The sequence below is a fragment of the Magnolia sinica genome, chromosome 6 (genome assembly GCF_029962835.1).
Source record: "Magnolia sinica isolate HGM2019 chromosome 6, MsV1, whole genome shotgun sequence".
In the NCBI taxonomy this organism is placed as follows: domain Eukaryota; kingdom Viridiplantae; phylum Streptophyta; class Magnoliopsida; order Magnoliales; family Magnoliaceae; genus Magnolia; species Magnolia sinica.
Genome location: NC_080578.1, coordinates 77,754,121 through 77,826,209, shown reverse-complemented (window position 1 = coordinate 77,826,209; position 72,089 = coordinate 77,754,121). Strand labels below are relative to the sequence as shown.

Below are 72,089 nucleotides of genomic sequence, written 5' to 3'. Positions count from 1 at the left end.
CTTTTTTTTTTTTTTTTGAAAAAAAAAAAAAAACTTTATTGGCCCCGTTACGAATGTTACGACTCCGGTAACAGCCCAAATGGGGCCAATAAAACAAGCCCAATATTGGGCCTGTTTCGGTGTATAGAAGCAATATGGGACATTTTAATGGTAAACTCACTGTTTGCCATGTTATGGCCCGCCTGAAAATCTGATCGGTCCCATCTTTGGACTCAACGCCTAAAAATGGCTTGGGAAAGGAATGGATGGTGTGGATTTAATACATACATCAAGGTGGGGCCTACATAAGTGGACCACCCCAAACCTTTGGAAAAAGTCTGATATTTGTGTCTTTCCAGCAACGTCCAGCGTCCCTGGACGCTGGACTTTCTATGTTGGTTGGAGGTGGGCCTTGCTTAGGTGGGCCACCAAGTGATGAGGGCATGGTACTACATATATAAGGTGGGCCCCACTTATAAATGGGCCGGATAGAATACCTACTTCTTGGTGGGTCCATTCAAGTGGGCCACATAACCTCATTATCATCACAACAACAAAAAAAATGAAATAAAAAAAATAAAATAAAAATAAAAATAAAATGTAAGGGAGAGAGATAGAGAGTGAGACCCGCGTGATGGAGGGACCCCGCACTATGGGCCCTCCCTTGCACTAAATCATACATCAAGTGGGTCCCATTTCATGTGGGCCATTAAAATTAAATCCAACGGTGGAGATCCCATCTCCACTAAATTAAACGGTCTAGATGACCCTAAATATGCAAGAAACAAACATCATGATGGGGTCCAGGGAGAATGGCCCCATCATGGAATGATTATGGTGATCCAAGTGGGCCATCGGCCACATCTTAGGGTCCAAAGTGAGATCCAAACCATTGATCGGTTGGTCTCACTTGGCCCATCATAAAAACATCAAAAACTATCCTATCAAAACACCCACCTCTTGATCTTCTTGCTCCCTTGGCTTCCTTAGCTCCTTGTGCTCCTCTTTGATGGAGGAATATGAGAAATGGATGGTTGAGATGAGAGATCTAAGGATGGGAATGTGGGCCACACATGTAGCTTGGGAGGAAATGGGAGAGGCTCATACGTATGGAATTCTTGCTTGAGGGAGGGTTTGAAAATGAGAGAGACTTGTAAGGGAGAGAGAGAGAGAGAGTGATGGGTGATGGAGTGATGGATGGAAGAGAGGGATGGGTGTCAGAGACTTTTTGACGTTTTTGGCAACAGTTGTAAGACAGGGTATGGGTGGTGTACGATCTTTTTGACTTTAGGGGTTGCTTGGGAAAGGGTGAAGGGTGCTGTGTACTTGACATGATGGGATTGATGGGATTGATTGATTGATGTGACACCTTGTAGAGATTCTCTCATGATTCGCACGCGCGCGTTTCCTCGCACCGACGCCGACCCACAACTCCCGGCCGAGCATCGCATCGGCGCAAGTCGCGGCATCGAACCGCGGCGGCGATGCGGTCGCTAAGGTATAAGTCCTGAGTTGAGTCGACTCGGGTTGGCGACGTATGACGGTCACGCGCAAATACCGGTTAAGAGTCGAAGGTTGCCGGAATTCGGGGGATGACCGGCGAAGCCTATGGAACAGTACGGTCTAGGATACGGGGCTTACATCACACGTCCAAGCTCTTCCATGAGAGAAAAGTGCATGTGTGTGGCCCACTTTCCATCCTAAAAATCCATCATCCTAGCCCTTCATTTCTCATCCTCTCCATCAAAGTAAGACACAAGGAGACCGACGTCCCAACGGACCGAGAAGATCAAACGGTGGGTGCTTCTATAGCCTAGATTTCATGCTTTTATGATGGGCTAAGTGAGGCCTACTGATTGATGGTATGGATCTCACTTTGGACCCTAATTGTGGCCAATGGCTCACCTTGATATTCATGATCATTCCGTGATGGGGCCATTCTCCAGGGACCCCATCATGATGTTTACTTCGTAGTTTAATAAGGGTCATGTAGACCTTTTATTTTGGTGGAGAAGGAATCTCCATCATTGATTCTTGATTTGGTGGGCCCACGTGTATTGGGACCCACTTGATGAATGATTGAATGCAAGGGAGGGCCCATAGTATCGAGGTCCCTCCATCATGCGTGTGTCTATCTCTCTCTCTCTTTTTCTTTCTTTTATGGTGTGTGATGATATGGTTGTGTGGCCCACCCGGATGGACCCCACCATGAAACATGTATTTGATCCAAGCCATTTGTAGATGGGGCCCACTTTATATATGTGTATGTTCCACACTACCTAGCCATGTGGTGGCTCACCTAATCAAGGCCCACCTTAATGGTTTATTTGCACGCCTAAAATGAGTCCAGCGTCTGGACGTTGAATGGAAATCACAAATATTAGCCTTGGCTCAAGGCTATTTGGGTGAGCCACTGGTATAGGCCCCACATGGATGTATGGACTCAATCCACGCTATCCATCCTATTTACCAACTCATTTTAGGCGTTGAGCAGAAAATGAAGCAAATCGAATCATTTAGTGGGCCATAGCATAGAAGGTAGTGGCTGTACCGTTGAAATCCACCTTAAAGTTTTTGTACTCCGAAATATGCTCAATATTGGGCTCGTTTGGCTTGTCTTGAGTCCTGGGGACCAATGGTTGGATCGGATTCACTTGATGCGGGCTCCACATGTGAAAAACCATGAAAAAATCAAAATTTTCAAAAAAAATTTAAAAATAAGTAAGTAGCACCTGTTGCCGCTGACAGCGCAGCAGGCGCTGCTGCCTTGGGACTGTCCTGGCCCACCATGGGTCCCCAAAAGTGGGCCCCAGCGTGATGTGTTTTGAGAATCCATACCATCCATTCTATAGGCCCTTAGGGTAGTGAGCCGCCCTCCAAATATCAACCCCATCTAATGCTCAGGTGGCCCACATCATAGGAAACAATGGTGATTGAATGGCTACCATTGGAACCCATTTTTTTGGTTCACAGAAGTTTTGGGTCATATGAAATTTGTTTTTCCTCTTCATTTCAGGTCCGTATGACCTTATCAACAGGTTGGACGGCAAATAAGCATTATGGTGGGCCCCACATGGGACCCACAATGATGTATGTGTTTTATTCACACCGTCCAGGCGGACAGTGGAACCCACAGTAATGTATGTGTTTTATTCACACCGCCCAGGAGGACGGTGGAGCCCACTCTGGCGTGTGCTGGACGGCCAGGGGGCCCACTTTAAAGCATGTGCTTCATCCAAAAACTGTTCATCCTTATGGGACCCACCATGATGCATGTGCTGCATCCAAAACCATCCAACCATTTGGCCAACTTGTCCTTCAGGCTTAAGACTAATGAGGCAGATCTGCCTATTAAGTGGACCACACAGCAAAAGGCAGTGGAGGATTGAACGTCTGCCCTTGGAACCTCCCTGGTTCCACAAGTCTTTATAAATGTAATATTTATTTATTATTTATTTTTGGTCTTTGTAACCTTATTAAATAGATTGGATGGTAGATACATGTTACGGTGGGCCCCACATGGGACCACTGATGTATGTTTTGTAATCCATACCTTCCATTAGTGTGGACTCCACCATGAGGCATGTACTTCATCTATGTCGTCCATCCTTATGGGACCCACCGTGAAGCAGTGTTGTATCCAAATCGTCCAACCATTTGGCAAGGCCCATTATGACGTATAAGGGCCCGTGGGTTGAGGCCCATTGTGATGTATTTGAGGCCCATTATGATGTATCCAAGGCCCGTTATTGAGGCCCACCTTGATATGCATGAGGGCCCGTTATTGAGGCCCACCTTGATGTGTATGAGGGCCCGTTATTGAGGCCCACCATCATGTGTAAGAGGGCCGTTGTTGAGGCCACCTTGACATATATGAGGACCATGTGATTAGGCCCATTTTGATGTATTCTAGGGCCCATGGGTTGAGGCCCATTGTGATGTATTAGGACCCATGGGTTGAGACCCATTGTGATGTATAAAGGCCCGTGGGTTGGGACCCACTGTGATGTGTATAAGGCCCATGGGTTGAGGCCCATGTGATGTATTTAGAGCCCATGGGTTGAGGCCCATTGTAATGTGATTCCACCATGATTTATGTGTTGACCTTTATGGTGGGCCATGCCTTGGTAGCAATGTTGGTTTGACGTCCACATTGTAAGGATAATGTTGGTTAAATGTCCGCATTATACTTCTCCCTAGGGCCCATTGATAGGCACGTACTTGTTGTGCGTAGGCCGTCTAGGCCCATCTTTATTGTGAAGATAGTTCATAAAATGCTTAGTATAACTCCATGATTTATGCTCATACGCATCATATGTATACCTGATATGAGGAATATTTGATCATAGCATACGCCATTGGACAGACTATTTACGAAACTCCTTATGAGATAGAGTGCCCACATTATCGCACCGTACGTGCAAGATTGCTGCATGTCTGGATAATGTGACTCATGCATCTCGCATATATGTGACTTAATCATTGTACGCCCTAGCGACATCAGGGTTGTGGCCTCCATAGGCACATAGTAGATGGCTAAATGGGACACCAAAAATATTTGATTCTATCACTGTAGGCACTTAGAATGCCCTTGGGTGAAAATTTCAGAACCTCCGAGGCCAGGAGAAGCCCCAACGTCTAGACCGAGTGGAACATGAGTGCCCAAGTGTCGAATACCAGCAGGCCGCGTCTCCCATTGTGTCGTGGTCGGTTGGGAGGGGGTGTGGCCTTATCCGCCCGAGTGAAGGGGATATAAGCTAGGCTGAGTATGACTAGCTCGTAAATGGGTCCACTATCGACGAGCCGGGTAGGTATTGGCAGACTAATGGTCAGGCGAATAGTGAGGTCTATTCCACTCGCTGAGCAGTGCAGCTAAGGAGGAGGTAGTCGGTGTCGAGTTTAATAGACCCCAGTGATTTCTCCAAAGAGCAACCGTACTGATATGTGGACTTATTGAGCAGGAATTGCATATCCATTCATTCATTCATTCACTATCCACTCGAGCTAGTGATGCATAACTATTTGTTACGTATAACTTCGCATGGCCAGGGTTTCGGTTGGGCGTGCGACTAACTTAAGATCAGGAGTTTACCACATTGAGTTGGAGTATCCAAATTTAGGTATGGGACTGGTTTGGATAGAAGTCCCTTGTGGTGAACCCCGTAGCCTGCGATATTATATACTATCATCCCGACTCCATATTTCAACATGGTCATTTCATTCACACCGCATATTACATTGCATCCACAGTACTTAGCATTTTGGGTTACTATGTCTTTGCACTTATATGGCTTAAATGAAGTTGATGGTATTCGTGGCTCGTCAGGATTTGCATATTGCATTGCATCCAGAGTATTTGTTATTATCTTATTATGTTTTGCATCACATAGCCTTTGTACGGCTGATAGCATTCATGATCTTACCAGTATATTTCCGCTTATTCCGATGATGTATGATTTATGGGCTTTATGGTATACTTGGCACTTATCTTATGGACACACTTGCACCGCCCTCTAAGCTTTTATAAGCTTATGCACGATAGATGCGTGCAGGTGGCGTTAAGTTGCAGCAGCGTTGAGCTTAGAGCGTGCAGCTATCTTCTGGAGCTTTGATTTCAATATATATATTTTCCTTTCTGTACGGTATTTAAATGATTATATTAATGGATATGTGATGGTGATGTTGCTTTTGTGATTTGGGTCAACTTGCAGTTATGCTTCTTACGAGATAAATGTACGTAGGAAAATCCTTCTTGTAGGATCCCAGGATCGGAACCTGGTGTATGGACGCTGGGAGCCGAGAATGGGGTACTACAGAGGATGTCGACACCAGATTCGGTGATCGAAAATTTTGTGAGCCCGGTTTTCGAGTTTGGGGCGTGACACTACTTTTCCTTATCTGTTTTGGGACATTGTCTAGAGGAAATTTTGAAGTAAGCCGCGTAGGGAACACTCTCTAGCTTTGCCTGGTCCATCGCATACTTGATCAATACCTACTCAAGGTATTCTACTTGTGATAACCTCCTCTTCTAGTCTCTATGAATATCACTACCGAGAACTATCTTTGCAGCCCCTAGATCCTTCATCTCGAATGTTCCTGTTAACCAAATCTTTAGTACGTTGTTTTTAGACATATCATGACTAATGATCAATATATCATCAATATACAATTCTAGGATGATGAACGTGCCATCACTTAGTGTCTTGCAATAGACATAGTGATCATATTCACTCCTAGAAACTTTCTGACTCACCATGAAGAATCAAATTTATATACCGCCTAGGCGACAAGTTGTACAACGACCTCCTGTAAACCTTGTTCTCTGCCCCTTTAAACTTCGAACCGCTCTGTTTGCTTCATGAAGAACAGCTCTTCCAATTTTTCATGCAAAAGTATAGTCTCCACATCCGTTAATTCCATCTCGAGATCGCATTAGGCAACCAGCGTCAATACAAATCTAATAGACACCTGCTATACCGCCAACACGAATATCTCTGAGAAGTGGATCCCTTCTCTCTAAACGTAACCCTTCGCTACCAGCCTCGCTTTGTATCTATGATGTATCCCTTTGAAGATCCACTTGCATCCAATCACTTTTCGGCCCATTGAAAGCTCCACCAGCTCCCATGTGTCGATCTGATACAACAAGTCCATCACATCGTCCATAGTCACCCTTCCACTTCTCAACACCAAGCTCACCAGAGCCATCTAAATAGTAGACAAATTCCTCTCGTCTGTAATGAGAGCATATGCGATATTGGAGTTGTCCATATACCTCGCTGATTACATGCGATTATGTGGTGTGATTCTTCTCACAGATGGCTGCTCCACCTGCTCCGTATCTCTGTTCATGAGACTCAACTTTCATGCTCTGCCCGCTTATATGGCCATGCCTAGCATGCCACACACGTGTAGAAGTGAAATCTGCTACAGTCACTACAGCTCCACCTATTGAAGTGCTCCTTATCAACCTGTAAAGGTTTTCATGCCTTTGCACTTTCATAATTACCAATGCCTCCTTATATACTTTAAGGACACCATCAAATTCGGTGAACTTGCAGCCCATTGCCTCAAGTACACCAAAAGAAATCAGATTCTTCTTCAAATCAGGAAAGTATCCGACATCAGTCAAGGTACGCTCCACCCCATCAAACATTTTGATGTACACTGTACTAATAACCACAACATTACGGGCAATGTCATTACCCATAAAAACCTGTCCACCGTTGCACTCTCTGTAACTGGTGAACCAACTCTGATGAGGAGTTATGTAATATGACGCCCCCATGTCAATGATCCACTCATCTCTACGATCATCAAACAAGTGTCCGATCATAAACGCAGACAATACGTCACATGTGCTTGTCTCTTCATTAGATGTGATAACATTGGCCTCTTTGGAAGAAGCTTCAGAGTCTCCTCTCTTCAATTTATGATTAGTACAATCCTTCTTCATGTGTCCAGTCATCTCACAGTTTCAGCACTTTAGTTTTCCTTTACCATTTTCCTTGGATTTAGATCTAGATCTTGAAGATCCTTTACCTTACTCAGTATTTCTTTCCCTTGTAAACAGTGCATTAGTAGATGTCCCTATGTCACCATTTAACTTTCTCATGGCCTTCCCTTGAATGGCTGAGATAACGGTGTCGACACTCAAGATTTTATTTGCGGTGCACATTGTGTCCTTGAATGACTCATACGATGTCAGAAGAGAATTTAACAACATACATGTTTGTTCCTCATCTTTGATCACTTCCTCCATATCCAGCAATTTACAAATTAATTTATTAAAGTTGCTAATGTAGGCCTCCAAATCTCCACCCTCTGCCATCTTGAAGTTATACCACTACAGCTTCAAGTGTAGGTGATATTTAGAGAATTTTTTCACATAGTTATCCTCTAATTTCGCCCATAAACTAACCGTAGTTTTCTCCCTAAAAATATTGTAGAAAACTTCATCCGTGAGACATAAACAGATTAATGATAAGGCCTTTTTATCAAGAGTATTCCAATCATCATCAGTTATAGTAAACTTTTGCTTCTCAAGAGCACCATCTTCACCTTTCTTGGTTAAGGAACTGATCATCTTGATCTTCCATAACCCAAAGTTATTTTTTCCTGAGTAATTCTCAATATCATACTTAATGCTTCCCATTGACGCTAATCATGCATATTCAAATCTGTCCCATAACGATAACTCTGATACCACTTGTTGAGATTTATTTTGTGGAATCACACAAAGATGAATATAGGATAGCAATCTAAGAGCACCAAGCAAACACAAGAGAACACACCAATTTAACGTGAAAAATCTTTTTAGAAAAAAAAATCACAGCACAAAGTGACAAAAATCCACTATGAAAGCATAAATTACAAAGAGAGAGGACTTACCCGATTCGAACAACCTTGAATCTCACCCTTGCTACACCCTTTGAAAACTCTAGAATCCTTTAAACCCTTGGAATACCTTTAGAAAGCCTTAGAATGTTTTAGAAAGGCCCTATGAACTCCTATTTATAGTTTAGGAAACTCCACTTTTGCACCGACTTGGAATAGTCCGGAAATCGCCTCAAATTTACGCAGTCCGTGTACTGTCTGCGTACCCTTCGACAAGTCGAAACAGATCTTTGACAAGTTGAGGATTCAGAAATTCAAATATACTTTGTTGCTAAACTTCAAGCTGAACTTTCATGGGCTAATCAAACTTTTTCAAATTTAAGACATCTTTTAACAATAATAACAACTCCAAAAACAAACCAACGCACCAAAAGTATCACTCTATATCTTGGAAAAATATCGCATAGCTAAGGGAACAAAAGCGAACCAAATGAGTGAAGTTTTGTTCTTTCCATCCTCTTTGTAGGACGAGAAGCGGGGCAGCGTTCACACCGTCCAAATATTTAGGGCCATCAATCTGAGATGATGGACCACACACGTACAAAATCCAACCGAGAGCCCAAAAAAAAAAAAAAAACCGTTCATGTTCTTTTGTAAGTGAGGCCTTCCTGATATTTTGAAAGACTTGAGAATTGTCAGGCAAATAATCTGGAGATAGATTCCCAACTGACACACGGATCAGATGTCCAAAACACGCGCGAGCTTTGCATGTGTAGCTGCGTGTGGAGGTACGCGTGAGGGCTTGCAAATCTCTTTAAAGGAATCCACATGATATGAGAGCATGCGTTTGGGAAGGTGCACAAGTCCATCTGCATGCGCAAGCATGCAACATCTACAATCATGCGATACATGAATTTAGACCCACCCTTTTTAACAAATACACCCTTTGTAGTTTTAAGTGCAAAACTACAAAAGTGGACAGAACTACTGTATTGCTGAAGTTAGAATTTAAAAAAAGGGCGAATCTATCAAAAAACAGGGAGAGAAATTACAGTAGAGTAGACAAACTAGCATAAGGCATGCAGAAATATATAGGGGCATCCCACATGCGACGTTCCCAGAACGGAAGACATGGATTGCATGCAACAGCTTGTATGGGATCCTCGAGCCAAGAACATGTTCGTACTTGTGGGGCCCATGGTTCAATTATCCAGACGATTGTTCTGATCATCTGATGTGATTCAGGATGTGTGGCCTATATTCAACGTGCATGTGTGGACCACCTGATAAGTGGACGAGATTTACTGTACAATATAATCTAAGTGTCCATACCATTCAAATCCTAATGAAATTCAAAACGTTGCACCACGGACGTGAATTTCCTACACCAAAGCCTGCAACTAAAACCTCTACGGACGTGAATTTCCTACGCCAGAACCTGCAACTAAAAGCTCTTTGGGAGGGAGGTGTACGTGTGATATCCACTCCGTCCGTCATCAAACTTAAGTGGACCACACCATGTTCACACATCATCTAAACCGTTCATAGGGTGAGTAGCACCAGGACGACAAAAATATTAGCCTGATCCAAAACTTTAGTGGCCCTGAGAAGGCTTCAACGGTGGATGTTGATGACCAACTCTACTGTTGCATGTGGTGTGGCCCACTTGAGTCTTGGGTTAGTCTTATTTTTGGGTTTATGTCCTTACATAAGCTGACGTAAATGATGGATGGAGTGGATGTTGAAAACACGCATATCATGGTCGCCTAACAGAGCTTTTTGTGCATGGACTCTCCTACTACCACTGTTGCATAGGAAATTCACGTCCCTTGCTTCATAACTGTTCCACTCTCACACTTACAAAGGAGAAGTCGATATCAAGAAAGAAGAAGGAAATAAAGCTAAGGCATGTACAAGAAGCAAATAGGAGGCAGGCATGCAGACAAAGCAGTTCCCTAAAAACCCTAGAAACCCTAATATATATCACAAAGATATGACAGTGAGTGGTCCTTGTTTCCTATCCTTAGCCTCTGCTCTTTGCCAGCAGGAGAGAGAGAGAGAGAGTCGTGTTTAAAGAAGGGATGTAGGGCAGGTGGTCCTACACCTAATAAACTCTCTAGGGTTTTACTTCTCTTGTCTGTCTTGGAGTAATCATTTCTTTCATTGTATGATATTAAAAGAGACCTGTTCCGTAGTCCACAAACTATCATTGCGTTTATAGCCATCTAGTGGGGGACGTGGATTAGCGACTGACACGTTGACTAGATAGACTATCCACTGAAGTGACATCACAAGTTGTATGGGCCCACCATGATGTATGTTTTGTATCCACACCGTCCATCCATTTAGAGAGATTAAATTAGCGCATGATCAAAATAATGAAGAAAGTGGAGAGAGTGATGCCCACCGTTAAAAAGTTCTAATGGCCACAAAAGATTTCTATCAAGCTGATATTTGTATTTTCCCTTCTTTCATGTCAGAGTTAACACATGAACAGGTTTGATCTCAAATCAACATCACGGTGGACGTTCGGAAGGTTTCAACGGTGAGCGTCACTCTCCCCCACTGTTTTCTGTGGTAGGGTCCACTCCAGCCTTGGATCTGCTTCATTCTTTGTATCATGCCCTAAAATGATCTCTCCGAATGCATGGACGGTGTGGATACAAAACATACATCATGGTGGGGTCCACAGAATTTGGTGACGTCATGCGTATGGACGTTTGGAATAGTTCAAGAGGTACGTCCCACCTTTAGTGGGGCCCACAGGAGAAGCCTGGATTTGTAAATGTTCCCACCAGTTGTATCCACGCAGGGAACGGATTGGCTACTCCCCCTGACACCAGCCAATGGCTGGTGGTCGGTGCTCCGTGGGCCCCACCATGATGTATGTGTTTCATCCATGCTGTCCATCTAATTTTACAGATCATTTTACGGTACGAGACAAAAAATGAGGTATATCCCAATCTCAAGTGGACCGCATTACAGGAAAGAGTGTCGAATGAGCGTCCACCATTAAAAACATTTTGGGGCCATAAAAGCTTTGGATCAAGCTGATTTTTGTTTTTTCCCTTCATCTGAGCCTGTATGACCTAATCAACAGATTGGATATCAAATAAACAGTACATTGGGCCTTAGGAGAATTTTAATGGTGGATATCCAATCACTATTGTTTTCATGTGGTGTGGAGCACATGAGATTTATATACCTCTAATTTTTGGGTTCAACACCTAAAATGATCTTTAAAAATGGATGAACGGAGTGGATGAAACACATACATCATGGTAGGGCTCACAGAGCACCGACCACCAACCACGGGGCTGGTGGCAGGGGGAGTAGCCAATCCGTGCATAGGTGATACCTTTCACATTTTGACTCATTTTCTGTTTTTTTTTTTTTTAATGGTTAGGATCATCCTATCTACGGTATATCCATGGTGGGGCCTACCTAATCTTACTCTGATTATTCACATGACCCAGCTGGCGGGAATTCGGATTGCGTAATGAGTTACTCAGTAGGCTCTTATCGTACTGAGTAAACTCAGTTGGGCCCAACGTACGTGGTTTATCCACGCCGTCCATCCCATTTTCCATCTAATTTAAGTGGTTGAGCTCAAACTTAAGCATATCCAAAGATTATAGATTATGTAGATCATACCACATGAAACAATGGGGATAATGATTTCCACCGTTGAAACCTTGCTAGGCCCTGTAGTAATGTTTATTTGTCATCCAACCTGTTCATAAGATAATACAGACATGGATGAACGGAAAACATATATATAAGCATCATCCAAAACTTCTGTGGCCCCCAAGAAATTTTCAACGGTAGAATTTTAATTCAACTGTTTTCTGTAATGTTGTCCATTTGTAGATTATATATGCTTCCTTTTTGAGATCTAGCACTAAAATTATCTGGGAAAATGGATGGACGGAGGAGTTAATCACTACGCAATCGGGGACTACATGTCACTTCAGTGGTCCACGGACTACCTTTTGATTGTTAGCCATGATGAAAAGGAGAATCAGCAAGTGCACTCGCGTTGCAACCATGCACACTTGTGCGATATCTGAGCCGTACATCATGCAATCCCATATGCGTATTTACTAGGCCTAGAAAGTTTGGGTTGGTAATTCCATCAGGTAGGCAATGGATGTACGTAATGAGAAATGAACGGATGAGATTAAAAAAAAAACAAACAGCGCTCTGGTTTTGATTTGCATGTGCATCGTACCTGAGTATCATAAAAACCTGGTTTTTTTTTTTGATACATGGACTAATGGTTGCGATCTCATATAGGAATGGTCGTTTCTACACGTGTGACGAGTGGTTTTTACACTGTGTATTCGTGCAAGTGTCCGTGGCCTTTCTCATTAAAAACAATGGGAATGCAGCTGGCCAGGCCAATTAAAAGAGCGTATCCCAGTAGTTGGATGCCTGGCTTTGTATTTTTGTCTCTTTATATTTCAAAAGAAAAATACACTGGCTGTGATGGCTAAGTAGAGGTGTACACAGTCGAACCGACTCAGCTCGACTTGGCTAACCCACTAGCTGATCCAGGTCGGCTCAGCTCAGTCCTCAAGCCAAATTAGCCCGCTCGGTTTGGTTCGGTCAATGGTTCAAGCCAGTTCAAGCTGAGTTTGAGCCAAGACTGAACTTATACATCATTCTCTCAAATACACAGAGTTTGCCTTCAGTTTCTCATGGAATGTAAAATAACAGTATTGGGTTTATGTATTTCATCAATTACTTGATGGGTAACATAAAAAATCAAGATACAATGCATCTTTCTCCCACCAACCAACACTTCATCGAGTCATTTCATCCAATACTTGCTGAGCATCATCAATATCAAAATAATCGAGTCACCGAATTGATTTGATTCGGGTTGGGGTTTGATCCGAGTTAATTTGAGCTCGGGTAAACTCAAACTCAGCTCGAAATTTTTTCAAGCTAAAAAAATAAGTTCAACTCGGCATGAACTCAATTCCGAGTCGATTCAAGCTTTTTCAAGTTTGAGTCCAGCGAGCTAACTCGGCTAACGTACAGCTCCATAGATGAGGACGTACTTGATACTCTGGCAAAGTCTGTTATGAGTCAGGAGGTATTTGATAATCCGGCAATGTATGATGCTTGATACTCAGGCACTGAAAGAATGTAGACTTAACATGCATTTACTCAAATTAAACCGACTAATAAAGTGTAGAAATACAATTCTTGCACTTTATCTGTTGAAATTGAGTATTTTTATTTTTTAACGTTTATTTTGAATTACATTTATGCTACAGTTTAAAATTTTTAGTGCACGTATGTCAACATCACACTTTGCCAGAGTATCAAAGTTTTCGATCCCTTTCACGCACTGTCCATCATCGCATGCCTTACAGTGAGAGCATGCTTCCTTTCGGTACGGTCATGTATCATTCGCACGTGCTACTCTCTCACACGCTCGGCCCATTATTCGTACCATCCTAGCCCCACCATGGACTTGTTTTTTTTTTTTTTGAGAACTGATTCAGTGGGCTGAAGTGTATGACCCTCGTGTGTGTGTGTGTGTGTAGCTGTAATGTATCTGAACCGTCCACTAGGTCCAGTTCACTCCTATTCTGCTACGTGGCGAAAATCCATACAACTGATGATTGTGAACTTGTGTAACTGGATCTATCATGTGCTGAAGTGTTCAGATTAACTGAACAGTTTGGATCATGCGATTAGTCCGAATTTTTTAAAGTCAACCTAAGAAGATTGGGCTGTAACTAATGGGGTGGCGCAGGTAGGTGATGTGGATGCCAACGGGTCCAATGCAAGTAGGTGCATATGGAACGGTTTATTTGTGTCCTTGAGATTCCAAACGAAAGCCTTCCCATCATTTGATTTATAGTGGATCCCACGATTTGGTTGGTATGGATCAATGCTCATGTACAGCCATTTCCTTCCCTCCAACAATATCCAAACCGATCACAAGGTGGGCCACACCAACATTATCAGATGGTTCAAAAACCACCCCAGATAGTCCATTTACCAAAAAAATCCAAATCCTTCATTTCAAGAAAAGGATGGTCAAGAGAGAAAAATACAGCAACGGTTCACCCAAAACCAGATACACACACACACACACACACACAGTTAAGATCTTCCAGTCCGGCGTGATTTTGGGTGCACAAGTCATCTCTCGGTACGGGCGGGCAGCCATGATGGTTTAGATCACTGGGACAATGGCCCCCACTTGTAAAAACCAAAAACCTGAACGGTACCCTATAAAACCCTAGAGGAGGGTGTTGTATAAAATTTATTTTAGTTTTAACGTAAATATAAATAAAAGTAAAAAAAGAATTGCCCCAGTGGTCATAGAGCACAATAAATTATTGTGCTCCTCGTTGCATTGATTCATTTGGATAGTCCAGTTGATTGATCTGAACCGTTCATTAAGTCCGCAATACCTTTCATAGGCTAAAGACAGAAATCATATTGATCGGATGATCCAATCTATCTTTGATTTGGCATTATATTTTACGGAATCGATTTTCAAAGCCATATATGGGATGCTTACAATTGCCTTAAAAACGTGATTCTTAAGAGTCATAAGCAGTCCATTACGGGCCTTAACAAATTAATGGATTGGTGACTTATTTTTGTGTAAATGATCTTGACCATTGATGTAAGACGCACATGGCACGAATACAATCCTAGCATGGTTGGACCAAAAGAAGGTGAATTAATCATAACTTTTGATCTGGGTATTGTTACAAAATGCATAACCTATTAGTTTTTACTGAAATGGGCCATCTTTCATCAGAAAACACATACTTTCAACTCAAAAACAAAATTTTAAAGAAAAAGTACTATTTTTAGTCATTCTAATTTTTTTAATATTTTTTATTTTTAGAATTTTAAATTTTCTTCTTTTTTTTAAAATAACTTTTAATCATGCTAGGACTCTTCTAGCAAAAGTTTATTTTAAAAAAAAAAAATTAGAAATTAAGCTTTATAAGAGTTTTGTTAGAATTATGATTTTTATTAGAATTAGGATTTTGTTATTTTTGGTAATTACGAATTTTAGTTTTTTTCAATATTAATGGTATAACAGACATACACATTAGATAATGATTAATCAATTTATGAATTTCTATAAATTATTTCCTATTTTCTTCCTTTCCTCATGGATTTGAGGTATCTCTATGACGAGTCCAGAGAAGTTCCATGGATTCGGAACAGTTATCTCTTGAGGAAGATGGTGCTCGAACTCAACATGTCCTCCCCTGCATCAGTTTGGTATCAAAGCGAGACTTTTCCTCGAATCTATGGCTTCTAACGACGGGTCAGGTAACAATTTCATAGACAGTGCTCCATGGAATCATCTTTTAACGGCAGCAGCTTTCGAAGCGGTATAGCGAGAGAATCAGCTGATCATGCAAAGGTTGCAGGCTACCATCGATTACATGATGGAGGTCATAGGGCAACTCTATGTTCCTGGCGGTGATCTGTCGCCAGCAATTGCTGGAACTCGTAATTGCCCTAATCGCAGGATGGTGTCAGCGGTGAATCGAAGGATTTGTTCCTAAGAAAAAGGAATCCAGCGACGATGAGGTCGATGCATAATCCTCCAACATCTCAGACAAGGCGATGATCGAGCAGATCAATCAGATCGAGAGTTCAGGATAACGGTCGATATCCCTAACTTCAATGGCCAACTTTACATTAAGGATTTTCTCGATTGGCTTTCTGAAGTTGAGCAATTCTTCGACTATATGAAAATTCCTAAAACGAAGAAGATCAAACTTGTGGCCTACAAGTTGAAGAGTAGAGCTTCAGCTTGGTGGGAGCAACTACAACTCGCACGGACGAAACAGACGAAAGCACAGATCCGCAAATAACGGCGGATGAAGCAGTTACTATGCGTACGATTCCTCCTTAGCGATTATGATCAAGTATTATTCCAACAATACCTAAATTGTTGGCAGGATAGCCGATCAGTAAAGGTTATGCAGAGGAATCTCATTATTTGTCAGCGAGAGATGACCTCGTTGAAACGGAGTCACGACAGGCCACAAGATTCATCAGTGGTGGATATATGGCTCCTATGGGAATGGAGAACCAACCCAAGACTTCTAAAGTGGATGAACAGTCTCTCATAACTAAACAAGATTTTGTTAAACAATCTGAGGAAACAAGAGATGTAGACGCATTAGTTGAAAAGGAAAAAATATACGGAGCCTGCGAACATGCTAAAGAATTTAAAATTAGTATTTTAGGAGCTCAAGGCGATTATGCTCATTGAACTTCCTAATAAATTGCCTCACATACGAGATACACAAAACCACATTGATCTTGTCTTAGGGGCAAGTCTGCCTAATTGCCCACATTATCAGGAAAGATGTGAGATCTTACTTGCACAAGTGAAGTAAGTAATACATGCTAGTCAAGTCAAGGACAGCATGAGTAGATATATTATGTCAGCTCAAGAGCTTAGTGCAAAGTACAAGGAAAAAGTTAATAAACATCAGTGCTATAAATTGTTTGGATATCATGTGCGAAGTCATTTGGATAACTCGATGATGAGTTTTTTCCAAGTGGAGGGGTGTTATATAGGACATGGCACCGATACATTCCTAGCATAGTTGGGCCAAAAGATTGTGGACCGTAAATTAATCATAACTTTTGATACGGGTATCATTATGGAGCGCATAACCTATCAATCTTTACTGAAACATACCATCTAAGGTTAATCGACTACAAAGTAGGTCACTTTTGTCCGTTTTGTTAGAAAACTCGCACTTTTAAGTCAAAAAACGAAATTTTAAGGAAAAATTAAAAACTACTATCTTTAGTAATTCTGATTTTTTTTAATATTTTCTTATTTTTAGAGTTTTAGATTTTTCTTCTTTTTTAGAAATAACTTATAATCATGCTAAAACTCTTTTAACAAAAGTTTATTTGAAATTTTTATTTTTAGAAATTAGGCTTTGGAATAGTTTTATTAGAATTATAATTTTTATTAGAGTTATGATTTTGCTATTTTTGGTAATTACGAATTTTAGTTTTTTTTTTATATTAATGGTGTAACAAACATATACACATTAGATAATGATCAATTAATTTACAAATTTCTAGAAATTATTTCCAATTTTCTTCTTTTACTTGTAATGCAAGGTACCAATGTGAGGAGTCCAGAGAAGTTCCGTGAATTCGGAACAGTTATCTATTAAGGAAGATGGTGCTCACCTCAACATGACCTCTCCTGCATCAACCATCCATGTTAAAGACCATTGATTAATTGACCATATTTGTCTGATTGGTGTAATGTTTGCATGGTAGGCCTTGACATCTGCGATGAACCTATTTAACAGTCTAGATCCGTGGATTGAACTAAGTGTCCCAATGCAATTAGGAGGATTGTAACTTATAGTGCTGTGAGAGCATCGGAGCATCTCTCTAAAGTAAATATGGGAACATTTTATTATCTAATACAAAACTAGGAAAAGCCCATTGGGCTTTCAAGTAAAGTCCAGGCCTATCTCATATTTTTGTTGCTGAAAAATTCAAGTCCAGGGTCAATACATGGGCTTTAAGGTTAAGCCCAAGACCAGACAAACATGGGTCCTAGCCCATTGACAGCGCTAAGAGTTTTAGATTGGTGATAATATCGTAAAAAAATACAACTAAATGATATTATCATGATATTTTCAAAATACCACATTTTTATCAGGGTATTAACTCAAAAGAATAGTAAAAAAACCTTAAGGAATTTGTTATTTAAATATAATTTAAATTTTTGGATTTTTTATTTTTTTTCGCTTAGATTTTCCAGATTAAAAAAAAAAAAAAAAACTTTGAATTTTGGAAATCTCTCGAGAAATTGCTGAGAAGGACATTTGTCATGGAGTGTGTGAAGTGTGTTCCACCAATGCGGCTTTTCAAGGGAGATCTATTGAATTAGGCAAAAATCAGCATTGAAAATATGATCTATGAGGGTGTGGATTTTGTTTTAATTTTACGTTTTTGGACAAGGTTGAAGTGAGCCACACATCATTATAGGCCTGCAACTGATCCACACCATACAGACGCACACATGAAAGCTGAACCAGACCTTACAAACGTGGGCCCTGTCACTGAAGGAGCACTACCACTTATTAGATGATACTTGGGGCCTGTTTGTTAACGCTGAATTTTTGCACTTAACGCGGAATTGGGAAAATGTTCTGTGTTTAGTGGTGTTTGTTAATGCGTTGTTGACGCGGAAGAAGGAAAGTGCTAAGTGGTTTTTCACTGAATTATTTCCGTGATAGGAGTCTAGCTTAATGGTGAATGTGAAATGGGTTCAGTGAATTTTTCATTAAACAAAAAATTTTGCTTCCAAAATTATTCCTTTTCAAGTTACTACGGCAATTTTTTCTCTTCAAATTGTTTGCACAATGCAAAATCAACTTTTCATGTGTTTCATCCATTCCATTCATCCAGTTTTAAAGATCATTTTACGGCTTGATACCAAAGTGAGAGGAATATAAATCTCAGGTGGACCATACCACAGGAAAACAATAGTGATGGGAAATCCCCCATCGCTATGCCTATCCGCAACTCGTTCATTGTCAGGGTTTGATTTTATACTCTGGCAGAGCATGATGCTCGATATGCAGGCACTCCCATATTGTACACATGGAGTACACTCACTCGAGCTAAAATGACAGAGTTGAGAGCACTTTTTAAGTTACAATGCTTATAGTTGTATAAGAGTCGTTAGAACGGTCCAATCATTCAATATTAAGTGCCCATTTAAGTCCAAAATACATATCATTGGCCTTATTATTTTTTGTACCCATCCTTCCAAGATATTGATGGAATGGTCAGGATTGCCAAAAAATGCAATTTTTATTTTTAGAATGATGAGCAATTCATGATGGGCCCTGTGGAACAGATGGATTTCTATTATACCTGTTTTTTGTGTAAACAATCTTAACCGTCAATATTAGAGGCTACTGATGAAGAGTCTAAAAGGCCCACAGTCTGTGTCGTGTCCAGCCTGTCCAAAAGGGTGACCCTGCTGTGATGGTTGGACATCACAGAAGTCAAAAGGCAATCCAATCATGTGAATTTGGAGGTTCAATTGTTTCCTACCATGTGGCCCACCTAATAATTTGGATAGGCCTGATTTTTGGAGCATCATGTCATCCAAGTGTAGAGGTGGGCATCGAGTCGAGTCGGACCAAGTTAGGTCCAACTCAACCCGATCCGGTATTGTTAAAACCATGACGCAAATTCGAGTCAGACCCAAACTCGATCCAACTCGAGACCGAGTCCAGCAGGCCTGACTTGATCCAAACCAAATCTTGATTGGACTGGCCCAAACCGAGTCCAACTTGGTCAGAGATACCAAGTCGGATCGAGTTGGCCTTTGTTCGGATTGGGTCAAAAACCATTGAGAGGTCCTGTTTCAACACTTGTTTGTCCATTGTTAAAACAATCTGAATTTGGGACCCTGACTCTCTCTCTCTCTCTCTCTCTCTCTCTCTCTCTCTCTCTCTCTCTCTCTCCCCATTACAAAAACTCCATTCTGCAACTCTCTCCCCACTGCAACTCTCTCTCTCCAGTGGCGTAAAGCAACCTCCAAAATAATGCGACGTGGGTAAGGTTAGGGTAGAATGGAAAGTTAAAACTTTGTTTTTATAGTACCCAATTCCGGTCCGAGTCGAGTTTCGGATCGGATCCTACCAAATCAGATTTCGGATCGAGTCGGGTTACTATGTACCCGATCTCGACTCGGTCGGAATTCGGATCTGGGTGGGTCTACTTGATCCCAACCCGACCCTAGCATTCGGTTTGGGTCGAATCATTGAGTCCGGTCCCGCCCACCTCTATCCAAGTGGGGCTCACTTGAGGAGGGCCCTGATAGAGGTGGATGACTCTTAAAAGCAGGTGGTAAAATTTTCATACACAAATGGTAAAATCACTTAATAAGCTTCTTCTAATAGTGGTATTAATGTTCTAATATTTGGATGGTAAGAGCATGAAATGTGCTTTTTGGCCTTACAGAACAGTTCTATATATCAATCAATGGATTGAAAAAAAATTTCTGTTCAATGCAAACAAGAGCACTAGAGAGCATTTGTACAGACGGTCCCAAATCTTACCTCTTTGTTTGTCACTTTCTTGTTTAAAAAGGACCAATGGATATTCTGCATTTTTATGTCCCCCAATCCATTTGTCATATAACGCCTAACGTTCGGTTCATGATACATTTAAAACTGCGACCCACAATTTGGTCAGTCTCATTTGAATTACCTGTATGCCACACCCAATAATTTCTAATAATTCCAACTGCTTCAATATGAGGTCTATCACACTGTGCCAGAGTATCAAAGTTTTTTCCCTACATGCTTTGTGAGAAAAACAAATAATAATAATAATTCACATGACATATACCCCTGGATCTTGTCTCTCCCTACTCTATCCACATGCCATACACTCTGCTAGTAATAATAATAAATTACCTTCCAAATCATCATAAATCCTTTTTAGGAATTTCAACTGTTGCAAGGAAATTTAAAAAATAAAATAAAAAAGTAAAACAACTAAAACAGACCCAAGAGAAAATAAAATACTGATGTTCTTTTCATTTCATAAACAAGGGGGGCCCAGTGCCCATAACATTCATGGCCACAACAGATTATAAATGACTAGCACAAACAGAGTAACTATAATCACTTCCCTATTTCTAATTAAACAATCAAATGCTTACTATCAACCTTCCACATAAGCTTGAGATTCTGATTATTCACTGAAACAACCTATTCTTGACGTAGCTCTGTAATATGGTGCTCGTAGCTCTGTAATGCACACCATCTTAGTTTCGCAGGTTGGACCCCGTAAAAACAGCTACAGACCCTAGCGTTAGAAGCTACAAAATTTTGATTCACCAGATGGGAAAAAATGGTGGAAACTAATCTGTAGTGGCGGACCTACTTCCATTGAGTTCAGCCGATCTAGAGGAGATGAAACAACAAAGCCTATCATAGATTTGTCTGGCTGTTGGACGATCGGCTGGATTTCCCTTGGTACACTCACGGAATAAATCAATCAAGAATTTCTGGGCTTCAGCTTCAGATGGTGCTGCTGATGCTGAATCCGATCCGGTCATTGTGGACTCATCCGATGAATCCAGCGCCTCCAGCTCGTTTGTTAGTTGTGGCCGCTGATTTGACTGCCAATTACCATTTTAAATTTCAACCACAAACTATGATCCTCGAAACACAAGGAAATACATCAAAAATATAATTGAAAAGGCATTATCCAGAGATTTAAGCCAATGGTACTGCATCAAAAACATGGCGTTCTGTATTGGCTACATATGGTTGCATGGTAGCGCAATCCAACATTCTGGCAACAGTTTAAAATAGCTCTCCTCATCCCACCCTCCTTACAAACAGGGAAATATGACCAAAAACTCAAAAGAAGTAAAATAACAAGGTAATAAGTCCCAGCAAGATTACAATTTCCTGGGGTTGTCAATTAACCGCAGATAGGAAGCAGGAGTTGGGGACCAGAGCATTGATCTGGTGATGATGGGGGCCCCATCATGGTTGGGACAATGGCCCCCAATGTAGGAAATCCTAACCCTCCGATCTTTGGCCATCTTTTGTTAAGGGAACGGCTGTTGTACTTTGGTAACCGTCGAACCGTAGGCCGCTGATCAAAGGTTTTGATCTTCAGATTTGCAACATTTCAGGGGCGTCCCATCCACAGTGGCAATTCCTACATGAACTGCTTTTGAGGTTCACAACTAAGATATTGGTACAAAGGTCAGACTGCGTCTCTAAACAATTGAAATCAAAATTAAGTTGGTACTATTGTGTTGTCATGTTTCTATGGGTTATAAGGGGACAAGTAAAAAAGCAAATACAGGGTCAATTGAACAATCACCAAAACACCAAGTGGTTGGTACTTCCACGTTCCAACGTGATGTACAAGCATTCAGAAGAGGCCATTACAAGGGTTGATAGAGTGGCGGCACTTCTATCTTCTTCTTTTTTTGTTTTTTTTTTCTTTTTTTCTTTTTTTTTGCTGAAAGATGCTGCACTTCTAACTATCAATATAACCATTCAATATTCTTAAATTGAACTTATACCTGTAGGAGGTGATGGATTTTGGAATCTAATAAACCCGCATAAGGGACTTGCAGTGTTAACATTTCCAATAGCACACACCCATATGACCAAATATCCACTTCCTGCAACCACACAAAGCACAAATTACCATCCGAGTAACCTAAGAAAGCCACCATCAGATGAACTATTTCTTTAAATAAAATAAAAGTCTAGAATCTCCAACGAGTGTTAGGCATGGCATAATCAGGCCTGAGAAACCTGAGAAAGTCCCATCAAATGAAAAATTGATCAAAGAAATGCAAGTCTAAAATCTCCAACAAGCACAATAGCTACAATACACTATTTAGACCCGTCAAGAACAAGATTTCAGGTAGGAACAAGATGGTTACATAAAAGACAACCAGCAAAGGGTTCACACTGCAACAACTCAGCCATTCCAGCAGTTCAGTCATCCAAGCCATACAGCATCAAGAAACAATTTATAGTTCCATAAAATAAAGAGGTGTGCACCAGGGGTACTAGTACCAGTACAAGTATCGTGGTACTAGGTTGTTGCGGGGACCCACATGGTGTCTATGATATCCGACCCGTACAAAAGGTGAATCCCATCATGATGGTCAGCCTGTCCAACCATCAAGTGGACCACACCGTAGAGAAAATTATAACATGCCCAAACATCCAAAATTCAACTGGTGGCTAGAGCTAGGCATCGAGTTGAGTCGGACCGAGTTAGGTCTGACCCGACCTGACCGAGTTTTGAAATAGACCTGACCCGAACTCGACCCGACTTGGTACCGAATCCAGCATGCCTGACCCGATCCGAGTCCGGGCCTGGCCTAGACTAGCCCGGACCAAGTCCGACCCGGTCATAGGGACCGAGTCGAGTTGACCTTTTTTTTCCTATTTGAATCCCAATTTAGTAGTGTACTTGAGTTGTTGATAATAAACATTGTCAAAAGTAATTTGTTAAAAAAAAAAAAATTGAACAAAGTAAATAAGCATCATCAAAACTCAAAAATATGTTTAAAATCTCAAATGGAGTTGCACATACAAACCATTCATTCATTCAATATCCTCTGTATAATGAATGACTTTGTGGCATGTAACCTGAGTAACCTTGTCCATAATAATAACCCCCTCCACCTACGTCGCCAAAATGATCATTTGGTTCTCTTTCCTACGGCTTGGACTATGTCTAGGCTAAGTCCGAACTGGAGGTGTCTAAAAGATAATTGTTTACCTCTTTTGAATCGGATAGTGGATATGCATTTCCATCGTCCTCATTCATAGATTTAACGAGTTTTTTCAACCTCTTTTATTATCCGATTTGTACAGGATTCATAATCGCCTATAGAATGCAGTGAGACTTTTAAGAAGCTTCGATGATTTATCGCATGGCTTATGTCCCATACTCGTGCCTTCTTCGGCATCATGTTGTCTAGGAGAGGGTTGATGTTGTCTAGTTATGTATGCCAATTCCAGGCTTTGTTTTACGGCTTCTTTATAATCTTATTCTTCTTGTTCCCTTAATAGTTTGTCTTCTCTACTAAGTGGGGGCTCTTCCTCTGCTTAAAACCCTTCTTCATTTATAATAAGCCTACTTCTATCTTCTGTGGCTAGTTGCATTGGTTGTAGGCGAAGAAATGGAAGCCTTTGTATTTAACCCAAGAATGGCTCGAAATAAATCTCGGACTTCTGGAGGAGCTTTGCTACATGAGGCAGTGTCTCCTCCCCAACAAGTCAAATGTAATTTTAACCAATTTGTTTTGTTTACAAGTTATTTGCAATACAACTTGCATTGCAAATCTATCTTTCCATCTTATGAGTAGACTTGGGCACCATAATCCCAAATATTTACGGATGGATCATCTTCCAATAACATATCTATAAGTGTGAATTTTAAAAGAAATAATATTTGGTTATGTTGGGGCAACATAAATAATTAAGGAATGAACATCAACAAACGCAACCTGCCAACCATATGAGATTTAAGCAACATTAAGTCATTTAAAAGCATAAACGAAAATAGGAGAAATATATATTAAAAAAATAAAAAATACATTAGATAATAAGCATAGAAAATATCCACCCACCCATCAAATATTACAATTCAAGTCCACGAATAATAACTGTTAAATTGTCATAAGCAAATGCAGCGTAAATAGAAGGTATTATTTCATCCTGCTTCATGCAATTGTTACAGGTACTGTCTCATCCTGGTTCTCGCTCTCCTCTTCCTCGAGCTCCTCATCAACAAAGTTGCCTTTTCCCCAGATTGGACGTAGCTAATCATATGTACAAATGAGCGCTTCAACTGATCCGATGTAAATGAGCTTCAATACTTGTCCATGACCCTACTCCCCGTGATAAAAGCAGATTATGACGCCCCAATTAAAATTAAAATTAAAATTGACAATGACTCGTGCCATCCACGAGAGCACAGCACACTGATTCATGAGCTTTCAACTTCTACCAATCTAAAACATCAAATTCCCCGCCTTTGTACTTTACAAATGGCTCCTTGAGATAGTAGTCAAGTTCTGTTTAAGTTAGCTGCATTTAGGTCTCAACTAGTGCCATGAAAGACATGAAATCATCAATCATATTTCGTTGTGCAGTAACATTAGAACTCTTTTTTTTTTTTTTAAAGCAACGAGAGATATATTAAAAAAGAAACCGAAAGGATACAAAGGGCCTACTGAGATAGCAGAGCCAAAGCACCGGAGAAAAGGAGATAACAAGCCTAGGGAAAGAAAATTAAAATGATTAAGGAGAGGAACATTAGAGCCCCATTCGATGAGGAGACGTTTACCTCTCGAACCCACTTCTTCCGCTGAAGCTTGCACGTTGTTAAAGCACCTATCATTCCTCTCCATCCAAACTGCCCACCAGATAGCCATACTAGCCATTTTCCAAACCTTGGAAGTGATTTTACCCAGCTTGAAACCGTGCCAATAGGCGAGAAAAGATGAGGCGGACGCAGGCACGCAACCGACCACTCCGAAACAAGCGAGGAAGTCCTGGCGAATCTGAGAGACCAAGGGGCAGTGAACAAGCAGGTGGTCGATTGATTCAGCACTGGCCATGCAACAGAGACAAATATTGGTGAGGTGCATACCCTTTTTCATGAGATTGTCTACGGTAAAGATCATGTTCCGAGATGCAAGCCAAGCAAAGCAAATGAATTTGGGGGGGACAGGGTATTTCCAGATAAACGAGGGAACGAAGGGAAGGGATGAGGGGATGAGGGCATTATACAAGGATTTCATCGAAAACTGGGAAGTTTTATCTATCGACCAGAGAATTTTGTCGGGCTCAGTTTGGGAGGGGGATACCGTGGATAAGCAAAGGTAAAGATCATCAATGAGAGGGACCTCCCAATCGTGAAGATGTCTTCGGCAGGTAATGTTCCAAATCACACCCAAATCAGAAAATGTAAAAAACTTGTCAACAGGGCTGTCTTTCTTAACTGCAATACGATAAATGGCAGGGAAGCTATCCTTTAAGCATCTATCCCCGAGCCATCGGTCCTCCCAAAACCGAATAGAAGACCCATTTCCCAACTGATAAACAACTTTTTCAATCACCAGTTTCTTGCAGCGAATGATCCCTTTCCAAATGTGAGATGCTCTATAGATAGAGGAGTCCTTAGTCCACCAGCCTCTTGAGGACAACCCATATTTCCCTTTAATGACCATATTCCACAGAGCATGAAGTTCCGAACCGAGTTTCCATGTCCATTTACCTAGAAGAGCCTTGTTCATCACTCTCAAATTTTTAACGCTAGCGCCTCCATCACGAAAATGCCTATAGACCTCTTCCCAATCGAGGAGGTGAAATTTCTTATGATTTTCCTTACCGCTCCACAGGAAATCCCTCCTCAGTTTGTCAATCCGGCTCAAGACAACAGACGGGCATTGAAAAAGGGACATGAAGTATATGGGGACGTTACACAGAGCTGCTTTGATAAGAGTAAGTCTACTCCCCATAGACGAAAATCTACATTTCCATCTTGCCAGAGACTTTTGAAAATTTTCAACCACCTTGTCCCATATCGATATTAGAGGAGAACCCAGGCCTAGGGGGAGGCCCACGAAAAAAGACAGGAAGGAAGCGGAGGAGCAACCTAAGATTGAAGCAAAGGAGTTTAGCTCCAGCTCTGAAATATTGATTCCAAAAACCTTGGACTTAGTCATTTTTATTCACAACCCAGAGACTGCCTCAAAACATCTGAAAGTAGTGTGAAGATTTTCGATGGCTTCAGAATCTGCTTCGCAGGTAATCAACGTATCATCCGCGAATTGAATATGGGAAATCGACACTGCAACCCCTGGCATTGATATGCCCTTGAACAGACCTGCCTCTTGGCCCTTGAGCAACATCTGAGATAAGGGCTCCGCAACCATTAGAAAAAGAAGGGGGGAGAGAGGATCGCCCTGTCGAAGGCCTCTCGAGCTATGGAAGAAGCCTTTTGGAGTTCCGTTCAGCAGGATGGAGAAGTGAGGCGATTCCACGCACGCCTTCATCCAAGTCCTCCATTTTTTACCAAACCCCTTCCGGAGAAGCATATAATGCAGAAAATCCCAGTCGACGTGGTCATAGGCCTTCTCAACGTCAAGCTTGCAGAAGATGGATTTGATCCCAGCCTTGCGACAGGTGTGGAGGATTTCCTTAGCTATCAACGCTCCATCAATGATCTACCTGCCTTTGATAAAGGCGTTTTGATACTTTGAGATCAGACTATCCATGACAGAAGCGAGACGAAGGGACAAGATTTTGGCCAGAATTTTATAGGGGTTGCCAATGAGGCTTATAGGCCTAAAATCGGAGAAAGAAGAAGCGCCAGGAACTTTGGGAATCAAGGCGATAAACGACGCCCTAAGACCTTTTGAGAGATGGTCCCTGGCGTGGAATGCATTGAGGAAATTCATGATATCCGGGCAAACAGTGTCCCAGAAGACTTGGAAGAAGCACATGGGGAACCCATCAGAGCCCGGGGACTTTTCTCCTCCCATAGAAACAATAGCCACTTTCACTTCTTCAACCTGAAAGGGATCCTCCAAACGCTCGGCCTCCGAACTGATCAGCAAATGGAAAGGGATGCCATCCAGACGAGGCCTGGACCAACCTTCAGAAGCAAGAAGGGAGCGAAAATGGAGGACAGCAGCTTTGGAGATCTCCTCCTTATCATCGATCTGATTCCCATCCACAAAAATACTGTGGATGGCTTTTGCCTGAGCCCTCATGTTAGCAATGCTGTGGAAATATTTAGTGTTCTTGTCTCCCTCCAAAATCCATTTGGATCTCGATTTGATCTTCCAGGAAAGCTCATCTTCGAGGGATCTAGAAGAGATGGATTGAATAATTTGGATACGCCTAGATAGAATCTCCAAGGAGGGAACGAGACCTTCCAACCCAAAGTCGATCTGCTGAAGCTCCGCGAAAAGGGCCTCAGTTTCGCTATCACGCTTCCGGAGCACTTCTTTCTTCTAAGCTTTTAAATTTTCCTTAAGCAAAGTTTATTCATGAAGCTGTAGCCTGCGTAAACACCCGAAGGGAAGGAAGACCACCATTCATCAATTTTCTGGAGAAAACCATCGACGCTAAGCCATGTTGGGTTGAATCTGAAAGGTTTAAGGCCCCAGTCAACGTCCATGACCGAGAGAAGGATGGGCCAGTGATCCAAGGTCGTTTTAAGGGGAGCCATTTGATACAATGTCGGGAACTCGTCAATGAAGTCAGATGAAAGAAGGAATCTGTCAAGTCTCGATTGAATTTGAGATCTGCGGCCGTTTGACCAGGTGAATGTCGCACCAGAAAGGGGGAGATCGACCAATTCCTGGGCTTGAATCCAGTCATTGAAAGACTGCATGGCAATAGAAGAACGCCGACGACGAGAGTGCTCGTGAGGAAAAGGAACCACATTAAAATCAACCACAAAGCAACAGGGTCCTGCGAAAGACTATCTAATGACATTCAGTTCTTCCCAGAAATCAGGTCATAAGGAATAGTCAGTAGGACCATAAACCGAAACCACAATACAACGGAAAGAGGAATACTTATCTTGGAGAAGAGCCGCTTTAGAAAAAGCCCCGGAAAACGAAAGATGAAGGTCCCACTTGGAAGATTTCCAAGCAATGAGGATACCACCAAAGGATCCCAAAGCATCCAGGGAGACAAAGTCCGTGTCCTGATCACCCCACACCATGTCGAGGAGTTTCTTAGAGAAAGACAGGACTTTAGTTTCCTGTAGGCAAAGAACATCCGGGAGTTTTCTCCTGACCGACCCTTTGATGAGACTCCGCTTCTACTTAGAGCCCAATCCCCTAACCTTGTAAGAGAGGACAATCATTGGGGCACCAAGCTACCCCAAGAACCCTTCCTACCATGCCTGAACGAAGACGTAGACGCGATAGTCGGAGAGGACTGGAGACGGAGAAGCTCTCTGTTACTAGCGGAGCGGGGAACGTGTTTAGAAGGATGCTTCTGAGGAGGAAGAGGCCTACCCCTATTTTCAATGTACTGGAAGAGACCAGTGCAGTCTTCTTCTCGGTTGCCGAAAGAAAGGCCCAGCGAACGGCCCACATTTCCAACAGCATCTCTAATCCATTTCTTATCGTGGATCTCCTTATATATTTCTTCTTTAGTTTTGCTTTCCATCAACGCGTTGGAATTTGGACCTTAATGCTGATGAGGGAGATCTCAGCACATCTGTAGAGGTTCAGCATCAATGACCTCCGCAGAGGTCTCTTCTTGGAACGGCGTTAAGGGGCCCAGATCGGCCCAATCCCTTTAAGTAGAGGTTGTATGGACGGGAGACAAATGGGTGGATGAGGCAGAGTCAGAGAGAAGATGTTCTGACATGTCTTCACGAGAGAAGTCATCGCCCTGGAGAGGGAGGGAGGGGTCGTGGGAGTCAGGAATAGGGAATGAGGTAGAGATAGGGAGTTGAGGGTGGTCGAGTCTGCCGGGTCTATCAGGTTCGTTCCCTGGGTTTGCAACAAATAAAGGGTTAGGATTTCGCAGTATAGGATCAGAAAACTTAAACGGGCCCCATTTAGACGGAAAAGGACCCGATACAATCGAACCGACGTCGATGAGAGACGTCAGTCTTGGAGATGACGTTCGGGCGTCCGATCTGGCACCATTATGTCCATCGAATAGTCGCTCCGACGACACGCGTCGACATCCCATGGCTCCACTGACATCGTCATTAAGAGCGGGTGGCCGATGAGGAGAGGAGCGGCCACACGTCTGCACCCTAGCAACTCGGCAGTCAAGCGGGTCAGCTTCCCGATGATAGTAGGACGAGACCTGGACACGCGTCGGCATAAGCACAGGCTTGGATTGATTGGCGTCAGTACCAGAGATTTCCTCTGCGAGACGTGATCCGGACGGTGAAGAGAGGCTGCCACGCGTCGCTTGATAAGGCCGAACGTTGTCAACGTATGCAGGCGCAGCAAAAGCTCTGACATCCGTTCGGTTCCGTGGTCCGTTGGAGTATGCGGAATGAGGACCTCCTCCCCACCTAGCTTCCGAGTTCAGCAATGGTTGCCGCACCGGAATCTTGGTTCTCCACACATCTCCCCAACGGGGCAGAGCCGATGGAGAGGATTCCTTCTGGACCGGAAGAAGAATAATCCGATCATCAACCTTGATACGGAGATGAGAAGGGAAAGGGAGACCTTTCTTCCTTCTAACCCGTGCACGTATGACTCCAATCTCCATCCCGAGTTGAGTCTTAGGGTCGAACTTGAGAAGAAAGCCAACTCGGGAAGCAGCTTTAATGAGGAACTCATCGAACCAACATTCCAGGGGAATATCCCAAATGAGTATCCAGATATTCTCTTTACCAAACAAAGAAAACTCCTCCCATGGGAGGACTCTGGTAATGGGGCCATTAGTACAGAGCTGCTCCGCCATTGTTAGGGTATCCGGTTGAAACCAGGATAAACTCTTACCCATAGAATGTCGTGTCCCAAAGGAATGAAATCGGATATGCCAAACTGGAGGCCAGTGCAACGTCGAATCCACTCCCTAACAGTCGAAATGGACGCCCCTTCCTCTATAAAAATGACTACATAATTGGCCAACTCAGCTCTTTTTTTGTCGAAGCTCCCCTGATCTACGACTATAGGGTAATCGGACTGGTCTTCATCCTTGTCGAACCCTTTAGAGGTAGACAAATTCATCACTGGTTCATCCGAACGCTGAGGGGGCACCGACATTTCATTGGGGACTTGAAGAAGAGCATCACGAAAGGATCAACCCAAGGATTGAAGAGCCGATCGACTGCCCTTATCTGGGATTGCGGTGCGAGGCTTCGCCACCTTAGACTTGTTGATTGAATCGCACTTGAGAGAGTATGACGCCATGAGAGATTCAGGACCGTAGCGCGCACGTTGAACGAGCAGCTTCTTGCCGTCATAGCTAACGCCATGTAACATGGACACTACCCTAGCAAGTTCGGCCTCGCTCCCCATACGAACCAAAGCAAAACCGAGGTACACACCAGTGTCCTTATCCCTGGGCATGACAACATCCATAACTCCTCCTGCTCGCCCGAAGATCCTTTCCAGATTAAGGGAGAACCAAGCATGGGGGTAACCTTTAACAAAGAGGGTTGAGAACAAAGAGTATTTGCATTGGCCCTCAGGTAAAGGTTGTCAGTTCCTATTTCTTGTGGTAGCCGTCTGCCATTCCTTGTCTTGGTTGGAATGAGAGTGGTCCCCTGAGAATCCCCTTACCTTTATCTACGTCTATAGACATACCGGTCAGAAGAAACGGATGCAGAAGGCCGAAGTTACATTCCTCAAATGAATTAGAACTAACCTGCGATATTGTCTTTTGCGGCCCCCAAAGTTTCTACATAGAAATTGTATAGATCTCCGATTGCATCACGAATCTTATCAACCTCAGTTGCACTCTTCTCACCATACAGCTTTTTCAAAATGAATATAACCATGCACATCAAGAACGACTGCAACGACCATTACCAAACTGCGCTCAGACCAATATTGATCAAACTTTTAACTGCATACCCATAGTCATTATTTGTAGAAAGTCTGGTCCACTACAGCTTCGGTGCAAAACATCATTTACTCTCCAAAGTTCTAGTAGAAATATATTTGTTGTTGGATACTTGTTTCTTGAAAAGATCACCATTGTGTCGTAAAAACTAAAAGAAACTTGTGATGTGCTTCAACTCTTGTACAATCATCATCAAAAGGCAACCACTGATACACATTATCACACTCCGCATAGTGAGAGAATGCATCTCTGAAACCTACAGCTAAATCCAACATTTCGTAAGTTGAATTCCAATGTTTCATGGCATCCAACTTTATTGTTTTCTGCGATGACAAATTCAACCGTTTCACGATCTCATTTCATATATTTAATCGTGTATGTGGACCCCATATGTACTTCACACTCTTATATTCTTGATTGTTTGCTCAATTGTTTTAAACACATCTTATACAATCAAATTTAGAATGTGGGCACAACACCTAATATGAAATATTTTTCCACCGAAATACAAGTCATCGGTGGCCCTTGATTCCGCAAAATCGTTATCACGCTATTGTTTGTAGAAGCATTGTCTAAAGTTATCGAGGAAATTTTATTCTCAATGCCCCACTCCACAAGGCATCTGTAAATGTAATCTGAAATCATCAAACCGGTGTGGGGAAGCGTAAGATAGCGGAAGTTTATAGCTCTTTTGTAGAGCTTCAATTCAACATCAACATAGTGAGCAGTTAGTGATATATAACCCTTTCATTGATAGGATGTCGTCCACAAATTTGATGTCAGTCTGATTCGGGAAACCGATGCCAACTGTCATTTCAACTTGACTTTCTCACTTATATACATCATCATGCACACCCTCTTTATTGTTGTACGGGAGACCTCATATCTGGGGTTAAGGCATCCGGCTAATTCGACAAAAGACACTCTACCATCTGAAATGGTTTTTCATTTGCAATAATAAATCTGGCAGTCAACTCATTCACATGGTCCCTGTTATACTTATAGGTGAACAAGGTACCTTGCAACGGATCCACCACAGATTGGGTAAATGAAAGTGTCTGTTGGCTTGAGGTATGACTTCTCACTTTCTTATGACACTTCAATAGGTGTTTATTCAGAGTTATGATCGACCCGTCTACTTGTTTAGCATATTGAGCCTTGCAGTACTTGCACTGTATCTTCACCGTGTCGTTCTTTAGGGTTACTTGTTCAAATTATTCTCACACTACCGATCTTTTTTTTCCTTTTACTGAACTCTATGAGGTACTAATCTCAATGGGCACCTCTTCATCTTGTAGATTTAATCCTTCATCCAAGATCATCGGCGAAGTGATTGACAAACCGTGGGGTATTGGAATTTTCTCACTAGTCATCTACTAATTGAAAGATATTAAATCAAACTAGCACTATAATGCCTTAAAAAGTATATAATAAACCTTAAATTAGTCATACATCCAAGGTTGGATAGATTGTAATACTTTCATATTCTCATTTAAACGCCTACACCGAAATTCTAGCAACATCTCCCCATCTCTCTAGATAAGTTGATCTTCCATTTCATTCGCATGCCAAATATCTAAGCAATGTGAAGATATTTGACATGAGAAATAAATTTAAAAAAATAATAAAATAATGAAAAAAAAAACATATCCAGAGATAGATGGAGAGATGGAGCACAAAACTAGCATAAGCATTTAAATAGGTTATATGAAAGCATACTATTTATCTAACCTTGGACTGTCCAAAATGGGACAATTTAAGCGATTTCTATGCAACCAAAAATACAGTATATCTATGCCTGGCCACATAGAAATCCCGAAATGGGCAACTAATTATCTAATTTACAAAAATAAACCACACTGGGCTAACTATCTAATGGACAATAATAAGCTAAGCAATAAGCAATGTAATCCATAATTCACAAAAATAAACCACTAATTGTCTAATTCACAAAAATAAACCACTAATTGTTTAATTCACAAAAATAAATCACATTAGGCTATCTAATGCACAGTAATAAGCTAAGCAATAAGCAATGTAATCCATAATCCACAAAAAAAAAAAAAAAACCACTAATTGTTTGAGCTTGAGCTTCGTCTTGGGCTTGGGATTGGGTTCTAGGTTTTTTAGGGTTAGGTTAGGGTTAAGGTTTGGGGTTTAGGTTTAGAGTTTAGAAATGGCTCAGCCCGAGCCAACCCGGCCACACCCAAGCCAACCCAAACGCACCACAACCAACCCGGATGCACCACGGCCAGCTAGGACCAAATACAAGCACCCGACCCATTCCAATTTGTCCATTCAACCCTACCCGACTCCAATTTCACAAAACCCCCAAATTAGAATATCCTAGCACGATGTACTTCACAAGAATAGATGAAAATCATGAAATATAAGTATACCCAAACACAATTACATTGATTAGTTGATTTGGAGAGTTGGGTGGCTATCGAAAGTCGGCGACAAGCGAGTGGACCGGGTGGGTGCAAACGAGCTGCTCAGTTGAGATGAGCAGTCGAGCAATCGAGCCAGTGGCTGTTAGGTCGAGACCATCGGGTGCAGAAGATGAGGGAGTGGAGGAGAGAGGAGGGTGGCCTGGTGGTGGGTGGGTGGCTATTGGCCTCGGGAGAGTAGGGAGGGAGAGAGGTTGGGTCGAGTGCGACAGGTAGCTTAGATTATATTTAAGTTTTTTTTATACACACACACTACCTGAACCTGAGTCGAGTTGGGTTTTAGATCGAGTCATTGGGTTTCGGATCGAGTCGAGTCAATACCGAGTTAGATTTCGAGTCGAGTCAAGTTACTGGGTGACACAGACTCGACTCGGTTTGAGTTTGGATTGGGTGAAGTCTACTTAGTTCGAATCGACTCACCCACTCGATTTGGGTCGGGTCAAGTCGAGTCTGAATGAGTCGGATGAGTCGAGTCTGCCGAGTCAACTCGTCTCGTGCCCAGCTCTACTGGTGATGTCCACCTAATGATTGGATTAGCCCTATCTTTTGTGCGTCAATTAACATTGTAGTTACATCTTTCGAACAAGCTGGATGCCATATACATAACAAGTGGAACCCACTATTTCAATTTGGGGGTTTTGAGAATTTGCTTAATATGGCGTGAGTGACCTACCTGATGATTGGATTAGCCTGATTTTTGGGCTGTGCATCAACATTTTGTCACATCTTTTGAACGTGCTCGATGCCATATGCATATCACGTGGAACCCACCAGGCACAAATCTTTGTAGGGCATCGTATGGGTTTGGATGTCATACAAGCCAAATAAAACAAATTCCATGTTAGTATTTGCAAAAATACTTCCTACTTTGCTCCCTCCCTCCCTCCTTTTAAGAGTTCTAAATTCGAGGGGTTTAGCTTTTTCAGTCGAGGATGAGGAGAAGGTTCAATTTTGGGAAGATGTTTGGCTAGGCGAGGGAACTTTTCAAGCTAAGCTTCCTATGGATATCATACATGCCAAATAAAACAAATTCCATGTTAGTCTTTACGAAAATACACCCTGCCTCACTCCCTCCCTCCTTTTAAGAGTTCAAAATTCGAGGGGATTTGATGCAGGACAATTAACCACTTGCTCTAAAAGCTCGAACTGATAGAGCATGGCGAATTAATCCCTTTATCTCATAGCCTAGGCCCTCTCATGAGCCCCAAATCCATAGGTTCCACCCTACACGAGCCATCCGCCTCACACGGGCCCCAAATCCATGGGTTATGCGGGCCACCCACCCTGAGTGTGCCCCTGCATCCCACAGGCTACCCCACTTGAACCTGGTGTGAAAATGTCCCCGCATTAATCACCCCTGGTGAGGAGTCTACATGAGACCAACCTGGCTCTGATACCAATTTGATGGAGGACAATTAACAACTCGTTCTAAAAGCTCGAACTGATAGAGCATGGCGAATTAATCCCTTTATCTCAAAGCCTAGGCCCCAAATCCATGGGTTAGGTCCTCGGCCGACCCCTCCTCGTGGGCCCCGAATCCATGGGTTCCGCCCTACACGAGTCACCCGCCTCACACGGGCCCCAAATCCATGGGTTATGCGGGCCACCCACCCCGAGTGTGCCCCTGCATCCCACAGGCCACCCCACTCGAACCCGGTGTGAAAATGCCCCCGCATTAGGGTTACCTTTTTCAATCGGGGATGGGGAGAAGGTTCAATTTTGGGAAGATGTTTGGCTAGGCGAGGGAACTTTTCAAGCCGAGTTTCATATGCTGGTGAGGATTGCAACAAACGACAATGTTATTACTAGGTGAAGAAACCTGATGGATGAGGAGTTAGATGAGTTCATTAGGGTAATGGCCAGGTTTCATGGCTTTTACCCCCCACCCAGTGTGAAATATTCCATGGTATGGAGGCTAGAGAAGTCAGGTAGGCTTTCCGTTCGATCCTTCTACAGATTGCTTGCCAAGCAGTGAAAGTTTCAAGTTTGGGTCCACTAACTTCTGTGTGGCAAAATGGTTCTCCCCCTCAGATCGCTTTCGCTTGGTTGGTTGGCAAAAATAAGAGTGCTTACAATTGACAAGCTTCAAAAGTGGGCGATGTCGGTTCCCAATATATGCTCCATGTATCATAGTGATGCAAAATTGGTAAGCCATTTGTATATTCATTGCCCACTCGCTAGGTCAATTTGGGAGGGGTTCTTAAGAGTTCCAATTCCCATGGGTGATTTCAGGGACTATTGTTAGCTTGGCACAGCGGCGGCAATGGGAAGGAAAGCAAGATTTTATGAAGGCTCTCCTTGTTGGTGGGTCCTTGGGCTATTTGGAGCAAAAGAAACAATCGATGTGTGTCATTTGGTCTCGAAGATGTTCGAGTGGGCAAAATCAGATGTAAAGAATTGGGCTTCTAGTTTGGGAATCCTTTGTAGATTTGTTTCTCTTAGCCTTTTGTAAGCTTTTCTTTGTAGCTTCTGCTCACCTTCGCCACTCTTTTAATAAATTACTTTTTTTAACTTCTCTTTAAATTATCTTAAGGCAATAGTTTTTATATATATATATATATATATATATAACCACTTTAGTACCCAGTGACACCTAAAAGACTCCACATCAGGAAACTCTTGTCAGAGCTGCCACAAGGACTTCTAAAAATAAAAGACCAATTGTAAAACAGCCCAAATATCAACTAAATCTGGAAGTTCTATTGAAACACTTTTTGTTTGTGAACGAAGAGAAATTTATTAAAAACCACAACTATAAAACAGATACAAAAAGCCTTAAACTAAAAATACAAGCCATATTCAAACCCCAACTAATGAAAACATGAGAAACTATAAGAAAAGCCAATCACAAGCATTACAAGGCTTCTAACTCTCTTTCTTTTAAGTGACAAAATTTTATTGAAAGGAGCACAAAAGGTTCAAAGAATACAAAAACTAAAGCCCAGATAACAAGGACCAATCAAATTAGTCAAAGTCTCTTCAACAGGAAACCCAACTTGTTACATCGAGCCAGGCTTTCCTAAAGACATCGATCTCCGACCTATACTCGTTCCAGAAGCACGGCTACTCCATCCAGTTATAGGACCTATATACCAAAAAAAAAAAAACCATGCAGCAAGCCTCTTCAATATATATACTAAAAATCCCCTCTACAATGGATTCTTCGTATGAAAGTGAACTTTGAGCGTCTATTATCATATTATAAATATGGGAACCATTTTCAGAGCCCATGACACTAAAATAAACCCGAACGACTATTATGGTCCATTTTTTACACTTGTGCACTTGTGTGGCCCCACTTGGGATCCAAAGGACTTAAGACCCTACAAGTACATATTAAAATATTAAAATAAAAAAGTTTGAACTAAAATATTAGAATCAATGTTCAAAACTCATCTATGATTAGTGGAAATTATTGGATAGACCTACGAGTCCAACATTTGATCATGGTCTACTCTTGGGTTGCATCAGACCACATGAAGCATAATTCATCTCTAGGCCCAGAGTTCACAATCTGTACCCAATTGTGTCTAATATTAATATTGAAAGGTGTGGGCTCATTTGGAAGAACAAGCACTAAACACGAGAAAGAAGAGGGCACTTGATAGCTTCCCAAGCGAGTTAATATTTTGCACCTGAAGATCCAATATTTTAATAGATGGTGGGCTCGCGAAGGCCTTGAGGATTTGAGATTAAGAGAAGCGACACTAGTCATACCAGAACTCTGATGGAGGTCCCACAAACAGTTCAGCAGACATTGAAACATTGTATACCATCTTCAATTGCAACCATAAGACAGATGAGAGCACAAATATATATAGGGCTGAAGTACGAACTTTATGGTTAAATGTTAGAGCAGCCTAACCTTCTTTGGAAACTACCAGATGAAAATATAATTTCGGTAGAAGAAATGGATGTGTCGTTCTATTATACATAGAACATATACAAGCAAAGTGCTTTCATATATCATGCTTAAAGGTTATGTTCGAACAATTATTGGAAAGCTAGTCGAGTAAAAGGATGCCAACCATGTATCTATTTAAGAAATGCCCGTAACTAACTTGGGGGAGAGAGGGAAGCTTACCAGCCCATATCGATTCCGTGTATGCATTGCCTGCAACACCTCTGGTGCCATCCAGCGAGGTGTTCCAACACAAACGTCAGGTGGAGGTATGCCAAGATGAGCAATACAGCATGTATGGAGAGAGGCTTGGAGAGGAACAGCACTATCAAAATCACAGAGCTTGACAATAGGAGCATCATTGATTCTTTTGTTATCTAAATCAATCAATATGTTCTCGCTTTTAACATCTCGATGAATGATGTGCTTTGAGTGAACTTCTGCCAATGCAGAGGCAATGTCCCTAGCGATAAATAATGCCGTATTAATTGGGACATGCTTCTCCCCCCCTTCTGATAATCTTTTGATGTGATTCTGTCAGGCACAGGCAGAACAAATGCTAAGAAATATATCAAAAGTAGGTGGAAAATGCAAGAAACCAAACATTTCAACTGCAGGATTACCTTTAAAGAACCCCCTCCTATGTACTCCATCATAATTGTGGACTGCAGTAGTCGATGTCCTTTATTTCCATCTGCTTGAGGAATCCACTTAGAAGACAGCCGGTGTCCATAAATTTCAACAATGCAATCGTGATTCCTCAAAACGTTTAAAATTCTTACTTCCCCTAGACAACTGTATTCAAACTTCTTCATTTCCTGCTCTGAAGCCTCATATGCTTCTAGAGTACGCAACTGCAGCATGTAAATTGACAGAAAAGAATAAACTAGTTTTGGGGAAAATAAGATTTGAAAGTAACAAAAAGGCACAAAACAAACAGGAGCAGTTTAAAGCAAACCATGAAAATGATTGGGTAACAGATAGGACAGCAATGAGAAATATAACAAATAGGTTCTAAATGAGATATGCAGTAATTATAACAAATTAGGAAGTAAAACTGTGCCCATGAAATGACATTTTCCAGCAAATGAGATATGCACACATAAAAGAGTGTGTTTGTGTGTAATGATATCCTAGAATGCATGAAATTAATATTGAGAAATGATATGATACACCCATCTAGAGAGTGTTAGTGTAAAGTGTGTGTGTGTGTGTTAAGTGGCTCTTCGTATACATTGATACACCATCCTCTGACAGCTCAAGCTTTTAGAGAAAGTGGTTGTTTTGACATGGTATCAGAGAGGAAGGTCCTATGTTTGAATCCCGAGAGCAGCAAATATGCCTCAGTAATATATTCTCCCATGGAGGGCCAGGAAAATCAGGTCCAGCCCAGGGACCGGGAAATCAAGCCCGGCCTGTTTATGGTGTGACTGTCCCTCCACCCTTGTCAGTATGTACCCGTGCGGAGTTCCACCCCACGTGTACAGGGGAGTGTTAAGAGTTTTAAGGTCCCTTGGTATACATTGACACGCCATCGTCTGACAGCTCGAGCTTTTAGAGAAAGTGGTTGTTTGACAATCCGGATATTTGCACAGCATATACAGGCTTTTCAAATATGATAAGTTTTGCGCATGGTTCAGTAATCCAGACCATAGGTCAGTTGGGCCGTAGATGGAGCATGCTCCAAATCTCTCCAGATTGGAAGATCCCAGCTACCTATATAAGAATGTTTTTCAGTAGAATGCGGACCCTTTTCGTATCTCTCCTTAATCATCTATCTATAGGCCACAAAGCGAATTGTTAAGATTGTCCTGATAGAGAGAATTTTAATGCCAACAGTGGGAAACAACAGGGCAATAGTTCTTATTACCGGACCATGGGCCTACTTGTCAGATTTGAATACCCAAGTATTAGTGTGCAAAGATGCGAGCTGCCTATCATATAAGTTCTTATAATCTAGTGCAAAGATCCAAGCAACGTATCATATAAGTTCATATAATCAGTGTTCGAAGTATCGGTATTGCTACAGGTTTAGGTGGCCGGGGATACAGAAACAATATCATCATCGCCGATAATTAGGGCTGTACACGAACCGGGCTAGCCCAATTAACTCAACTCAACTCGGCCCGACCTGGAACTGAGTTCGGGCCGGGACGGGCCATTTTCTTCAGCCCGAAACTGAGTTCGGGCCAAGTTCAAACATGTCCCAGTTCGGCCCGACTCGGCCCGAAACCCGACTCGACCTGGCCTATATATATATATATATATATATATATATATATATATAGACAGAGACGTGAGAACGCCGTCCGTCCCTCCGTCCGTCCCTTTGTAGATGGAGCAGGCCCGAAATTGGCCCGACCTCGTCTGATTGCTGACCGAGCCGAGTTCGAGCTGGACATGTTGGCCCGGTGATCGGGCCGGGCCGGGTTCGAGCTAGGTATGGCTGGTGACCAGGCCGGGCCGGGTTGAGCCCAGTTCGACTTGGATCGACTCGTGTACACCCCTACCGATAATAACGCCAATTCCCGGAAATACAAGAAAATATTGGGGGGAAACATGGGGAAAGTCGTGGAATTTTTCAATGGAACTTTAAGATATGCTAAAATACACATATTTGCATATTTAATAATAAAATAATAGCGAAAAAGACATTGTATATTTAGGAATCAAATAATAAGTTTCACTTTAATGGGGCCTAAAAGCAATTGTTGTTGTTACACGGAAACACTGGGGAAACATGGGGAAAATGGTGGATCCACCCATCCATCCATGCATGCACATACATGCATACATACAAACGCACATGCATGATCCATCCATCCATACAATCATACATGCATGAACGCAAACACATACATACACATCCATCCATCCATCCATGATCCATCCATCCATCCATCCATCCATGCATACATGCATATATAAATATGCAAACATGCATTTTATCATTCAGGCATGCCCTCATTAAAATAAATACATAAATAAATAAGAATTTTTTTAATAAACAGATTTTGGCGATCCGATAAATTTGCGATATTATTGAAATATCGCCGATACACTAATAATATCGCCAATACACTAGCGATACAAGCGACACCTAGAATTTACACATCGAAAATACTGGCGATACAGTGGTGATATCGATACATTTGCGATACAAGAGACACCTGGAAATTACGCAATAAAAAATATTATCAATACGTTGGCGATATCGATACATTGGCAATACTTAGTGATATATCGTTGATACATGGAGTTTCAGATACCACCAATGTTATCGGTATTGCTACCAGTGTAATCGGTATCGCCAAGCTGGATATTACAATAATATCGGGGATACTTCGAACAATGCATATAATCCACTCATGCATGGGACAAATTGAACTCTTAAGATATAATGACTGTTAGAAGTATAAGAAATAGGTTCTGCAACCCTAAAAATTGGTATTCAGCGGAAGAGGACACCGACTTCAACAATGAAGCAACACTATCTTGCAGGCATGCACAGAGATTACATAGAGAGCGTGTAAAAACTGATGCTACTAGTATATTACTTCATTTAATGGTGAAATCAGTGATTTAGTGATGCATGGGAGAACTGAACTCTTAAGCTATAATGTCTTTTGTAATGGCCAAGTAATACAAACTCTAATCCTGGAAAGAAATTCGCACCTTTGCAGCAACTACTTTTGTACCAAACTTGCACTGAATGACAGAGCCTGATGCTGCTTCCTCAGCTTCAATGCCTGGAGACACAGAAGGAAAAGTGTATTCCGAGGTGGCAATGTTTTCAGTTGAAACAGGAACCTGAACCCGAGTCAGTGGGATATACCTGAAATAACAAGGTTGCCCATCAAAAAAAGCACGCAGCACTACGCGTCCTTAATATTATTAAAATATTAAGAAATGCTCAAATGTATTAAACCATAAAATCATATGGTGTTAGTAAGCCGGAAACTGCAAGATTGCCAGATTTTCTTGATTTTAAAATATTGAAAATCTAAAATAATATTAGAAAAATATAAAAAAGCAGCATACAATCAGAGATCAATACACACAAAATAAATAAATAACATCATCATTACCTTCTAAGGCCTATCCTAATTAATTGGGTTAGCTACATGAATCCTATTCTGCCATTCCTCCCAAATGCTTAGACCATAGATCACCAAGTCTATTATTACTACCTCCATCCACATCCTTTTCGGCCTTCACCTTGCCCTTTTAGAGCCTTTAACTTGTACCAACTCACTCCTAACCGACATAGTTCTTGGTCTCCATTGCACACGACCAAACCATCCAAGTCTACTTTCCCTCATTTTATTACTTATTGGTGTTACTCCTAAGTTCCATTAAATGCATGCACTTCTAAATTTATCCTTCGTCATCTTGCCACTCATCCATCTCAGCTACACATCCTATGAACATGTTGTTCCGTAACTGACCAAACTTCTTGGTCAATAATCTTAACCAATTCCTCATTTTCACTGTTATTATTACCAAAATTGCACTCCATATACTCTGCTTTAGTCTGACTAATTTTAAATCTTTTAGATTCTAAAGCATCCATCTATAAATCTAGCTTTCTATTTATGTCCCTCCCTCGTCTTATCAACCAAAACTATGTCATTTGCAAACAACATACACCATAGGAGATCTTCCTGCAAATGTCTCGTTAACTCGTCCATAACCAATGCAAACCAATACAACATAAGATCCATTAGCCCAGAAAGAGCACTTTTGCAGTCTCCTTCCACAATGAGATGATCTACGGACCCAAGAGCCTCCTAAGACAAATGCAAACTTGTCTCAATCACTTCCAATTCCACCCAATTAGCGCCCCTAAACACATGTGGCCCTAAAGGTGACAATAGGCCAAGTCTGGGCCAGGCCTGACACTCAAGACAGGCCTACCACGACAAGGCCAAGCCTGAGCCAGAAAACTTTGGCTAGGCCCGAGCCCAATCCGACTAGGCCCGAAAATTGATAAAATCCCTATTTCCCACATAAATGCTCCTAATTCATCCCCTGATCAAGTGAGCCGCGCATGCACATAGAAATAGCCATTTGATTAAAATGAAAACCAAAACAGTCTACATTCAGCAGGATGGTTGGGATTGGAATCGCATATTTTTAGTATATAACATGTACATAAAAAGTTGGGTCGGCTGGGTCAGGCTAAAATGACTTGCGTACAAGCCTTACCAGAAAATTGATTGGACCATGCATGAGAACCCAAGCACTAGTAGGTCCAAGCCTGGCCAAAAGTCAGGTTGAGCAGGCTCTCAGTCCATAGCCACCCCTACATGGCCCTGAAAAGAAAAGCTTGAAATTTCCTTGATAAACCTTAACGAAACCCCCTTACACCCAAAGGCCCGCGATTTCCAAAACAACAACAAATGGCATTGAGATAGCCCATCGATGAAGGGACGAAAGAACTGAATTATTATTTTTTTTTGCAGTTTGCCTACCTCATTAATCTTGTTCCATTTTTATCAATGACAAAAGGGGGATACACGTTTAAACTCTTCCCCTGATCTACACCCAATCAATTTGAAGAAGCTTAATTTTGACTTTAAGCCACCAATAGGCATCACCGTGCAATTAGAAAGTCCCTTGTTTCATTTTCTACTTATATTCTAAAAATAGCATGGGGAAGCATTCTACCAAGGACTTCAAATGGATGAGCCACCCAGAAATTCCCGGCATCCGAACCATCTTCCCACCTTGAAATTGTTACCACTTGTTGAGTTTTTGGTTTGTGGATGAAATTGCCTATAATATCAAAAAAATCTATGCATGATATATTCCTCCTAACCGTCCTCCCAAAATAAATTTATTCTGATTAAATTACAGAGAAGATTCCTCAATGATTGTAATCTTAACTAGGAGGCACCTTTGTCTTAACTAAACGGATGTAAGGATAGGTGTTTTAAATAGTGAACAGCATGTAGCATAGGCGTTCGCCCCTCTAAAGCATGAGGCATAAGCTATATAGTGTGTAGCATAAGTTACATGCTACTTTTAGATTTTAAATTTAGGTTGCACTTGGTTGCACCAAATATTATGATCTCATGGTATTTTGCACAAAATTGGACTGATCAATTATGAAATTTAATGTAATTTCATGACATTTGGTGCAAGCAAACACAATCTAAAATAATACAAAAATTACAGTAAAGATTAAGTATAAAGATAAAGAAAGGGCAATGTAACTTATTTAATACTGTAATATTATTTTACTAAAATCATTGAAAAGATTAACTAAATTTTATTGGAAATAGAAAAATGTAACAAATCACTAAAAACATTAATCAATTTTAATGTTTTAGTGAAAATTAATTTTTAATGTAAGCTACATAGCGTGTAACATAGGTTGTGTAGCATGTTGCGTATACAAATTAGTGTGAGCGTAGGCTACATGTGACTTAAGCTATTTTCATGAGCTACGTAGAGTTAAAGAGTAAGCTAAGCTACATAGCATCCGCTATTTAAAACACTGGCAAGGATGTTTACAGCAACAAGCCTATGATCTGAAGAATGCTACCAATCAGTGGCAGTCAACATTGTTCTCAATGCCACATAAAAAATTAAAAGCGTATATTAGTCAAGGAAATAATGCCTTTGTAGTCTTATTGCAGCTTTCTTGTCTCCCAATAATTCAAAAGCATCCTCACACTACAACCTCTCTCTCCAATATGTACAAGCTTGTTAAACATGATAGAAAGATTCATTTCCCACCGATGCATCTTCAAAAATCCACTCCCATCTTTCCACCCTAAATTGGGAGAACAACTTGTAAAAAGAGACCACCTGATTTTGATCATTCCCGGCAATATGAGAAAAGGTTTTATGTGTGCACTCAGAGTCCAGGCAAGCATACTTCAACCATCCAAAATTGACGGATGGGAATCTTAACATGCACTTCAAATTACATTTTCAAAATACATATTTTCGGATGCTTCTTAAATTCCCATCAACCGTGTTTGGGTGAAAGGATCATTGCGCACATTGATTCTTGTTGCTCCTTGTGTGCGCTGAAGTTGTGCCATTTAATCAAATAACAACTTAGATTTTGTTTACATTGTTGCTTATATACTCATATAATCCAATAGGAAAATACACCGTCTAGAGTTTTTGGAAGCTCATCATGCTGATGTCCATGTCTTTCAGCATACATGAGTGTGAATGCTGCAGATCAATCTACAAATGCTGCATGGCAACAGTGGTGGCCACATCTGTTCAGAATGCATGACTGTGAATACTACGCATTCGTCTGCAAAAAGAGAGCACAACTAGCAACAATAATCCTACAGTAAGCAGCAAAAGGAACAGTTACTGACCTGCAAAAATATTCAACATCCGTCTCTTCTCTTATGTCAGTTGGATGGCAAGCATCAACAACCAAGCGCACCAATGATTCCCCTTTCCTAATAAGAATGACATTCCAAGCATGTGGCATGAAGTCTAGATAGCCCCTCACAAGCTCACAGGGAATCGGAGGATCTGCCCTGTCGCATAGATACTGTGCAACATAAACAATCTATCAGCAGGTAATTGTCATGAGTTCGGGAGAAGGAAAAAAAAAAAAAGCTTCCAAATACATGTACAAGATAATGCAAAACCAAACAAGGGCTATCAGAAAATCACCTTCATAAGCACTGCTCTATGTCTACACACACCAAAGCGCACAGATCCTATAGGCACAACATTAGAATTCCTCATTTGCTTAACAAATCGCAGAGATTTCTCACATAGATCAATGAAACTAAAACTTTCAACAGGTCCATCAATCTGGTTAGAGGTTGCTTTGTCATTGTAACTGTTTCCAGTGGAGCATGTACAAATGAAAGGCTTCTGATAATTTGAGCCAGCAACAGCTTTCCTCATCATCGCAGTACTGTTACTCCTGTCACAGCCTCCGAAACAATTAGAAACGAAGAGTGCAAGCACCGACGCCCTCCGCAAGTCAACAGAAAATTGTTCCTTTTCTTCCAATGAACTCCTTGATAGTTTCAAACTTGACGCCAACACTTGTGCAGTTAATGCAATTGCATCTAATTCCTCATCAGTTTCTCTGAAATAAAAAGAGCAATACTGTCTTTAGTTTAAACCACCACATACATCAAAGTCAAAACCACTATGAACTACCACATAATGCAACACATAGATGCTATTCAGAGAGATAGTGTCCCGGTGCTCAGAATGTGAACAGTTTCCTAATGTGCCAGCCTGTATGGGTTAGGCCCATAGCTCAGTGATCAATAATATTGACCTAATGACACCCATTATCATTGATAAAGGGTGGCCCAAAAGTCTCCCAGATTGGAAGATGCCAACCTATTGAAGCAAGGTTTCTTGGATTGCCGCGCTTCAAATAATAATAATAACAGCAGCAGCAGCAATAACAATAAGAATAGCAATAATAATATTTAAATTATTATTAATAATAATAGTTCAATAAGCCACCTGGATGGCAGGTTGCTTTCATACATGATGCCGGAAAAGCTAATGGGTATGCTACACCTCACCCAATATGTGGTATGCTAGGATCAAGTCAAGTGGGTTGCTAGTACCTAATGTAACCATATGTGCTGTTTTTATTTTTTAACACACGCTCACACACACCCCATGGGAGCTCGAACCCACGACCTCGGTGTTTAAACTCACACTGTCTACCACTGAGCCATGGGTTGGAACCCTTAAACATGTGCTAGTTATATATACAGAATGCTATTGTAATTTATATATAATGTCTGTTACTATTTTAGATCTTGAGCATAGTATCATCTCATGTGCCTGCATTGCATAAATCAAAGGATGAACTTCTACATTTTAATAAAATTTAAAATTACAACTTAATCAACTGCGAGTGTATAAAACCATAAAGTGAGTGTATAGAACAATGATTTCAGATTGGTAAAAGTAGTCTTCCTGATCCGAACTGACCCAAAACCCAGACAGCACAATACAGAACAGAAAACATGGGTGGGTCAGGGATTTAGGTAACATTGCTTGGGACAGTGGAGTACAAAATGACAGTTATGAAAAAATTACAGGGGCAATCTGGAGAAGAAAGCCAAAGAGTAGAACATAAGGATCTTCTAAATGGAATGATTTCCGGGCATTGTTTGTCCACCATGAGGCTCATCAGATGAACAGTATGAATTACTCAACAATTGGCCCCACTTGGACAGACAGAAAGCACATGAAATTATTCACATCTTCATGTAACATAACTGCGGACTCCTCAGCAAGCAAATGCTACTGAAGTTCCATAGGAGTTTCATAGTTTAACTAAACGGGTAAATACTAACCTGTCCACAAGAATTACTTCACGGGAACCCGGACATGGACTCTGGTCATAACTACGCAATGGCATAAATGGTCGATCACGTCCCGCATCATAAAAGCCATCTGGCATATGGTCATTGCTGCTACAAAATGATTCAGTGCTATACTTGCAAGAAAAATTCAAGCATTCATCCACAGGTCTCCGAAACTTTCTGGGTTTAGGACTATCAAGATCCCTATCAGAATGCCTTTTGGATTTTGGCATATTTTTAGGCACCTCTGAAGAAGACTCCCCATCCTGCTCATCATTTTTCTTCAAGGGGCGGGCTGAGGAGGCATTATGCTCGTCATTGCAGTCATATTCATGCTCTTTATTTACGCAAACAGAGTCAACAATGCATGAGCAATCATCCCCATAATACCCCTTATCTGAAACATTTCTGTCATTATCCTCGTCATGACCAAGCAAAATCTGAGAATCATGTTCAACAGCAAGTTCACACTCATCGCCATTAAGATCTCTTACAATGCCCAATTCATCCTCTGCAAGAGGACTTGATTCCAACCGACAACATGACTGCTTTTCTTCATTTATATGGTACTGCGATTCAGAGGCTCTGCTTTCCACAAGGGGTTCTTTGCAAGGGTTACCGTTTGCAGCCTTCTTCCTGGTCATTGCCTCACAACGATCTTCACTTCTCCACTTCCTACTGGTATTCAAACGCTCCTGGCGAGCTTTTTGTTGCAGATAATCACGACGCTTCCACCCCTTTTTCATCCTCCGAGCTGCAGAACTTCTGGAGCTTGATGAGGATTCAGATAATAAAGGTGAAGAGGTACTACGACAACCTGATATAAGTTTATGAATATTTTTTGTTAGTTCCATAAGTTTGTGCATAATCATAGAGAAAAACCCAATTTCAGAGCAGTAAATGGGCCTCAGTGACTCACCACTACAGGAACGACTTGCGTCAACCTCATCAATGGCAGCATCGACGACATCCACCTCAACTAAAGAACTTATGAATTCGTCATTTGCAGTGTCTTTTCCATTTCCTTCCAAATTGCAGCATATCCACGAAGGAATTTGACAGCAATGTAGAAGCTTATTGTACTTGAACATAATGAAGAATAAAAAGCACCAATAAACACGTTAGTCCTTGAGAAAGTACACACATGAAAAATGAAAGGTGCAATAAACTACATAAGGATTAATTCAGCCGGTTATCCAGATGCACAAAAGTAAATGTACATGCAACCATTGAGATAAAACAGTTTTGAAGCGAGTAACCAAAACATCAAGACCAGCACATTGTAAGCTCAATAGCATCCCACACAGTTGCTAAATACAGGCAAAATCACTCAATATAAAGCTCTCTGAAAACATGGGGAAAAAACACATATTGAATTATTAAAACAAAGGCGAAACAATATTTGTGCAACCAGCAACCATATAGAGGTTTGCTAATTCCAACATGTAAGGCAGCCCACCTACAAGCCACAGCAAGCGCCACTGTGACATACAGATCTGAGATCCAAGCTGCCAATCAGGTGAGTTCACTGTGTACATAAACCTGGCCTAAATATATGGTTGGTCCATTAGTTGTGTGGACTACAACATAAGGCGGCCAACCTACCAGCCACAGCAAGTGCCAGATGGCACACATATGAGATCCAAGCTGTCAATCAGGTGGGTCCACTGTATAGATACCCTGGTCTCATTATCAGCCTGGTCCACTCGTCATTTGGGCCACACTGTAAGATGCAGATGCATGGCTCAGAAAAACTAGGCTGAGTCTTTTCGCTGTCCATTTTGTTTCATAAACTCTGGCGCACCTGATGAGTGGAGAGGCCTATTTTTGGCCAGGGCACTTACATTGAGGGGCCCAACACCTGATGGATGGCTTGGATCTCGCACCCATGTACCATGTTGGAAATGTGCTGGCAAGTAGATGGGCTGCCTTTTACATGCTCATTGGATTGCCCAAGGTACCAAACTTGTAACCACAATGGTCAGAATAAAATCTTAACATATGAAAAATAGCATTTTACAAAGCACCTCAAAACTTGCTTACTCAAAGCTGTTGGTCGATGTGTGAATTCTAAAGGGAAGAAAAATATAAAAATGGTACATTTGATTGGTAAGATTGAGAGTTGCAGGATACCTGAAGATTCAAATTCTGAAGGGTATGCATAGAATCAAGGCTCAGAGAGCCCAACGACGTCAGCCTATTGTTTGACAAGTCCAAATTTTTCAGCCTTTGCAGACAGGAGAGACCCAAAGGCAATTCCACCAATTTATTATTAGCAACTCTTAATGATTTCAAGGCAGTCAATGCGGCAATGTCATCAGGCAAGTTCTTTAGCTTATTGAATGAAAGATCAAGATCCTCCAGCTTCTTGAGGCATCCGATCTCAGGAGGAAGGTATCTGCAGAAAAATGGATGCAATATTATCATATAGATGTTTCCAACACCGGTCCATAACTAAGTTCAACATAAAAAGCCATTGATACTGCTTTAAATATATAATCACATATTTCTAAAAGTCTTCATTAACCACTCTTCTAATTAAACCAAGTTTAAACTAAATAACAGTAAAAGCATGTTAATGTACATTCAAATTTTGACTTCCTACAAAATGCATGGTAAAATCTACACTGTTTGAGTAACCTCCAGCCAAGTTCAGGTCTCTGTTTTCTGTTAATATTTTTAAAACGAAGGGTTGGATCTCAGTCGCATGATCCTTCCTAGGTGCCGCTCCCACTGGGAATCCTGCTTCAGGCTCATGCCCCTGCTCTCGCTTCCTAGCTGCTTTTAGCTACTACTATTTTGAATCAGACACTTCCCCACCCACACCCGCACCAGAATCTGCTGTTGCTCTCTTCACACTTCATGCAACTACAGACTGCATATAACATTGCTAAGTTTGTGACTCGAGTTAGCTGGAAAAAACCATTATCAAGACATTGTAAAGCCCATCTTCAATATCCTGGCACGAGGAAATCCTCGTGACTGCTTCAACTATGAGTAAATCCTACAAAGTCTACCTTTGTAGAGCAGTCAATATGGGTAACTAGTTATTCCATAAGCATCGCATCGTGCCAAATATCGGAGGAAAATTTTCAAACGTAAGCTTGCAACATCACAGTCTCACCAGCAATAGAAGAGAATATCACATCAGAGACATGATTCAGAAAAAAAAGTGAGGTCCAAAGTGATTTTCATTGCAAAATGCAGATTCTGTTAGGGCCAGTTTGGCTGCCAGCAAATACCAGTAAACAGTGACAAAGCACAATAATTGCAAGTGCAGACTGTTTGGAAGTGAGGTAAAATTTCACCTCAAACATGGGGATTTTCTAACCGGTTTCCAAGCCAAAACTATGTGGGCCTCACCATGATATGTGGTATATCCACACCATCCATTCATTTTTTAGATCATTTTAGGGCATGACCCCAAAAATGAAGCAAATCCAAAGCTCAAGTGGACCACACCATAGAAAACAGTGGATTCAACGGTGGGCATCATTATTCCTGTTGTTTCCTGTGGTGTTGGTCCACTTGAGCTTTGGATCTGCCCCTTTTTTCGATGATGTTAGGGTGTCCCTGCCCCATTTTAAGGCAAGCCTATTCCCTGCGGATCTGGCCTCATTTTTGGGCTCATGCCCTCAAATGATCTGGCAAGTTGAATGGATGGCGTGGATAAAAACATAAACATCATGGTTGGGCCCACACGTTTTTGCCACGTACACACGGTACCAGCATATCACACCACCATACCTGTCAATATCATACCACAGGGAATAACAAAGTAAATGATTATTACTTATTTATACCGAATTCCTTGTAATTACTGCAAATCAAACCCCTAGTATGTGTGATTCTGTAATTAAAGAAGCTTAGCTGATTAGAAGAAACATCCAGACCAGTAATCAGTTCTAGTTTGATAAACAATTTTTTTTAAGGTCTAATTGGCGTGCATTAATATGCCAATCTTGATTCATTAATTCCATTGTTATCCTTTTTGGTCTGGTCCAGGTTTCATGCTGAAACCCCCATCAGCAGGACTCAATCTTGGGTCTTTCCTCTAGAGAGTAGAGAGGGCACGCACAACCAACATGACTCTCAACCTGGATGCCATTCCACCATTATCCTAAGGGCCTGTTTGATTTTTTAAAGCAGGTGTAAATACCCAGTAAATGCGTAATTATTACCCTTTCACCCGTCTGAAAATTCATCGGAAATTCTGTTGTAGAAACCGGTTTAAAAGAGGTAGTTTAAAATTTCTAGACCCACTGTGATGTATATTTTATATCCGTTCCGTCCATTCATTTTACCATGACATTTTGATGCATGAGCCAAAAAATAAGGCAAATCCAACATTCAAGTGGCCCACACCAAAATAAACGGTGGCCTCAAGAAGTTTTTAACAGTGAGTGTTCAATTCCCTTTTTCTTATGGTGTGGTCCACTTGAACTTTGAATCTACCTCATTTTTTGACTCATGCCCTAAATTCGGTTGGCATAACGGATGGACGGTGTGAACAATTCACATATATCATGATGGGCCCCACATATATTCGTCAGCAACCTCGATTTTAGTGTTGAAAAAAGTAGGAGTCAGATCAACCCTCAGAACGATGAGGTAATTACCTTGGGAAGTAATTATTACATATTTGCAATGCATTTACCATTACTCCGGAAAATCAAACATGCCCTAAGAGACACTCATGACAAAACCAGCTCCCCTCAGTCTGGCAGTTATCAGTTAATTCTACAACAGAATCAGCAACTGACTTAAAAAGAAATTTAGCAATAGTCTGTCCTAGATGATTTCACTCGATCAGCAGACTTGGCAAAATGCTAGTTTGGCGTGTTTATTCAAATACCAAAATCAGCTGATTTTAGCTGCTTCTTTATTTATTCATTCATTTTAGTAGAGTGCGATACCACCACAAACTTTAATACACAAGTGGAAAGAATTACATTAAGAGGAGGGAAAGAATGTAACCTTCCAGCACTGATTGTAACCAGCCCACGATGTTATTAGTTAATAATAACCTTCTGACCCTGTAATTTCTGACTATTATTTTTTAAACTTCTAGCCTTCCTTATTTCCCACATGGGGGTAGAAGAAATGAGACCAATTAGAGCCTGCAACAGATTATGGCCACTTAGTTTGCTTATAGGTTGACTCAGGCAGTTCCATTAAATAGGCTAGGCCACTGATTGTAACCAGCCCACGTTGTTATTAGTTATTAATAACCTTCGGACCCTGTAATTTCTGATTTTTTAACTTCTAGCCTTCCTTATTTCCCGCAGGGGGGTGGTTTAGAAATGAGACTAATTAGAGCCTACACCTGATTTTGGCCGCTTAGTTTGTTTACAGGTTGACTCAGGCAGTTCCATTAAATAGGCTAGGCCAAATTCCTCCCCCAAATGAGACCAATTAGAGCCTGCACCTGATTTTGGCCGCTTAAAAAAAAAAAGTACCGGAGTATCTATAACTGCAAATGATTTCTTGCAACAGCAATCAAACTTACGAAGTTTCATGAACAATGGGATGCTTTCATCGAAGCAAGAAACTAATCTACTTTTTCATTGGCTCCTGTCATGACAACTTCCACCAGATGGGGCATGCAAGTTAGTCACAACCATCCTGGTGGCTAGCCATGTTCAATCAGGACATGAGTTCATTCAAAGCAATGCAGCCAAAGATTATGCCAATGCCAGTCTGGAGCAAGCCCTGGAGGCAATGCAGTTGGGCCTGATTGCATCTCTAGAGAAGTTAAAAACTAGCTATATGGAGCATTATATTGATTAATGATTGCATTAGTTCATTCATGTGCAGATTCTTAGGCACGACCTTTTTGATAGATACAACTTCAATTTGTACTAATTGCCATGGTACAAAGAAAGGGTGTCTATCTAAAGGGCAAGCAAATATATCAATTCCCTTGTCAAATCTTACAATTTATGATATGCAATTTGAGTTGAATCTTAAGAAAATTTATTTAAACCCTACAATTTACGATTCGAATCCCAATTTACAATACAAATAATACTTCTTTCTCTTCTATTTTAAGCTTCACTGGGCTTTCATTTTACGTTTTTTTAAATTGGTGAGGACTTTAAGAATCGTTTTGAGAAGATAAATGATTTTATTTGTTCTTTATAAGAGATTAAATGATATAATATTCTATTCAACGTTAAATCATGGAGCTTTTTTATGATTACTTACTTCTTAGCTGGTCAAAACACCAAATTGATGTATGACTTATCTAAAAGGTTTTTATGGATGGTTACAATCACATTAACTTGTATGTATTGTGAACAGTGTTGTCATGTGCAATCGCATACGCAAATATCCATATGCAGATCGAATGTGGCATATGCGATGTATGTGATCGCATACAACATATGTGATCGCATATTGGCCAACATTCAAAAATCTAACTATCGGCACTTTTACTCTCTTTTTTTGCAAAAAGAAAAAGAAAAAAAAAAACAACTTTTTGCCTATAAAAAGGCTTCCAAACCTCCTCCATTTGCAATATTCTCACCCCAAAACTCTCTTCTTCTCCTACATTTCTTAATTTCAAATGGTCTCTCTCTCTCTCTCTCTCTCTCTCTCTCTCTCTCTCTCTCTCTCTCTCTCTCCACATACATAATACATTCTACATTTTTCCCTCTTTCTCTTACATTTTATTTCAAGTGTGTGTATGCCATAAGCTACAAGCCTACCTACAACAAGTTACAAGTAGACGACTTGTAAATTATATTTCCATTTTCTACAATAATAAATAATAGCTTGTTGATTTTGTTGTTACTTCTTACTTGTTAACTATATTGTTGAATATTGATGACTTAATGTTTAATTAATTTTATTTCTCTCAAATGTATTTTAAATATGTAAAATTAGTTATCTATTAACTTAGGAAAGTTCCCCTTATTTTTTTCTTTTTTTACAATTTTTTGAATTTTTCCCTATTTTTCATTTTTTTTTAACTTTTCAAAAATATATATATATATATATATATATATATATATATATATATATATATATATATATATGCGGTCACATATGCGATCACACATGGTCACATATCCAATTCGACAACATTGATTGTGAATGATGTTTAGAAATCAAATTATCTTGTTGCATCAGTCTACAATATCAAATGCCGCCTTTTCAATGTGATTCTACATTCAAGAAAGATTAGAAGAACATAAATTATTAAAGGATCCTTGTATGTTTCTTAAGGGAAATTCTTGAAAGAATAAAAAGAAGGGAAGATGAGAATCATTTAATACCATCATGATATGGTATTGCTTGGTGCATATTGATGGCAAAAAGATGATCGATGAGTTTCAGATTTTTTCTGATTTTTATTTTTTTTCAATTTTTTAAGAAAATTACAAAAAATAAAAAAAATAAAATAAAAACCTTACGATTTGCAATTTGATACAATTCAGCCCCTATCAGGATTTACGATACGATAACGATTTTGACAGCATTAGTTGTGAGCATTATTCATTCTTAAATTGGCTGGCTAGCTTTTTTGAGCAACTAGAACTTGCACATAACTCCTAGAAAGTTAGAGGTTAGCAGAAGCAAGAGTTTTGTAACTTCTAGGAAGCTGAATCTGAGTTGAGATATTGCGTCATCTTGTTCACTTCTCAGGAAAAATGAGGTTCTTACGTTCAATAATCTAAGGAGAAGACATGATCATTCCAAAAGTTTGCCTTCTATGCTTTCGGGTCAACAAATCAGTGGCTCATCCATGCATGCTTAGTTATATGGTGGATGTTCTTCGACCTTTTTGAGGTAGTGTGGATGATGCCCCGATCAACAGTCAATTTTTTCTGGCCATGGCATGATGGATGCAGAGGCATAAGAAGAGGATTTCTGTGGAGAATAGCAATGCTTGCAAGGCTTTGGTCATTTTTTGGTGGGAACACAATTATAGGGCATTTTCAAGTAAGTCCAGTCCCTGGGTAGAGCTGTTTCTAAAGGCATTTCAGGTGATTGAGCGGGGACATGTCTTCTCATGTATTTTCTAGTTTATCCTTTGAATCTTTTGTAGGGTGTGGGGGATGAGGCGCCTCATTGTGTCTACCTGTTGATCCTCACCATCAGGTCCTCAGTCCTTTCTTTGCTGTTCTCCTTTTGTTGTCGTTATATCTCCAAACAATACACACACACACACACACAAGCCCTCCCAAGCTCCCGATGTCTGATGTTCCTTCTAGTTCTCACTAAGCCTAATTGTTCATTCAGTTCTGAAGATAACTTCTCCACCTCTCCTTAATAATACCAACTCACATTACGACCCTGTAGCCCTTAGACATAACACATCCAGTTTGGTTTGATTGTATCAGCACTAGTGCACCAAATCCAATCAGAATTCAGTTAAATAATGGCAATCATTTAACTAAACATCAGTTATTTATACATAAGAACGTATCCAGAAACTATAAGTTTACAATTATTAAACATTAAAAAATTAGGTCGTCATAAGAGACATGTTTAGGAATACTGATTAAATATAAAAACCAGCATTTGTACGAGCCTTATTAAGAGTGCCAGATACCATATTTAAGGAAGGAATCTGATACATCATCTGCAATGGAGCCAGAATCCTTTCGGGAGAGAATGCTTGGTATTTGTGTCGCACTCTTTCTCTTCAATTTTAGAACTTGTTCAGAGTAGCTGCGGAAAGAAGAAACAGCAAAAGATAGATGTTTCTTCAGGGTGCGAGAACAAGTTGTCTGGCATATCCTTTTTCGAATAAATCTACGAAAGAGATTGAGTCCTAACAGTATCTTATTGCTCTCAGTTTCCAGCCATACTTTATTTTGTCTCTAAGACCTTTCTCATGACCATAGTGAAACTCTCACATTCTCACAGAAGGATCAAAAAGACAGTCCTGTCAATGAACACTTTCTCACATCTCATAAGAACCACTTCTGGCATTCTACTGAGAGATAAAATCAAGCACAGACTCCATTCTTTTCCATCAAATTTGCCATTTTTAACTGCTTAAAAGTACTAGCAAGTAGCAACAGCAACAATTTTAAGAGAAAAGCACTCCAGCAAAAAGATTCTGATCTGACATTCAAGTCCTCACCAGTCCTAAACTAACATTATGTTAGCAACGTGTATGTACAATCCAACTATATCGAAATTATTAGTCTAATAAGATGGAAAAGACCAAATTGTGTTCCTTCCTCAGCATTTGTTTTGAGCGTTTGGGCACCAATTTCAATTCTGTTGCTTCCAATTTGGACTCAAAAGAAATATAACTGCAGTTCAAGAGCAACTTGCTCGTTATTTATACTGGGTAATATCATTAGCTTTTATCATTTCATCTCGAATTCTAGATTAAACTGAATGTTCAATATTCAGTTTGCTTGTGCATCCAAACGCAGCCCAAAGCTACTAAAACAAGTTAAATATAGCAGCAGACATTATAATAGCAAAACCCAAAAAATGCAACATGAATTCTCTGGCACTGCCACATTTATCCTCTCGCTTTAATCAAGTTATGATATCGAAAATGCAATTGCAATTTGTGCTTCATGGAACATCCATGAAACACAATCAACACCGTATATGTGGAAAATGTGTATGCCATGGACCATTTAGCTGATAGGCCCATCATGAAAGAAAAATTGTCCAAAAATCAAACCCGTCCAACCATTGCAAGCTTAGCATCAAATGGCAGTGTGTGAACCATTGCCCTTTTGGGCTCAACATTCCATTAACTGCCCATTTGAGCACCACTTATCCAAAGCAACCCCATAGCCCAATCATCTTGAGTTCTAGTCTGTGTGGTCCACACAATCAATGGTTCTGATCACCATGTTATGAGCACAGTGGATATGATTCAGCCAGTAACATTTCTTGCTTCATAAACAAGGAACTGAATTCAACATTAAAAAGATTTATTTTTATTTTTTTTAAAAAAAACGCATTCAACACCTGATTGAGAAATGGCAGATGGAGAGTTTCGTCAAGGACTTCAACACCGCAATATCACTCAGTATCGAGAAGGCCGAAGGGCGTGGCGGGACATGACAGAGCTCCAGCTCCTTCAAAGCGGCCATCTTCCGAAGCGCCAGGCCCGACAGCGCAGGTGACGCCACCTTCACCTGCAAGCACTCGAGCTCGACCCAATCCCCCACCTCCGACGGGAAGACCTCAATCTCATTCGCAAAGAATTTCAGCGTCTTCAGCCCCCGGAACCCGCCGACCGATCTCGGTAGAAGGCTGAAGACGTTCTTGTACACGTACAGGCTCTCAGCGGAATCATCCTGGCCGTCGAAGAGAGAAATCTCCAGGCTTCGATCCGAGACATCGGCGACAGAGTCAGCGCCGGGAACTTTGTTCGAGGAATCCGGGTCGGCTTCTGGATCATCATCATCATTCGATTGTGATGGTTTTTCGACAGAGGAGATTTGGTTTGAGAGCTCCATTGGAGGCGAGGCAGGGGATTAGGGTTTTGGTCAGGAGTAGAAAAGGAAGAAATAGAAAATAGGATTCGGAGAGAGAAAGGGGGGAAGGTAGAATTTTGGAAGAAGAAGAGGTTTTCGAGGATTCTTTCTGTGGAATTTGACGGAAGAATCCCTGAAATTGAGGGAGAAGAAGCGAAATGAGGGTTTTTGGAGACGTTGGAGAAGAAAAGGGTTCCAAGTAGATTCAACGGAAAGCTAGCGAGGGTTCAGAGTAAGGACCTTTTTGTAACTTTCCATATTTCTTACGAAAATATAATAACAGATTGCCTGTGGTTTTTTGCCTAATAACGAAAATAGCCTACCGAAACGTTGGGATCCCCGTGTGTATCTAATGAGGTGGGTGGATCCCTGAGTATGGGGCCCACCATGATTTATTTTCCTTACATCCACTGTGTCCATAACTTTAGGAAGATTATTTTAGGACTATATCCCAAACTTTAAGAAGATCTAAATATTATTGGACCACACCTCACGAAAGAGTAATAATTGAATACCCACCATTAAAAACTTCAAGGGACCCACCAGAATGTTTGTTTACCATACAACCTGGGTCCCAAAGAGCTGGATGAAGGGATAGCAGCTCTCTTGTGCCCAAAAAATGTTTTCAATGGTCAACCACCATTGTTTCATGTGGCATGGACCACATGAGACTTGGATCTTCTTAATATCTGCGATAAAACCTTAAAATAATCTTTCAAAATGAATGGACGGTGTGTATTTAATCTACATGCATCAAGGTATGCCCCACATTCAGGAATCAACCGACCTTGGTGGATCCGGGAATCCACTGAAGCCGCGGCCCACAAAATAAACGGTAGCCGTTCCATCCCAGCGTTTACCATTATGGGGCTTAACCTGCGTTGGCTCACCATGAATTTTTTTATTTTTTTTTACGTCATATGGTGAAAATGAGGCTGCCTGCCCGATGGACGGAGTGGATCTTATGATCACTGACGTGGCTCTCGCTGAGAGAGACCTATCGGGTAACCTATCCCAGGCCACGCAAGTGCGGTTCTTCCGAAAATACCCTCAGTGCGTCCTTTCACGTCATGTGTTCGTTTTTCCTCTCTAGCGATTGAGATTTCAGCGTGCGTCGCGATACACTGGACCCGCGTCCTTAGTCGACCAATGATCGGAACCGTTCATTTTCTTGACTCTGTCCAGTACCGGCCATCCTAATAAACTCATGCTGAACCAAGAATTTCGACCGTCGTTCTTTGCAGATGAATTTATAGCAATTAAAATAAAATTTTCAACGTCTCCTATTCAACTGATAAAATCAAAGTTTAGGATCATCAACGAACCGCGATTATACACTAGTAATGTGAATATGGCAGAGAGTAAATAAGACCGAAGGAAAACATCGCAGCCGTTACTTTTAAACCCTGGGTCATCCATGGTAGGACCTTAGGTTGACTGTATCCATTAATAAATCGCGCTGTGAAGTGTACTTCCAAGAGATAGTCTGAGTAAGATCACGAGGATAGTCACAACACCATTTAAAATGGCAATCCATACCATAGAAAATCGTGGGCCTTGATGGAGCAAAACCAAAGGGATGGAACGATTCCACCATTCCATTCCTGGCAATCCAATCGAAGTCTAAACCCACCTGATCAATGGTCTCTAAATTCAATCGTATGAGTAAACTTGGGCTCCATAATCTCAAATATTTACCAATGGATGATCTTTCATTGACATGTGTATAAGTGCGCATTTTGAATGAAATAATATTTGGCTGGGTTAAGGCAACATAAATAATTAAGGAATGAAGATAAACAAACACAACCAATCAACCATATGAGATTTAAGCAACATTAAGTCATTTAAAAGTATGAACAAAAATATAAGAATATAAGAATATATATATACACACACATAAGATGATAAGCATAGAAAATATTCATCCATTCATCAAATGTTGCAATTCAATTTCACAATTAATAATCACCAATTTATCATAAGCAAATGCAAGAGAAATATAATGTACTATTTCATCCTGCTTCAGACAATTGTTATAGGTCCCGCCTCATATTGTTTCCCACTCTCATCTTTATTGAATTCATTATTAATAGAATTGCATTTTTCTCAGATTGGATGCAACCAATCTTGCGTACAAATTAACGCTTCAACTAATTTCGGTGTAACTAAGCTTTGATACTTGTTCACAACCTTACTTCCCATGTCAAAAGAAAATTCTTATGCCACAGTTGAAATTGAAATTAACAATATATCTCGTGCCATTAACAATAGTATAGGGTACTGTGATTCATGAGTTTTTGACTTCCACCAGTCTAAAATATCAAATTCTTCACCCTTGTATTTTACAAATGGCTCCTTAAGATAGCGATCAAGTTCTGTTAAGGTTATCTGCATTTTGGTCTCAACTTATACCATGAAAAACACAAACTTATCGATCTTATTTCGTTATGCAGCAACACTAGAACTAAAATCCACTTGAGGAGTCTGACCTATGGTATTGTCTTTTACAGCTCCCAAAGTTTCTACATATAAATTATAAAGATATCTGAATGCATCACAAATCCCATCAACCTCAATGGCACTCTTCACACCATACGGCTTTTTTAAAATGAATATAACCATGAATATCTAATATTGAGGATCAAGAACGACCGCAATGACCATTATTAAACTGCACTTAGACCAATCCTTCATCCAAGATCAATGACGAAGTGACCAACAAATCGCTAAGGGTGTTGGAAATTTCCTCACCAGTCATCTACCAATTGAAAGATACTTAATTAGACTAGCAATATAATGCCTTTAAAGTGTATACTAAATCCTAAATTATTTATAATCCAAGGTTGGATATCTTGTAATACTTTTATATTCTCATTTAAACACCCACGCCGAAATTCCAGCAGCATCTCTTTGTGTCTCTCTAGATAAGCTGATATTCTATTACATTCCCATGCTAAATATCTAAGTAATGTGAAAATCTCTGACATGAGAAATAAAAAGGAAGAAATATATCTATAAAGAATGAAGAGATGGAATACATAACATGCACGAGCGTTTAAATAAGTTATATGAAAGAATATTATTTATCTAATCTTAAACTGTTCAAAATAGGACAATTTGAGGTATGACTTTTCGATTGCTCCTGGTCAATAAAATGAAATAGAGGACTCATATATTTTTTGGGAACACATACACAAATTATATTCATTTATTGTACGATACACACCGCCGACTGGGAGGCATCTACCTCATCCCAATTGGAGGTGGGCATCGAGTCGAGCCGGACCAGATTGGGTTCAACTCGACTCGATCCGAAATTTTCAATGAACTGACCTGAACTCGATCCAATATGGGACCGAGTCTAGGTCATCTGACTTGATCCAATCCGTTGCACTGCTGGCCTGACCCGAACCGAGTTAGGAAAACCGAGTCGGATCGGGTTGGGTACGGTTCGAATCGAGTCTTCTGTTTTATTTATATAAAAAAAATGATTTTCACCGTTAAAAAATTCGTAGGGCCCACCATAACATTTATTTTCCATCCAATCTGTTAATAAGATCACAACTACATGGATGAAGCGGAAAAACAAATTTCATGTCGATCCGAAACTTCTATGACCCCTAAAAGAGCTTTAATGGCAGACGTTCAACCTCCACTAGTTTTTGCAGTGTGGTCCAGTTGATCTTTGGATCTATCTTATTTTTTGGCTCAAGCCTTGAGACGAGCCCGCCAAATAGATGGACGGTTTGGATATAACACATACCTCATGATGGGACCCACATAACTTGTTGACGTCAATACACAGCTGGTGCGTGGTACACTTGCCAATTTGCTTCCTGACGTCGTGTCAATACACCAGGAGTCAAAACTTGGTGCTCGAGGCACCTTGAGCCATGAGTAGAGACCTGAGACTTGAGAGGAGACCGATTGGCTACTCCCCTTGCCACCAACCAATGGCTGGTGGTTGGTACTCTGTGGACCTCACCATGATGTATTTATTTCATCCATGTCGTCCATCTATTTTTCTAGATCATTTTATGTTATTAAACAGAAAATGAGGTATATTCCAATCTCAAGTGGACAACATTACAGGAAACAATGTTGAATGAACATTGTGTGGATTAGATCGATTTTGGATTGGCTATTGACTCGAACTTGACTCGTGCAGTCGGATCTGAGTGAACCTACTTGATCCGACCCGATCCTGGCCTTCAATTCGGGTCGATCCGGATCCTACCCATCTCTAATCCCGATCATAACAAGAGGTTCACCATGATAGGGGGTAAGGTATTTCTTTTTAATTTTATTTTTCCATTTTAGATCAATTTATATACCACAAAAAAATACACCATATATTTGCTTGGCTACATAGAAACTCTTAAATTTGTAACTAATTATCTAATTCACAACAATAAACCACATTAAACTAACTGTCTCATGTATAATAATAAGCCAAGCAATAAGTAATGTAATCCATAATTCACAAAAATAAATAATTAATTGTCTAATTCACAAAAATAAATCACATTAGGCTAATTGTCTAATGCACAATAATAAGCTAAGCAATAAATGGTTAAGGGAATAAGAGCTTAGGTTTAGGGTTTAGGGCTTGGGTTTAGGGTTTAGTTTTTAGGTTTTATGATTTAGGATTTAGGGATAACTTCTAGGGATTAGGTTTGGGGTTTAGGGTTTATGTATAGGGTTATGGTTTAAGGTTTAGGGTTTAGGATTTAGGCTTTAGGGTTTAGTGTTTAGGATATGGGTTTATGATTTAACATTTAGAAATGACTCGGCCTGAGCTAGCCCGAACGCACTATAGTTAGCTCGACCACACCCGAGCCAGCCCAGACACACAACCACCAGCATAGACGCACCCGAGCTAACCTATACCAAATACAAGTACTTAACCCATTCTGATTTGTCCATTCAACCCTAACCAATCCCAATTTCACAAAACTTCCAAATTAAATTAGATGAAAACTATGAAATAAAACTATAGAAGTCTTCTAAAGCACAATTACTTTGATTAGTTGATTTAGAGAGCTAGGTGGCTGTTGAGAGTCAGCGGCTAGCAGGTGGGTGCGGACGAGCTGTTTAGTCGAGTCAAGCAGTCGAGTTAATGGTTATCGGGTGCGGCTATGCAGGAGATAAGGGTGAGAGAGAGAGAGAGAGAGAGAGAGAGAGAGGGTGGCCCGGTGGTGGTGGGCGGCTGTCGGGTGCGGGAGAGGTGGAGGAGGAGGGAGGGAGAGGTCAGGTCAGGTCAGGTCAGGTGCGGACGGGCGGGCAGCGGGTATGTTAGATTACATTTAAGTTTACACACACACAGCCCAAACCCGAGTTGAGTCAGGTTTCGAATTGAGTCAAGTCATTACCGAATTAGATTTTAGGTCGATTCGAATTACTGGATGACCCGGACTCGACTCGGTTTGAGTTCGGATTGGACAAAGTCTACTTAGTTCAAATCAACTCACCCACTCGGTTCAGATCGAGTCGGATCTGAACGAGTCAGACAAGTTGAGTCTGTCGAGTTGACTCATCCCGTGCATGGCTCGACTTAAAAAAAAAAACTTTTAAGGATAGTTCTATGTAAGAAAAAGGGTGAAGCTTTCTTTTTTTAAAAATAAATAAATTAGGGATGTCAATGGGTCGGGCTTGAGCCTTAAAGTTTAGAATTTTGAATAAGGTCGGCCCAACAGTCCACCCAAAACAATTCAAAATCCGGGTGAGACCTACCTCAAGCCGGCCCATTAACAACCCTAGGGGAGCTCTTTGATGCACCGAATATGATGCTTGAAATGCAGCCTCTCAAAATTTGTCCACATATCCTAAATTAACTCAAATTAGACCAACTAAGATTTAGAACCCACACTTGGTAAATTACATTGTTTTAACTATTCTTACTGGTGATTCATGGACACACGTTTGTTGAAATAGAGTGTTGGATATTTTCATTTTTAATTGTCCAATAAATGCCCATCATTCCAATAGTCAGATTTTTTTTTTTTTTTTTAAAGCACAATTCTTTATTCATGATTCATCTAAAATTAGACCCATAATATGGACAATTTACATTGAATTACCGGTTTGAAATTTCTAAGTAATTTTAATGCCTATGTATCATCCATCACACATCGCCAGAGTATCATCCTTTTTTGCTTTGGAAAAAAAAAAAACTAATCAGATTTTTCCCACAGTAAATCTCACCTTTTACCCATCGATTTTTCTGAATCACCTAAACTTTACTTTCTATAACTAAACCATTATTGTACGGATTAACTCTCTGTATACGAAAATACCCTTGCTTTCACGGTGGCACCATGATATCAACGGTGCCACCGTAGGACTCTGTCTTTTCCACGGTGGCGCCATGCATATCACGGTGGCACTGTCCACTACTAGGAAAATGGTCAAAGGCCGTAACTAAAGACATATGGCTATGGATTATAACCGTAGCAAGACTATAACCATTGCTACATTTGTTTCGTAGCCATTAGTTATATGGCTACGGATCGCTTATGTAGCGAAAAGTATATACAACTATGGACAATTGAGCGAGCCTAACATGAAATTGAGCGAGTTTCAAATGAAATTGAGCAAGATTCAAATGAATTTGAGTAAGCTTCACATGAATTGAGCAAGCTTCAAATGAAATTGGGCAAGCCTAACATGAAATTGAGCGAGCTTCAAATGAAATTGAGTGAGCCTAATATGAAATTGACCAAGGTTCACATGAATGTATGTGGTCTATCCATGTCATCCATCCATTTTTCCATCTAATTTAAGGGGTTAAGCCCAAAATTGAAGCATATCCAAAGATCAAGTGGATGATACCACATGAAACAGTGAGGATAATCATTTCCACCGTTAAAACCTTACTAAGCCCCACAATGATGGTTTATTTGTCATCCAGCTTGTTCATAGGATGATGTAGACATGGATGAACGAAAAACATAGATACAAGCTTGATCTAAAACTTCTATGGCTCGCAAGAAATTTTGTCGGTTTAGGTTTAGGGCAATTTGATCAAATATACCTATAGTACTTGCTTTCTTTAATGTAGGCATCATTTTCATCATTTCTTAACAAACTAATATGAAAACAAAGAAGTAATGGTTTGGTAGAAGAATATTTTTATATGAAGAAGAGAGAATATTTCAGAAAATGGATTTTAAATAGATGAGTATTGTTATATGAAGATGATAGAAGAGTTCAGAAAATAAGTTTTAGGTAAAGGGGTATTGCTCTATAAAGAGGATAAGAGAATCCAGAAAATAGGTTTTTGTATAAAATGAGTTTTTGCATAAGAGGAGAGATGAGAGAAGATTATAAAAAATGGGTTTGTAATGTAGGGGTATTTTTGTTTAAAAAAAGGCAATGGTTTAGTATTGTAAAGTAAAGTTTGGGAGCATTTAAAAAAGCCGATTGATGAAATGTGAGATTTATGGTTGAAAAATCTCTAAAACCAATGGGCATTGTGCTAATATATATATATATATATATATATATCATATATATATATATATATATATATATATATATATATATATATATATATATATATATATATATCATATTTTACAAGACCTTGGTGTATCATACTCAATCACATAAATTAGGAGTCACTTAGCTCTATATCATAGCCGTTCAAATCATGTGGTTTGGACCACATTGTAGATGGGCTGTAACAAATAAATCAAAGTAATTTAGTTATAATAAACAATCTTATTTGTGACCTTTTTCATAATTTCAATGGTGGATTGTTTTCTACCTAGGCTATGTTTGATTATCATTAAGAAAAATCATGACCATCCAATAAATTTTATTTATCTTTTAGTCCCTTTATTTTATATATCCTCAATTTGGACGGTTTGGATCATGGTTCCTACATGTAACACGGGCATAAATATGGTTTCGTGCCTATGATGTTCCTACATGTATCATGGTCCCTTTATTTTATATATCCTCAATTTGGACGGTTTGGATCATGGTTCCTACATGTAACACGGGCATAAATATGGTTTCGTGCCTATGATGTTCCTACATGTATCATGGTCCCTTTATTTTATATATCCTCAATTTGGACGGTTTGGATCATGGTTCCTACATGTATCATACTCTTGCATTATTATAGCTCCTATAAGGAAATCCGGTGAGTAGCGTGACCTACCGATTGGAGAAAACGATAAAAATGATAGACGAATTGTATGGTGTTGTTCACCATAGCACTTTAAATTTACCCACGTGCATGAATACACACGTACTCATGTACAAGTTAGTGATTTAAACTATTAATTTGATGGGACCCTAAGGGTGTGTTTGGCTGGGTGGATTGGAAGGGATTGAATGGTATTAGGGTGGATTGCATCACTTTCAAGTTAATGATGGCTGCATCAATGGATTGGTGCAAGATCCATGGGATTGCTATATCGGGTCTGTTTGGCACGTCCGGCCAATCCCAGGACTAAACCTTCTCATCCCTCGAACCAAACACGTCCCAGGTAAATTTGAACGGATTAGGGTGGATTGGATGGGATTTAAAGGTAATGATGGTGTTGTCAGTTGATTGTCTTGAGATCCATGGGATTGCTATATCCCGGGATCAGATCACAGTCTATTTGGCACGCCCGACCAATCCCAGGATTTAACTTCCAATCCCTTCCAATACCATCCAATCCTTTTCAATCCGCCCGGCCAAATAGGCCCTAAGTGGATGGAGAAAAATCGAGATTTGAAGATCGTAGCCCTTCAGTACCCTCATTTTTTGGTTGATTTTTGCTGTTCGAATTCTCTCAACCGTCCCTATGTAATTGCCAACCATATCAAAGGTCTGCGATCTTGGAATCTGTAAAATTTTGGCTTCCCACCGCTCTTATGCTGGGACCCATTAGATTGACAGTTTGAGTCGCCAAACAATGGCCCCACATGAATGGAGCCTGCGTGTCAGCAAACTACAAGAATGCTGACGAGCAAGATCGTAGATTCATCAAAGTAATAGGAGAAAATTACGAATGTAAACCTCACATTTTACCCACTATCTTTTTCAAATGCTCCCAAACATTACTTTTCCAAACTAAACCATTCTGTACGGACACACTATTTTTAGACGAAAATTCTCTTGCATTTAGCATGGTTGCACCGCCCATTCTGTAGACCTATAGCTATGGAGTATATTGTCCAAAAGCTTGTGATCCCAATGTCTACACTACTAGTGGCTATGGTTATAATCCGTAGTTATAGGTCTATAGAATGGACGGTGCAACCATGCCGAATGCTGGAGATTTTCGTATGAAAATAGTGTATTCGCACATAATTGTTTAGCTTGGAAAAGTAAAGTTTTGGAGCGTTTGGAATAGACGGTGGGTAAAAGGTGGGATTACAGTCAGAATTTTCTCATGTTATAGCGTGTGGGTACATGTGGCTCGACTATGAGTGCTGACACTCTTGAGCTCGAAGTTGTATGAACGGTTCAAAGGAGATCAAAAGATCAAAGTTACATGGCCCAACAATGATGTATTTATCATATCTTCACCGTTCATACATTTCGAGAGATCATTCTAATCTTGGTGCCAAAAATGAGTAATTTCCAAGTCTCAAGTGAAATACATCACAGATAGGAGTGGAGACAATGATTCTCACTGATTAAAACATTTGTAGGGCTCAATGTAATGTTTACCTTCTATCTAATATGTTCATAAGGTCACACAAACATGAATGAAGAGAAAAAATAAATGTCATATTAATTCAAAATTTCGGTGACCCCAAAAGTGTTTCAATGGCACGCGTTCAATCTCCCATTGCTTTTTAGAGTGTGTGGTCCATTTGATTTTTATATATATTTTATTTTACGGCTCAAGCCATAAGACCAGCTGGCCAAGTGAACTGACAGTTTGGATATAACTACCATCCTCGTAATGAGACCCAAATAGCTTGGTGGAGTCAACACACCAATCAATCCGCTTCAGCAGCTCAAAATTCAAGGACGCGGATTCCCTGCAATGCATTTCCGAGTATCATGGTGGAAACGGATTGGCTATCCCCTGCCAGGCCGCCACTAGCCAATGGCTGGCTGTTCGGTGCTATATGATGCATGTGTTTCATCTATATGAGGTATATCCCAATCTCAAGTGGACCTCGTCTAGGTCAATATGACCTAATCAATAAATTGGAAGTCAAATAAATAATACAGTGGCCGTTTTGAAGATTTTAATGGTGGATATCTAATCCCTATTGTTTTCCTGGGGTTTAGTCCACCTGAGATTTATATCTCTCTTAATATTTTTAAATTAAGCCCTAAAATGATATGACAAAAATGGATGAACAACATGAATAAAACACATATATTATGGTAGATGAACGGCATGAATGAAACATATGCATTATAGTGGGGCCACATAACACCGAACACAGCCACCACCGGGCTAGTGGCAGGGGAGATACTAGGAAGGTTTCAATTGTAAACATTTCTTTTTCCAATTTTCCCTCTTGTGTGACTCAGTTAAATGTTGGATCTACCTAATTTTTTGTATAATGTTCTAAAATTAGCACTCAAAACGGATGAATGGAGTGGATTTTTCAAAAACAGCTCGGTGGACCCCAACCATCATCCTTTTACAGTAACTTTCTGCCAAAGGCTTTCGAAAATAAAATCCAATGGGCATTTGCCACGTGGCCTTAAAAAGGCGTGGCAATCATTCCATGCATTCTTGCCAATCCAGCCGTAGAACACATGAGGCCCATTGAGATGGAGTAGAGCCTGAAAATGATACGCTTGCGACTTGCTTAACAATTTGATCTTGCCCGTTGGATGAGGTCATGTCCTGTCTTATTAGGTGGTGGACAGACGTTGACAGGTCCAGACGTGTGGCCCTGCAGGTGAGAGTGTCCTCAGTTTTAATACCCTTTAATAAAGTCAAAGATGTACGCTCCACATCCAACACGGTAGTCGATTTGCGATCTCTTTTTCTCTACTTATAAGGTTTGAATTTGAATTTAGGGTGTTTTTTTTTTTTTGTTTTTTTGGTAAACGGTTATGTGGATGGAGATTGAGGACTAAAGCCTTGGTAGCTCTGTCAGCGCTGAAATGACCTAACAATTTCTATCATGGCTTTCTTGATTTTCCAAATTTACCTTGAATATCTTGTAAATGGGTAATGATTATTTCCTTTAATATTTGCCGCATGTTTCCTCGTGGTTGATTTGATGGGCTTACTTTTTAATACAAAAATAATTAAGGTTGGAACATAAATAGGGCCTATCATAAGCTAAAAACTAAGGCAGATCCAAAGCTCAAATGATTAGGCCAGAGGAAAAAGGAAACTGAATATCTATCGTTTAAAACTTCCTTGGGGCGCTATTTCCTTTGGCGTAGGCCACTTGACTATTAGATCAGTTTCTTTTTTAGCCTCATGTCTCAAAATATTATAGTAAAATAGATGAATGGCATGGATATGTCATTATATATCATGGTAGAGCCCAGAAATTTAAACCAACACTTTTAAATCGGTTTTTGAAGTGAAATACTGAAAATACAAAGTTAAAGTGTAATAATTACCTATTTATCACGTATTTAATGCGGATTTAGAAAATCAAACAAACCATTCGTGTAAGTTGATGAGCCGACAATGCAGCATTTATTGCTCCTTTGCTAGGGAAAGAAAAGGCGTTTAGGTCATGTGTGTACAAAGTAGGGAAGGGAAAACCTCCATTTCACTCTCATTTTTTCTCTCCATGGCTCTCTCTGCCTCTCTCTATATCTCTTGATTGAATCCCAAGGAAACCCTAGGATTTCATTGATGGATTCTTACAACAATGTCTTTATTAAGTTTGTGACACTATAAGAAAAATGGGCTTTAGCCCCGGTTCAAAACTGTGGCTAAATAGGTTAAAAACTGAGGCTAAAGCCTTTAGCCTCAGTTTTGCCTCGGTTATCCAAACTGGGGTTGAAACCCCGGTGGCTAAAGGCTTTAGCCTCAATTTTAGCAACCGAGGCTAAATTGACTTTTATAGCCTCGGTTCTTCAAGTGAGGCTAAAAACCTTTTTAGCTTCAATTTTCTCGAAATGAGGCCAAATCAAAATTTTAGCCTCCATTATTTTCAACTGAGACTAACTCCAAATTTTAACCTCAATTGCCTCCAACCGAAGCTAAATCTATTTTTAACCTCGGTTCTCAACAACTGAGGCTAAAGCCTTTAGCCACGGGAGTTGTAGTCTCGGTTTAGGTAACTAAGGCAAAACTGAGACTAAAGATAGATTTAGCCTTTGTTGACATCAATTGAGGCTAAAATCAATTTCTAACATCATTTATCAATAATCGAGCCTAAATCATTTATTTTAACCCATTCATAAACCTATGCATATTCAGTGGCCATTGATCAAATGGCTTGCATTTTTGTTCTCATAAGGCAACAACTCATGGAGAAAAACATGAGAATCACACCGACTTTTCAAATTGAAATTTTATTTTCTATTTGGAATAGAAATCTGGGGAAAAAAAAAGAAGAAGAATTCAACAACTGAAGCTTTGATCAACCGTCATCACTGGATTCTAATTCAGATTGCTAGATCTTGACTGCAACAACTGAAGCCTCTGGTCCATCTGAGAGAAATCAGCCAACATGATGGAGCTGTAGTTGGGAGAGATCTGATGCGTCATCAGCAGTGGAAGCTTTCCTCTGCCAACGGCCATAATCACAGGATCGATGAATTCAACATCAACATAGCTCTATTTCCAGCAACTTGTTGTTGCAGATTCAAATTAGCTAACTACCAAGGAACAATACTGTGCAGTGTTCACACCCCAAGTGCAGGGTTGTGATGTAGTAATAAACTCGGTAAGACCGAGGTCGAATTCACAGGGACTGAAACTTGTACGTTATCTGAAACTAGATAGAAATAGAACTAGACTAAGATGTGATCTAAACCAAATAGAATTTAAGAAATAATTTGTGGAATAATTATCCAAAACTTTAAGGAATTCAGAGGAAGGAAACTAGGGATTCAGAGGATCCACTTGTAGGGATCAGGGAGATCTTATGCCTGCATTAAGATTTATGGAAATCAAACTGAACCTACCTGATCTGGTTTTTAAGAGATGAAAAGTATATGAATTAGAATGGATTCCATCATCTAACCATGCCTAGGAGACAAAGCAAACAACAGGATTAAACTAATTACCAACCAATCAACCATGTATGAGGATCAGGAAGGGTACTGTCATCTTACCATGCCCATGGAGCAATGATGAACAACAGGGCTTCCTGACTTCATAAACATAAAAAGGGGAAAGAAATATTCAAAGCCATTGCAAACCCATTATAATTTCAGTCACAACAGACCATTAAAGACTAAGAAAAATATTCCTTATAATAATCAACTTAAAACCAAGCTCAGTTTAGAAATTTAAATTAAATGCATGAAATAGTGTCTCCCATCTCAATACAAGCTTCACCTCTTAGCCCTAGCTAAGAGGTTTAGCCAAACATGACTGGGCTAAACAAAGCAAGTGATAATAGAGAAACAAAGAAAGAAAAGAACAAGAGGGAAAAAAAAAACCCAGCTTAAATAAACTTCACTTCCTGTCTTCTCTTAGACCCAACTCTTACTCACGTCTACACCGCCTCCGTTCCTTCACGTCTTTTCCCTTCCTTCTCTGTTTCTTCTTTTTCTTATAGCCCCAGGGCCCTAGAGACATCCGTTTGATGTTGCCACTGTTGGTGGAATTTCTTACGCAGCAGCGTGCGCAAGCAAGGATTGCGGACCGAGCTTCATTGTTGATGGGGCCCACGATCAGTGTTGCGTGAAGAATCCAGTCCGTCCACTGGATTGTGCACGAAAAACCAGTCAGACATGACCGCTTCTACTCTAGTTTGGTGCAACCAATCAGGCTTTTAACTGTACCGTTTATTCTTGCGTTTACATGAGATTTGCCTGTGTGGGCATGCATTGAAGCAAAAGGAAATCTTGGCTGGGGTCATCCCCATCCCCTGGAGCCTGTGTACGGTCCAGATGGACCATACAATCAACGGTGGTGGCCCACGGAAGGCCGGACGCGCGAACGCACGTCCCTGCGTAAACAGGGACTGCGTAGTTCTTACGCTGTGATGATGGCAGGCCTCCATTCGCTGTCGATTTAGTAAATCCACGCCGTCCAATGTATTCTGCTCGAAAAACTAGCCGGAAATCACTGTTTTTGGATCCAAATCGGTGTGGTCCATGGAAGAAATCAGCTGTAATAGTTGTAGGGCAGTCCATTTGTGACCATTGAAACCAACACGTGTGCGTGCATGAGTGCATAAAGTCAACATGGGTTTGGCTAAATCGAGCCCCTCTGCATGATGGACGGCTCGGATTGAGCATTTGGACCATGATGATGGCCCACTGAGATCATCCGCAGTCTCTGTTTCATGAAAGAAACAGAGTTCGAGTTTTGTACGTCCCTGTGTTGCCATGCACTCTTAGTGCAAAAAGTGTACTATGTACACTGTATGATTATTATGAGAAA

General features: G+C 40.6%; 1 protein-coding gene across 1 annotated transcript; it reads right to left on the bottom strand.

Annotated features, from left to right (window-relative positions):
• Positions 1–20,896: 20,896 nt before the first annotated feature.
• Positions 20,897–57,817, bottom strand: LOC131248899 (uncharacterized). Its single transcript, XM_058249406.1, has 11 exons — positions 57,074–57,817; positions 49,256–49,520; positions 48,042–48,204; positions 47,114–47,939; positions 45,447–45,873; positions 45,140–45,321; positions 41,469–41,628; positions 38,417–38,647; positions 37,977–38,327; positions 22,433–22,534; positions 20,897–21,508 (listed from the first exon to the last, which is right to left on the bottom strand). Exons 1-11 carry the CDS (start codon positions 57,565–57,567, stop codon positions 21,248–21,250), a joined length of 3,462 nt encoding a protein of 1,153 aa, XP_058105389.1. The 5' UTR covers positions 57,568–57,817; the 3' UTR covers positions 20,897–21,247.
• Between the last annotated feature and the right edge of the window lie 14,272 nt (positions 57,818–72,089).

Coding starts and splice junctions, on each gene's coding strand:
- LOC131248899 (XM_058249406.1), bottom strand. CDS start 57,567: ATGGAGCTCTCAAACCAAATCTCCTCTGTCGAAAAACCATCACAATCG. Junction 41,629..45,139: donor GATGTTGAATATTTTTGCAG/GTCAGTAACTGT, acceptor TTGTTATTTCAG/GTATATCCCACTGACTCGGG. Junction 38,648..41,468: donor CAAAAGTAGTTGCTGCAAAG/GTGCGAATTTCT, acceptor TACATGCTGCAG/TTGCGTACTCTAGAAGCATA.